We start from the raw sequence: 69,717 nt of genomic DNA, 5'->3' as shown, positions 1-69,717 counted from the left end.
GAGACAAGGATGTCATGCGGGACAGTGTCAAATGCTTTGGACGACTCCAGGCAGACGATGTCAGTTGCTCTTCCCTTATCCACCAACGCTGTAACCTCATCATAGCAGGCCGCCAAATTGTCAGGCAGGATTTGCCCTTAGTGAAGCCATGTTGGCTGTCACCAATCACCTCCTTATTTTCCATGCACCTTAGCATAATCACCAGGAGCATCTGCTCCATGATCTTGCCAGGCGCAGACCTGAGACTGACTGGCCTGTAGTTCCCCGAGTCTTCCTTTTTTCTCTTTTTAAAAATGAGGGCCATGTTTTCCCTTTTCCAGTCAGTGGGAACTTCACCAGATTGCCATAATTTCTCAAATGCTATGGATAGTGGCTTAGCAATTTCATCTGCCAGTCTCCTCAGGACATGAGGATGAATCTCATCAGGTCCCATGGATTTGTGCACCTTCAAGCTCCTTAGATAGTCTCGAACCTGACCTCCTACAGTGGGCAGTTCTTCATTCTCCCAGTCCCTGCCTTTGCCGTCTGTGATTTGGGCTGTGCAGCTGGAGCACTTGCCAGTGAAGACTGAGGCAAAGTCATTGAGAACCTCAGCCTTTTCCATATTCTGGGTAGCCAGGTCTCCAGTTTCCTTCCGGAGAGGGCTCACATTTTCCCTAGTTCTTCTCTTACCATCAATGTACCTATAGAATCTTTTCTCGTCGCCCTTGATGTCCCTGGCAAGATTTAATTCTGTCAGGGCGTTAGTTTTCCTAACCTGATCCCTGGCTGCTTGGACAGTTTCTCTGTATTCTTCCCAGGCTACCTGTCCTTGCTTCCACCCTCTGTAAGGCTTCCCTTTTGTGTCTGAGTTTCTCCAGGAGCTCCTTGTTCATCCATGCAGGCCTCCTGGGGTTTCTGCCTGACTTCCTCTTTGTGGGGATGCACTGCTCCTGAGCTTGGAGGAAGTGACCCTTGAATTAAAAAAAACAGCTTTCTTGGGCCCTTCATTCCTCCAGTGCTTTATCCCATGGTACTCTACCAAGCAGATTCCTGAAGAGGCCAAATTTTTCTTATTACGTTACCCCTTATGAAAAGAGACCAAAAGGCAGGACAGAGCTGTTGACTTGACTCTACAGCTGCTTGGGTAGGCTGGAGGCACTGGAGTTATCCTCCTGAAGTTTGCCTGCCTTGCACTAGCTCACATACAGAGAGCTGCAGCTGTTCAACCACTTTTGTTTTACTGGAAGTTTAACTAAACAAAAAAACCCTTTACTGGGCAGGCTCTTCTCTGTCTATAAAAGTTTCCACTTATTAAAAAGAACATATAAATATTTTTAAAAGTTGTCTCCTCTCAGAGAATTTGATTACTGTAACATAAGTGTGTGTAAGCTGCCAGAGACATACAAGTCACCAAAAATGGACCACACAATCAAGATGTTTATAAAGTCTTCAAAGGAAACCAAGAGCATAGTTTGGAAAGAGGAATAAGAGCATATCTAACAAATGTGAAGATTGTGACAAACTGACAGGCAGGTACTTCTGAGATCACTCAAAATTCTCATTTATCACACTACTGAAGCTTGCAGAATGTATGACAGCCTAAAAGTGCTTTATAACTTACAGGTTTTTGCAGTTGCAGTTTTTAAATCAAGCTCATTTTCTAAAGCATGCTAAACCATGCTACCTTCTCAAACTGTGTTTTGGAAAATTCATTCTGCTGTCAAACTTCATCTTGTTTCTTTTGAGGTGAAATTTTGTCTTCATGGAAGCTGATTGATACTGGAGACGACAGTGATCCAGATATGCTAAGAAAAAAGCTGATCTGAGTTTTGCTACATGTCTGTAAGTACAAAACATCTCATTGCTGAAGTGCTGTGCTGGATTTCTCCTCAGAAACTGGACTAAAACACTGTCTCAGTTTGCACAGTAATTCACAGTGTGAGAAAACGCTCCATGGACAGCAAGCCGAAAATAATTTTAATTGTTAACCAGCAAAGACTGTCTTAGGGATCATCCCTTTGAAGGGATGCCATCCAGAGGGACCTTGACAGGCTGGAGAGATGGGCCTGTGAAAACCTAATGAAGTTCAACAAGGCCAAATGCAAGGTCCTGCACATGGGTCGGGGCAATCTCAAGCACAAGTACAGGCTGGGCGGAGAATGGATTGAGAGCAGCCCTGAGGAAAAGGACTTGGGAGTGATGGTGGACAAGAAGCTCAACATGAGCCGGCAATGTGCGCTTGCAGCCCAGAAAGCCAACCGTATCCTGGGCTGCATCAAAAGAAGCGTGGCCAGCAGGTCAAAGGAGGTGATTCTGTCCCTCTGCTCTGCCCTCCTGAGATCCCACCTGGAATACTGCGTTCAGCTCTGGAGTCCCCAACACAAAAAGGACATGGAGCTGTTGGAGCGAGTCCAGAGGAGGGCCGTGAAGATGATCCAAGGGCTGAAGCACCTCTGCTATGAAGACAGGCTGAGAGAGCTGGGGTTGTTCAGCCTGGAAAAGAAAAGGCTCTATAGCAGCCTTCCAGTACTTAAAGGGGGCCTAAAAGAAAGCTGGAGAGGCACTTTTTACAAGGGAGTGTAGCAACAGGACAAAGGGCAATGGATTTAGACAGAAAGAGAATAGATTTGGATTAGATATAAGGAAGAAATCTTTTACAATGAGGGTGGTGAAGCACTGCAACAGGTTGCCCAGAGAAATTGTGGATGCCCCATCCCTGGAAGTGTTCAAGGCCGGGTTGGATGAGGCTTTGAGCAACCTGATCTAGTGGCAGGTGTCCCTGCCCATTTCAGGGGGGTTGGAACTAGATGATATTTAAGGTCTCTTCCAACCCAAACCATTCTATGATTAGGCCCAGCTCTGCCAAGGTAAACAGCTTGTTACATTAACAGCCAAACCCAAACCCCTTTTAAGCCAAAATCAAAATAAAACAGCAAAATTGAGGCAGACAGATCTGGCTTCTCTTTTTGGTGCATTTTTTTTTTTCAAAATATTGTAATCCACGATGCCTGAAAGTCAAAACTGTCCCAGCTTGCAAACTGTAGGCTATCAGGCTTTTTCTGTTGGAAGAAGGCATTTTTTACGTTAGGAACGAAATCCATTATCAAAAGCTATTCCAGTTATTTTCATCTAAAAGGGGAATGTTCATTCCCATGCCAACACAATCAGCTATTCCTTGCCTTATATTACCACCAATCCAAATTGTAACATAAAAACTCGTGGAACAGAATCAAAGCTAGTTATTACCAACCCTGCTGGAGACTGGCACAGTAGAACTCATTACTGCAATGTCAGGGACAAAAATTTTTTTTTAATTTAATGCTTAGTGGTTTAGTTTTAAAATGCAATATTTGAAATGTTAATGCTGTGAATCAGGAATTGAAATGTAACCTCTCAGCTATATTTAAAATAAGCATATCAGGAGAAAAAAAAAAAGGTAATTAGAAGTTTAACTATTCCCACCATTCACTCTCCAAATTAGCCTTACATACACACATGAAATGATTTTGTCGATAATTACAAACATTGTTCGTGTTGATTAGTTTGTTTCCTTGCCATATTTTAAATTACAAGTAAAATCTAACCTCTTAACTGACCCAGACAGAATAAGCATGTCTTCAATAGTGCCACCAATATTCGAGGACAAAAGTGTCTCAGTTTATGCTGCTTTCAATTATTGTACAGTGTCTTTCCAAGCAAGAAATGAATTAAGAAAAGAAACAGAGATTTGATACTGTGCAACAAAAACTACATTATTAAATCAGCTTCTGGTGACATCTGAAGTGTGTAGGCATAATGGAAATGTTATTAACGTCTTTGGCGCTATTCCACCCAAGCAGCAGCATCCATATGGCAACACCACCTTCTGCAGCAGCATGATTTCACACACAAATGTAGACCTTAAAACTAGTGTACACAGTTAGACATGGCAGTCAAAGAGTTAAGAGCTTCTCTAAGTTTCATGTTTTCACTTTTGTTCAACACTCAGCTTCATGTGAATGATAAACACAGGTAGCACCGGCTTACCTAAAAAACCAGAAATGAAACTAGACAAGCTACCTTCAAATATTCTACACTAAAGCTTTAATTTAAAGTTCAAGTAACATTTCCTTAGAAGAAAGTGCAACAGAGCTTTTCTCTTTTGCATAAAGATAACTGTTCAGAAGTAACAAAGACTAACAGCACAAACAGGCATCATGCAACAATCCTACTCATATGGCACACTCTGCACAAGCCTCTACAAGAAGGTCTCAGTAACTACACCAGGCTTCATGTTCTCTACCACCTACAGTAAATTGATCAATTATCAAAACCTATTAATCAAGAAGTCGGAATGCACTGTGTTTCTGTTACACCACACTTCTCTTATAAAACAGTTACAAGGATTCATTTGGTGGCAAATACTTAGTAGTTTATTAACATTTTCATTATAGGTGCACTTCATAACTGGTCAACAATCTGGCCATCAAATTCAATCTGCCTCAAAACCTGCTAGACAAGGTCTTACTTCAGCAGTGCTGTTCGGTTTGACAGACCTAGGTATGAGCTGGTGAACATACTAGGCTTTTAGTGCTTATGGGCATACTTTAAAAAAAATAGTATTTTTGCTACACAACAGGTTGCAATAAAACTCTTAGTAAGACAGTAGGAGCCACTAGGAGAAGAAAAAAATCCCACCAAAACCAAAACCCAAACTACATTACATTCAATAGTACTAGTTTCCTAACCTAGACCTGCAGAGCCAGAAGACCGGAAGACCAAACGTAACCTCGAAGGCCATCGTTTTCTGGGCTCTAGAAACACTGAGCAGCTAGTGGGCTAATCACGTGTGGGATGCTATGGTACAAGTGTGTTTGAGGGAGGAGGAGGAAGATAGACTCATAGAAAGTCTGGCAGAATTTATTACAGATGGTGCAGCACTGATGAAAGGGGAATGCACTGGTGTAACCACTGAATGCCCATCTAAGGCTCCAAAGGTCCTTCCAACTCAAAATCATCACAGCTATCGCAGGCATCAGCTTTAACGTCTCTATGACATTTATAACTAAAGGGTTGTTAGCATCTGAGAAGAAGAGTTCAGATGGAGCTTTTCTATCAGAGAATAAAACAATCTGTAGTTTGTAAGGACTCAACTCTCTCAATGTCATTACACTTCATAATTTTAGATGAAGGAATCACTGAATAGCCCTTCGAGGTATCACTCTACCAAAATGGAAATGCCTGTTGCCATGTGCTACTCTGAAATGCCCACAAAAAACAATTAAATGATAATAATAATATACCATTAACTTCACCGCTTAAACGTAGATTGCAACTGGTATTTTTAAGAAAACTTGAGCTCTTAGTTTCATAGCACATCTGTGGCAGGAAAAATTAACTTAAACATTTTGCAGCTGCTTGATTGAAAGCAATTATTGAAGAAACGTCATTTTCTTGAAAAATTAATTCCAAATTTTGTTCCTTTTTTAAGGATTTTTTGTTCATTTTCTTTCTTCTGCAACACTTACTATCAGGAATAATACTCTGCTAAAAGTATTTGCCAGGATTCAGCTTCATGAAAAAGGAAAGCTTGAAAGGGAGGAAAAAACAATATCAGAAGAAAAACCTGCATTATTCAACCTTCAAGAAGTTAAATTCATGCTACATGATAAACAGCAACTCCTCTGCTAAAACAACAGCTTTCAGTTTACATTATATTTTCCTATTTCCCCTTTAAAAACAATGAGGGGGAGCTAAAGGTCATAGTCTTAGAATAGTATCTTCACTCCATCAAAGAGCCGGAAGGGACCACCTAAGTCATACTGCACAGGGACCTTCTTATGTTATAGTCCCAGTTGGCTCCCACAGGCCACAAATGATCTTCACCCAAACTGCACACTCGTTGGAAACACAGTGGGCAGTCACAGAGCACGGAGGACAGATGGGAAGCACTTGAGAGGAAGACCAATTCTGTGCATTTCACATGTATGCACACATGCAGACACAGAAACAGAGAAGCTGTGCAGAAGACCTCAACCAAAACCTAATTTGGAGGACAGAGTGAACACTTGGCCTAGGGCCGTCCTGATGTTACTCCTCTCTGGGCAGCAGCAGAGCCAAATCCACTCCAGCGGACATAACGCCTGAGCTGTCCTCCAGGAAGATAGGAGAGCTAGTTTTCTGTTTTTCAAAGGGGGATCAGTATGCTTGGTTCCAGCTTTTAAAAAACACAAACATCAAGTTATTCTAGTGGAATTTACCCAGCAGGACAAGAAATACTTTATATTCCAGCTAAGGCATTTGGTATGACCACAATTCATTGCTAAAAATCTCACATTTACAGTTAGGTAAATAAAGAACAACAGTAAGTCAGTGCATTTGTATTTCTCTATATACGTGGGGAATTCCATATAAAATAGGCATCACATATCAATTCTGTGGTAAACAACTTCAGGCAGGTACTTCTAATAAACGTAACAAATTCGTTCAGCTTTTCCTAGGCCTATCACAGTAGTTGCCTCTCACTGTATTTATTATGTCATATCAATATCTCTGATACAAACTTTTTAAATACTATGTCAAAGCACATCTGATCATCAGAGACGTTCATGCACACACCACTACTGAGTAAGCAAGGAAAGAAAAGATCGTTGTGGTAGCTCTAAATGGCAGCAGTTACACCTGTATTCCCAAAGGTTCCCTTACATACCACTTTGGATCTAACAATACATGTTAGATTTTATCCGGTCAAGTCTCCTTAACCCTTTTGAAAAAGTGAGATTGCATAGATAATCTTTGGCATTCATGTGGCTGGCAGTCTGGGAAACAATTGTATTCCACGAATTAATTCATCTTTTCCTGCAGGTCAAAGTGGTCTTTCTCCCTCAGACAAAAAACTGCTAAAAGCAGACTGTCTTTACTGAAAGAGATTAATTTTACTGTAATTCACTGGTTCTATCAACCAGAGTACATCTCAACCACAGCAGATGCTCCCAGTATACAGCATCCACAAACAAACTTACTTTCGATTCACATCATCATCAAATTCACAGACGATGTGCATTGCGTTAACCTGTAACTGAAGTAATACGGTACCTCTTAGAGACAAAATTGTTTACTTGTTTTAACGTTGTTCTTCCCCTCTGATACACTAACGGACACAAGAAGCCATCCAGAAGAAATGAAAGACATTAGATTGGGAGGGAAACTTTTAACATCATCTTAACATGAGCTCCTGTCTCCTCCAATATCCATAAAAATAATTTAAAGTTCTGAAAAGTATAAAGGATTATACCCGTTGCTGGGATAAACAGAAAAGGAGAGGAAGATTATAACTTAAGCCAAGCAAACAAAGACAAATAATTCCCAAAACTTGTTAGTAATGCTACTCTTGCAGTTTCTAAATCATGTTCTCAGATGTATCCTAGGAAGGATATTAGTTACTTCTTCAGATCAAAAAGGAGAAAGATTACTTACAGCTGAATATAGCTAGAACTATATATTAAATTACCATTTGGCTAAATTCATAAGAATTGCTACCGAATTAATGTATCAACATAAAAAGGTCGCAGGATAAAAAAGCTGATGCCATGAAAATAACTGGTGTTTAAGATTACTCCAAAGTACAGTCCAGTACTACAGATTCTAGTCCCAAAGTTGCCTCGACAATATTTGCAGATGCTGATGGATACATACTGAGGTGGAAGGTAATAAATGAAAAAATTGGAAAACCAGGGAGCAACTACCTTTTCAGTGATACAACGTGGCATCATTTAACTGCCAGGAACACAAGAAGAGGTTGTGGTCAACAATTTGGTCACAATCTTCATATTGTGTACTGCATAGCATTTAATTGTTAAAACTTTAGAGCTTCCAGAACAGTAACACTCACTTAGTCTCATTAAAATCAGACTAGAAGCATAAGTGTAATTATGAATACAATCTCAGACAAGCTTGGAGGATTTCACTGTAGATGCCTAAGTTGTTACTATCACCACCCATCTCTGCCAGAAGTAGCAACCCTTTTGTACAAGGGGAGGACGGGGAGAACATGACATACTCCTCTGCACCTTAGCCACATATGCTTGAAGTACTGATAAACATGGGTTTACATTAAGTAACTAGACAGCAAACCAGTGCACAGATATATCCTGTTGTGGTGTTTCTGTTGTTAGAAGTGGCAATTTCTGCAGGAAGAGACTGCTGGCAGCAACAGCTTGATACAGCCAAAATCCTTGGACTGTGTTACAGCCCTTTGCTGGGTAACGCCAGCTGCAGACACATAGTGTCCTGACAGGCTGTGAGAGTTGGGGCTGTTCAGCCTGGAGAAGAGAAGGCTCCAGGGTGATCTTATAGCAGCCTTCCAGTACTTAAAGGGGCCAACAGGAAAGCTGGAGAGGGACTTTTTACAAGGACATGTAGTGATAGGACAAGGGGCAATGGCTTTAAACTGAAAGAGGGCAGATTTAGATTAGATCTAAGGAAGAAATTTTTCACTAAGAGGGTGGTGAGGCACTGGAACAGGTCGCCCAAAGAAGTTGTAGATGACCCATCCCCGGAAGTGTTCAAGGCCAGGTTGGATGAGGCTTTGGGCAACCTGGTGTAGTGGAGGGTTTTCCTGCCCATGATAGGGGGGTTGGAACCAGATGATCTTCAAGGTCTCTTCCAACCCTAACCATTCAATGATTCTGTGATTCTAATATAACTTCAAAGCTATGTCATTTTCCCTCAGTTTCATAGGATTCTATTATTTCTAAGACAGCAATTGCAAAACATTTACCCCAGTTGCAGCTCTTGAGATTTGACCTGTCGAATGTTAAGACTACAAACCAGTGCCATGTTTTAACTGATGCATTATAAACTGTCACAGAGATGTGCTGTAGAACAGCGTGAACCTGGTCTTGATGTAGAAGAGAAATAATAAGGTTTTTTCTTTTTTTTTTTCTAACTCTTTTTTACATAAATCCAAATGTTTCAATCTACAAAACTTCGCATTCAGAGGAAGGTCAGGCTTAGTATGAAACTCTTCAGCAGTTTCACAGTTTATAAGTCAAATGAAAGGACACTTACTATCGTGCTTCCACATACAACAGATTGTCAGGCATTACAGGAGCTATAAAAGCTACGTGTGCTGGGCTCATAGCTCTCAGTACAAGAGCTCAGACCATAGGTAATTTGCATTTCACCACTATGGTCCAATACAAGATTTACATACCAGCATTAAATCATCTCCACTAACCATTAGATGATAACTGGAAAACAGCCAGAAACCAACTAAAGTGTAAAAAAAAAAAACAAAAAACTAACTTGGTCAATTACGTGAGCAACAATGGAAATTAGGGCAGAAGCATTTGGAGGAAGGACACATTTGATTAAAGTAACGCCTTTACCACCCACCAATATCATATTTTTTCTTGATTAATAATGAAGTCTCATAAGACTGCTCCTCATAATCCTTAGCAACTTGTCTTTTTACATTAGGTTCTTCTATTCTCTTTCAAACTGCACTAAGAGCAATAGTGCTATAAAAAAGATGCTGTTTTAGAAGCAGAAATTACTGCACATAAAGATTCACAAGTTCCAGACAACCCCTGGGCAAATAAACTTAACTATCATATCAGATAACATGTGTTGACTCTGTGCATTAAAAAGCTTTCAAATTCCAATTTTAGAATTCAGGATGCAATTCTGGAGAAATAAGTTTTAGATACTATCTTTCATGCCTCTGTTTTCTCAGCTCAAATCAGCTTCTGCAGGTAATTTCTTCTGGATGTCATAACAAATGGAATTCACAAACTAACATACTTTTCTTTGCTCTTATGAACAAAAATGTTTCCACATCACAGCCATTAGCTTCTCTGTTTTGCTTTCATGGTGCTTTTCAAAATCCCATGTGTCAAATAGGCCTGGCAAGGAGGCACTTCCATTAACATTTTTTATTTTCATTCTCTCTTAGAGAAATTCTCTGGATTTTGAACAAGGCAAAGCCTTTCAGAAAGCAGAGGTTATGCTGCAAGTAGAACACATAGCTCTTCTAACAGGTATCTCTGGTAGCAGGTTAAAGAACTCAAGAAGTCTCCTCCATCTGAAGAAACACTCTCACTTCCAATAGATCTTCTTTAACGCTTATGACTAGAATAAACCTCCAAAAAGGAGATACCACACAGAGCTCCTCCTTAGAAAAATCCTGAAAGCAAAAACTGACTTGAGCCAAGCAAGCACATCTGAAAGCTTGTCACTGACTTGCATCGCAAGCAAGAACAGCTTGTGACCTGATGACAGCATTGCTCCAGTAGGGAATTTGAGCCACTGTGCACTGGTTGTATAAGAATGCTCAGCAGAGCTGTGCATGGAGCGAAAGCACAAACAATAGTCAGAATTTAGACAGAAGAGCTCAATGCTGCATTGAGGATGCTGTGAGAAAGGGGAGAAAGCAGCAGGATAGAGCTCTGTGGAACCCATGTAAACACAAATAGAGACAATGAACTCTCTTGTTTTATAAGCAATTATCCTTCTGACAACCTCCTCCTCCTGTCCACCTCCACTTGCCAACATTGGTACTGTCTGGAACAGAACAAAGTGTGTGGACAAGGAAGTGACAATAAGACAGTCTTGAGATGAGTAGAACCTCCTCGGATGCTGGCACAGAATCTTTCTACAATATCTAGGAGGCAGCATGCAGGCTAAAACCATACAACCAAGAGAACAGAGAGGACAGAGATAATGTCACTGAGTGTTATCTACCCTGACCACTTCTTCCAAAGCTAAGCAGAAAGCTCTACTTCTCCCTCATCTAAGAAAAAGGTTCCTGGGCCCCATACATTTGAAAAATCTTCTAATGACCTTGCCTGTTTTCCAATGATCCAAGCTCTTGGAGCTAAGGTTAACTGGAAGCCAAAACTAATCCTACATTCCAGAGGGTCTAGAGAGGCAAAGAGTATGTCTGGCATTTAAGATCTCTGCCTTGTAGGGCTGCATTTACATCAGCTCCTTGGTTTTCTTGAGAGAGACGCTGACAGACTTGGACAGACAGGAATCAAAATACTACTTAGAGTAGCAACATCCTGCTTTTAAGTTCTCCAAATTAAAAAAACATTGGAACTTCAGCATTTGGCTTTGCCGACTTCCACAACCTGTTTTTCTCCACGCATCAAAGGCATTACTCTTCCATCACAAAATATCAAAAAGGTGGCTGGAAAAACACACTGTGCAACACACACCTCAGCGTTTACCTTCCAGGGTACCAATTCTAACTCTGAAAAAAATCAACAGACTAAAGCAATAGTCTCTAAAAAACAGTCAGTCCCTCTACTTCCTGGCATGGTATTTAGGGGAAGACAACTGAAGGTTTCTTGTTTCCCTAATTCCAAAGCAAAATTTGCAAAGGGCCATCCACAATTTTGCTGTATTTCACACCAGATTGTCTTCAGAATTCTGCAGATCTTTGGATCTTAATATAGGAAGTTTTGAGAATGTGTAAGTGAAGTATATAGGAAAGTTTCCTAAAAAGAGAACTATGCACTTGGAAGACAGATGAAAGAGAAAGAAAGATGAATTTGAAGGAAGTGTGTATGAAAAAAAGAGATAACAGAGCATCAGGTACCTGAGAGGAGAAGAAAGAAAAGAAAAAAAAAAAGGGGGGGGGGGGGGGGAAGAAGAAAAAAAAAGAAAAAAAGAAAAATAAAAGGTTAAGAACACCTCTCCTGAGAAACAGGTGAGAAACAGTGATGAAGATTAATTTAAACTTAAAAAAACCTACCAAAACACAACTTACAAGTGAAAAGAAGCATACAAGCACTTCTGTAAGTGACAGAATGAGGTGGAGGAATGAAAAACACATGGGAACAAACAAGACTGTTTTCTGCACAACTGTGAAGAAACTATCAAATATATTGCAGAGGAATACATGTTAATAGGTATCTCATTACTCCGGAACCAGCGCAGACAACTTTGAATTGTCAGACCATAGCTCATCAGCACTAGACAGCATCTTGCCTCAATCTTCCATGAACCACACTCAGATAATTGAGATGTCAGCTAATCAAAAGCACTATTTATAGGTGCTTCACACGTGAAAATTGTAGTCTTTAAAATAAGTAGCACGCTTGATGCAAATCAAAGCGAGCAATTCTGAAAGGCAGTGTGAGGTGGCAGAACAAAGACCATTCAAGTTGACCTCAGCGGTCAAAGTAAAACTGACAAATGTATTTCAACTGTTTTTAAATGCTGCTAAATAAAAGTATTTGATGAACGAAATGATACAGATACAAGGGGCTTTGATATAATGTTTCAAAGAAAATAAAGATCTTTCCCATTTTAGAAGGATTATTGAATGGAGGAGGGAATAGCTGTCCAGGCAGATGAACACCGAAGAACAATTGTAACAAAAGTCTCCAGTAACAGTAACGGTAAGATTTCTCTCCCAGTTGAAGGCTGTTTCTTGCAACAGAAAGAGCTGATCTTACCTGTACACATCAGTTGGCCGTTCAAAGGTACGTTTCTTTTCATCATACAGGACACCCAGTTCAAGCCTTCAGCAGCACCCAGTCAAGCAAGGAAGAAGCCACAGAAGGTACTTTTTTCTGCTGTATTAAAACCTTCCACCAGTAATTGCAGTTGACTAAACTGGACTAACCATACTCAGAAACACCTCTATTGAATACATGTTATCTCTACAAAGTTGGAGCAGTTTTACACAGGTACCTAAAACTTGGCTCACTGTGACCAACAAGTTAGAAGCTGGTCAAATGGATAAGCTAACTAGCTAAAATCTAACAAAATCCACAAAAAGTTTTAGTTCTGTGTCACCTGAAAAATTAACTATGTTGCTAAAGTTACTAACAACAATAGCTACAAAGAACACAATTCCAACATTAGGAATACAGCAAATAACAACAAAATCAAGATTAAAAAATAATCTAGTATCAGACTGAGACTGAGCTAGTTAAAGGATCAGCTCAATGCAGCAAACAGCTTAGGACGTTAAAATGAGATCAAAGTTAAATATTACCTGTTTCATTAAAGAAAAACACAGAAGTGTTTCAAAATCATTCAAATCTACTAGTTGGAATCAGTTTAAACCATTTCACTTCAGTATCAAAATATTTAAGTCTGAACCAAGTCTAGATTTCAAGATTGTAAGGTGACTAACCTTTTTTTTTTTTCCCCACAAGCAATCTAAAATACAGGTAGGAAAAAGGCAATGTTTGCCAGCTACCAAGCCAGTGCTCTCAACAACTGTTGGCAGCTTGATGCTTCCTTGAACAAAAATTAAAATTGAAGAATAGAGCATGGCACATGCCAGTAAGGAAAAAAAAAAAAAGTTTAATACTATGAGGGTCAGAAATTTGCAGACATCTTTTGTACTCTTCTGGAGTGGGAATTTAAATTTCCATTATATTAGCCAGTGAAGTTCTACACGTTGTTTGCTACCACGCGAGCCTTCACATGGTGCAATTTTCTTTTCCCAGTCTGTAGGACCATATCTCTGCCTGGAAGTTCTGGTGCTCACTCTCAGATGTCCAGAAATACCCATTGTCACAAACTGCTTGATCATGCACTCAAGGCAAGGATTTTCAAGCTTAACCTTGAATAAGAGGGCTTTCTTCTCTGCACCCACTTCTCCTGCCCTTCCCTTTGACCAATCATTTAAAAGCTGATGGGAACAAAGTTAGGTTCTTGTAGGGTTTGAGTTTTTTGGAAAGAGTTGCTTGAGGGGTTTGGCTGGTTCATGTGCTGTTGTTTTTTTGGGTTGTTTTTTTTTTTAATCTGGTAGTTTAAGTGGAAAAGTTGTATAGTTGTATTCAGCAAACACTGCTGTTCTGCAGTCTTGCTAGTACTCAGACAATTTCATAAGAAATTAAGATGGCCTTGTACAGAGTGAAAGGTCTTGATACTATATTTTTCCATAAAGATGTTGATGACATTAAAGACATATTCGTAAGAAACAGTTGATGAAAAAGAAAAATATCTAGGTAATCAATCTTCATCCATTAAACATTCAAATATTGTTTATTAATAAGCATCACCACTCTTCCAAAGCAAGTCATTAATCCTTACATTTGAAAACATAAGGCCAAAGCCAAAACAATTTTTAATAAACATTCTGAATTTGTCAGCAAAAAGTTTTTTAAACATTGTCATAATGAAACCCCAAAATAAAGGCATCTTTTCTGGGAGTGCTTTGGAATTTCTGGTGTGCCCTTTTACAGTGGGAAATAGACAGAAGAGCATTAACAGCTCAATAAGAGCTTGGTGAGACCTCACAAAAAGAACAGTAGGAATGAGAAAAACACTGAAAAATTAAGCCGAGGTCTTGCTGCCTCCAGTTTTATATCTGCCACAAGGATAGCAAGTTTTCAATGCTGTACAAGCCTATCATAGAAAACAAAAAAAAAAAAAAAACACCCTGCCAAGCTACCAGAGTATTAAAAATGTTTCTTGCCAGTGGTGAGGATGAATCAGCAACTACAGACAAAGGACATACTCGATTCAAACCTGAGACGAGAGCTCTCAAAGAATGGTTTTACATCTGGCTCAAAAATGAAAAGTTCTATAGGGGTACATTTACACTCTAATACTTCTGCGATGTTTACCTAAAACCTTTGTAAATCTAGCTATGTGGAAAGACAGTGCTACACACAAAGAGAGTAAGGCTGATGCTGGTAGTCAATACAGCATGGAATAGCACCAGCAGTTGCACTGACCTCCAAGAGCTTCTTCCCACAAAACTAAATAAAAAAAAAAAAAAAGAAAACACCCTGAAGTGATTTTCATGTGTGTTTGTTTTAAGACCTCATTATCAATAAAAAGCACCAAGGTGTTGCTTTGTAAATTAACAAGCAAGTTCCGAGAAACTGCAAGCCAAGGACACAACATGTCGTGGGGATTTCTATTTTGCTGGGGGGGGGGTTGCTGGTTTTGGTTGCGTTTTTTTAAAGGCAGGTCACATAAATTCACTTATTAAAAAATAAGAAAACAGAAAAGACTTGATTTTTAAATAAGAGCAGTATGACCATTGAAAGTTAATTAAATATTGATAGATCATTGAATAGTTTGGGTTGGAAGAGACCTCTAAAGATCACCTAGTTCAACCCCTCTGCCATGGGATTAAGTTGGGCCTTGACTTGCAACACGCACAACAAATCTATATTGACATTTTTGAAAAAGCATTAGTTCCCTGGGGAGTCACACACCAATGCTGACTTTGGTCTTCAAATAAATGAATAGACTTACACTGGTTTTGGTGTGAGCTGGTTTCAATCATCAGAATTGATTTCGCCGCACAGTATGAAAGAGTGAGAAGGAGATAAAGAGGAACTTTCTTCTTCTGTACAATACTTCTAACAAAATTCAAAGGCAGAGTTCTAAAGGCACCTCTTTATACTGACACTATACATTAATTAGAAGTTAGGGATATTTTCCTCATATAGCTACTCAGCTTTCTATACCGCACTATCCTTGTTGCTAAAGAGAATTGTTTCAGCACAGACTTGATCTCTGATCCACAATTCTTCATCCTAAAACAGAAGTACAAATTCTCAGCAACACCTCCACTGAAATACAAACTGCTATACAAATGAGAACAAAGTCATCCTTTCCATCCCTCAACATCCAGGATGCTCCTTTCTCTCAGCTAAAGTCATATTAGGAACAAAGCATAGCTGAGATTCCGCAACAGTCATCCTATCACACAGCTTCTAAGTGGACATTATCACTGCGTTCTCAAGAGTTGGTTTCTACTGACGCTTCTCAATTATCAGTAACAAAAAGGGAGGGAAAACGTCAACTCCATTTGCTAATACAATCCATGACTACGGAACTGCAGTATTGCATATTTTCTCTCAGACAGGAACTTAAAGCTTTTGTTGTGTTTCCTCTCTGTGTGAAGCAGACTGTCAGCAACTACTTTTACATTAGCTGAATTACTGAATCTTGATGCTCACCTCCTCTCTTGCTCCCCTCCCCATAATGCATTTTTTCATCATTCCTCAGCATACAGAATGTAAATACGCCCTACAGCTACTTCCTGCTTTTGCATCCAGGGAAAGCATCCAATCCCTGGTCCAGGATTTTGTACTCTGTGATTTAAAAAAAAAAAAAAATCATTTTTATGAGCTTGGTCTGTAACAACAGTATCAGATACCATCTCTATGGCTGTTTTCTCTCCTTGGATCTCACCAGGGCTAACCTGCTTTCAGCACTTCAGTGACCTCCAGCATTTCAGACCTGAAATTTCTGCTGCTCATTTCACATTACCAAGCCTTTCTTTTTCTCTTCAGAACACAAGCATTCCGTCCCCTTCAAGTAGGAAAGAAGTCAACACATTATCTACAAGGTCAATGCTGATCTGCTGTATGAATTCTGATACGCTGCTAGCAGAAAGATTACCAGCAGTATTCTCAAAAAAACCCCTCTAACATCTAGTGAATAGCAATTACGAAAGAAGCAATCTGAATTACATTACAGATAAATTGTATATATTGCATTAGTAGCAGTTTAAACAGAAATATGTACACAGTCAGCACTGATATCAAAATTAAACTGCTTCTTGAGAAAGTCTTTTAATTATTACATATACTTCCTTAAATGCAGGCAGAAAAAAGTACCTTTTCTAATAGCTCTACTGTGATTTTCTACATATGTATCTTTGATTAGCACAAAAAGGAGCAAGAATTCTGCTGTTTTAAGAAACTATCTATTTTAAGTATTCTCTTCTTTATCACGTTTTCTGATCTAAAAGCAACAGTTAGTATAAAAAAAAAAAACAAACACAACTATATTGGAGACACTGAGAAAAGAAGAGCAGTACTTGAAAGGGGCAAGCCAAAGAGATACCCAACCTACAAAAAGACTGCAACTAGAAATTATTCCCATAATCTTTTAAATATACACACATATTTTTATATTTTATATTTATTGATTTCAGACTCCTATCTTGATCCATCTAGGAGGCAGGTCTGACAATCTTTTATGACAGAAATGTCAATATCTCTTGATTCCTAGGGAAAAAAAACCTTTGTGCTAGCTATTTTTGTATGAAATCTTATATAGGTTACTGAAAATATTTTATCACAGTTTATGAAAATTCCACTTGAACTGAGATCGTGAACACAGTCACGGGCTGTATAAATATTGTCACCAAACAACTGGAAATCTGATCCTGAATGGCTCCAATGCAACTGCCTTGTTGTGAGAAACAAATCTACCCAGGACAACAAAACAATTAAAATGAGTAACGCCCCATATGAGGAGAATAAAGACTTTTTACAGGTTGGAGAGGATTTTTATGCAGCATTTCCTATATAAAGCCACGCTACAGCTGCTTAAAATCTCATTTAAATAAAAAAAAAAAAATCAAAGTGAAAAAAATCATGCTACTCATCTTTCTTATGATTTTTCCTTATTCAGCTGAAACTGTTCAACTGTTTTCAAGGATGACAAGAATGACACACGCTATTCCTATTTAAAAACCTCTTACACCTATTTTGCTGACAGGCTCCAAAATCTCCACCAGTTTGGAGAGAACTTAAAATTTGTCAAAGAGCAGTCAAGAACCACAAACACATCGACCACCTTCCATGTGCGATTTACACAAATTCTGCTAAGCTCAAGGCTTATAAACGCTTTGTTTTACACGGGAGCTTAGAGCTGTTAGAGTTTACCAGTTAAACTCCCCGGGTCCCCCCGTGGCAGTGAGCACTCTCCAACTCACACCACAGGGCCAAACGGTTTGATAGGAACGCAGGTCTTGCTTGCTGGAGGTCAGCCCGGTCCCACACGCAGGAAATACGCTCAGAGTGCTCCCTCTGTTGATGCTTCGATAAAGAGAGAGGGAGGAAGAGGAAGTGGCATGTCTGAAACGCGTCAAGAGAAGTAGAGGGGGGAAAAAAAGACAAAAAGATAAAAAGATAGGGGTTTACAAGGGAAGCAGGGCAAAAGTTGAGGGCAGGAGATACAGGAGAATTTGGAAAAGGAAAATGAAAGAGAATTAAGAAAGAGGAAAAATAGAAAAAGGGATTGCAACTGGTACAGAACAATCAGACTCTCACACAGGTGCCATTTTTCGATTACATTACTTCTTGGTGTAACATTCCTTTGGTGTGTACAAACTCTCTGTGGTATTTCTCAGCAAAGCGTCTTTCTCAACCACTAATGTAAAACCATGCAAACAACAGTCGTCTGCCAGTATTAGTAATCTAACTTGTTCAAAGCACACAAGACTCTCTCTGGATCCAAACTCCTAACTATCATGATCAATGTGATTTCACATAAACAAAAGCAATGTATCCTCTCTTCCCCTCTCCCAATGGAAAAGCTTTAACAACACCTTGAAAAATATTACAATGAAAAAATTGATTATGAAAGTGCTTATTTATAACCTGGTATTTGCAAGCACTAGGATGAAGGCTTTAACTGCGTGGCATACTATTATGTAGGATCCATAGCTCATTTAATGCACTAAACTCCCCGTGCTCTGAAGTTGAGCAAAGACAGCATAGCACAAAACAGGATCTTCCTTCATCCACTGCAGAAGCTGGAAGGTGTGTCTCGACCGACACAAGGAGCTGCACAACATCAGTTGTTTCATGATGACAGCAGTTAAACACTGCTCTCTAGAATCAGACTTGTACTCTTGCATTTTCTAAATTTGACAAGCAGTACAGTTTAAATCATTTTTTTCCCAAGTAGCTACCATACCTTCTTCTTACTTTGTTTTCTGGACCTCCAGCTTCAGGAGGACAGTCTGATGCGGGGGCATGCAAAGCTCTTGCAAATGAGGCTGAGTTCTCTAACCATATGCAATTCTAAGTAGTCTCAAGAAAAAACAGAACAAACCAAACCAAACCCAAAAGTAACAACAAACAAACCACACACAAGTCCCCACCAAACACCACCTCTTCATTTCTCAGATATTTAAGGAGAGGGACTAAGCTTGTTCCACTGTATTCACAATTACCTTTAAGGTCTTTGCCTTAACCCTCTATTATGTTTAGGGAATTACCTCTATTATTTCACTCAACTCTCCTGACAAGTCCGTTCCAGTGTAAATTAATTCACTTCAAGGTACTTTACCTATAATGTCACAGAAGAGCTCATAAAACATCAATAAAGCGGTATTTTTTGTGAGGTTTGGGGTATGTGCCGTAAAAAAGCTTGGGCCGTACACTGAACTTTATGTTATGTGTAACACACACGTATATATACATGCACAGGGTTGGACTAACAACACTCTGCAGTGCCATACAGAAAATATAAATGGTTAAAATGGAAGGCATACAAGTAATTTAAAAATAAAATATTAGGAATCTTTTTAGTACACATAAAACCTATTCTTTTCTGCATCTAAAATATCTTTCAAAAATACTAACAATGCTAAAAATCTTTTTAATAGAACTGTTTTCATTTGATATCTCCTAGAAAGACTGTGCTTTCATACTACTCATATCTTCACTTCCTTGCACAATTTTTCTATTCGTTTTTAAACTACGAGAATCACTTACCATTTAAAGATATGAACAACAATAAAACCATACCTACCTTCCCTTCACTCCCATTTTGCAAAGAAAAGTTTGACTGAATCACAGTGATTTGGGAAAGTCATTATCCAAACCAGCTTTAAAGAAGCCAGATGTGTAAGACTGTGGCCAGCCCAGGGAGGGAAGGGTGGGTAAAAGGAAAAAAGATGGCCTTCACTGCTAAGTTACAGTTTTCAAAAACCTTTCCAGAGGTTTTCTACCTCTATCAATGCAAGTTACTTCACTGGTCCTTTATTGCTTTCCTTAATCTTTTGCACCGTGAAGCTAAAAAAGGCTCACATTTGGATTACGGATTAAACAAAAATCAGAAAAATCTTACTCTATCGCAATACAAAGTCAACAAGAAACAAATGCACTGAGAGAGGATAAGAAAACAAAAATAATATTTAAAAAAATATTTCCTGTGTATACCCTATTGAAGACAGATTTTGCTTCGTTCAGCAGTTATAAACCCTACACCTCATTACAGCACTATGTTTAAAATCTTATCTGTTGCTACAGAAGTTGAGAGCTGTGTCAGCTAGCAGGAAAACCAACCCTAACAGAGTCTTCTACAATGCACCCAATTAAATGTGGCGGTCTGGGATGCTGGCCTACTGTCAGCAGCATCAGAGTTCACGCAGATCAATACAGCTGAATGAGCTGCACAGGGATGAACACATTGCAGCCTGAACTAGAGGACTAACTGAAAGTCAATAGCGAAAAGCTAGTGCTTAATCTTGTAACGTACAGGTACAGCAGTTGTCCATCGCTGACAATACCCCGAAAATAACCTTTTGAAGAACAAAGGGACGATTTTTTTTCCTACTTTATTCTCAACGTCACTGTATTACAACAGGTAAAATTGTGTAAAATGCCTGCCCGTGTAACGCATTATATTTTATCGTTTTGGTGATACTGCTCTCATTTCTCCCCACGGCCCAACAGCATTTCTGCTACCGTGAGTGAAGTGGGCAGCCGAGGGGCCTGAGGACATCGAAAAGCCGGTGTTTTGGAGCACCGTTCGCCGCTGCCTTCAGACGCCGGTCGGTGGGTACACCCAGGGCTGCCTACCAACAGCGGGCGGTTTCTTTTGTTCCCTGCGATCCCTCATTTTCCGCCGGGCACCGTGCTGGGCAGCGGGAGCCGCGGGCCAGCCAGCGACGCCCCGGGGCGCATCGCTCAGCCAGCCCGCGCCTGGCACCGCCGCTGCCGCCTCGCCTCCTCGCTTCGCATAATGGGACGATTCATCCCCGCCGTCCTCCCGCCGCCCGTGCCGCGCTCGCCGCACAGGTAGCGGGCGCTGCCCACGCCACGCCGGGCAAGCAGGCGCAGCCTCTTCCCGCGGTGCGCGGGGGCCACCTCACGGGCAGCGCCTGCCGAGCGCAGCCGCCCCCCGCGCAACGGCTCCAACGGCCCCCGCGCAACGGCTCCAACGGCCGCCCCCTTCTGGCGGGGCGGGGCGGGGCGCGGCGGGGCGGCACGTCCCCGCAGGCCGCCCCGCGCCCCTCCCCGGCCGATGGGGCGCAACCTGCGCGCCCGGGGCGGAGGTGTCCCGTCCGTCCGTCCCCCCCCCCCCCCCCCCCCACCTCCGTGTCTCCGCTCGGCCCGGCGCCACCACCACACCCCGGGCTGCCCGGGGGTGGCTGTGCCCGGCGGGAAGGCGGCGAAACCGGCCGGCCAGCGCACGGAAGGGCTTGTAACCCTCTCAGCCCCGCTCGGGATCACCCACCGCGGCGGCCTCGAGGGGCGCCCGGCCCTCGCCCCGCCGCCGCGAACCCCAACCTCTCCGCCTGTCACATGAAAACAATTATTGACTCGGCCGGGGGAGGGGAGGAGAAGTTAAAAGCCATGAGGCGGAGGAGCGGAGGCTGGCGGCGGCCGGCTCCCTCCCCGCCTCCCCCGGCCCTCGGTCGCGGCGCGTACCCCACCCGCCGGGCGGGAGTCCCAGCCGGCCCCCCGGCAGCGCCAACTCGGAGCCGGCGGCTTGAACTCACCCATTTATGTCGAGCTGGGCTTTGCCTGGCGGCGGAAACAGGCTGAAAGTTTGAGGCGGCTGGCCGCGGCGAAGGGGACGAGAGACAGCCCGAGCCGCCGGCACGGTAAGGAGGAGAAGAGGCTGCTGACAGAGCCGCTCCCTCCTCCGGCGGCCGCCGCTCTCAGCACCCGCCGCAGCCGGGCTGCATCCTGCGTCCTGCTAGCAGCCCCTCGGCTTCCCTCAGCATATGTATTCGTACGTATATATAAAAAAAAAAAAATCCGGCGAGAGAAGGGGCTCAGCCTTCAGCTCCTGCCAGCCACTTGGGTCCCCGCTGCCCTCAGGCAGAGCAGCCCGGGAGAAAGCACCGCCGAGCGCGGGCGCCCAGAGGCACCTGCTGCCGAGCCGCGGGGGTGGGCGTCTTCCCCCGCCGGCCGGGGAGTGCGGCAGGGCGAGGGTGCGAGGAGCCGCTGCGTCTCCCCACCGCGGGCTGCTGCTGCTGCTGCTGCTGCCGCCGGAGCGAACGGCGCGGCTCGGCGCTGCTGGAAGTGTCGCGAGACTGCGCCAGAGCCGCTGCGCCGCCTGGAGCCGCCGGGAGCGGCGGCGGCGGGGGAAGGAGGGCGGGGAGGAAGGAAGCGGAGCGGCGGTCCCCAGCGGGGGCAGGGTCGGGGTAGGCGGGTGCCGCGGCGCCCCGGACCCGCCTCGCCCGGTGGGGGGAAGGAGGTGGCTCCTTCCCTCTCAGACCGGGAAGCGTCAGCCGGACGTGGGGAGGCAGCGGGGGGCGCGGGAGGGGAAGGGACTCTCCTTATTTCGGTGCTGGGGGAGGAGGGAGGGCGCTCGGGGCTCCGGGCGGCCGCTTCCCCGCGGCGGGACAGGCGGATGTCTCAGATTCCTGCCAGTCGCCGTCCCCGTGCGCGCACAGCCCCCGGGAGCAGGTACCGGCTGCAGGCCGGGCCCAGTCCTGCCCCCGGGGGCTCTGCCTTCAGGGCGACCGGGAAACACAAGGGCAGCTCCGCGGGTGCCCTTCGTCGGGCCGCTTCTCTCCCGTGCCCTGGCCGTGAGCGGCAGCCCGGGCCGCACGGAGGGAGCCGCCCCGCTCCCCTCCCACCACCCCCTTTACAGGTATAATCTAGAAGCTGGGAGGGAAGGAACAAAACCAAAAAGATCAGATGAAGCGTGGCTTTTTAGATGGTGGTGTTTCGGAGAAAAGAGAGTCGCACATGAGCAGGTGAGTGTTCTTTTCAGGTGTTGCAGGAAGATGTGAAACGCATACTACAATAAAATTAAGCAGGAGAAAGAGCAGTTCGCATAGATCAGTAACATTTCTGGAGGGAAAGGCAACGATGAGGCCAGGGAGGCAAGTCTTCTCACAGGCAAAGACCATTGCGAAAAAACTACACTAGTAGCAGAGGGAAAGAGCAGACTAAAAACTAAGCGATATAAAAGATAAAGTATAGGTAACATCTTTTACACCACAAGCATCTTCAATATCAATGAAAGGTTAAGCAAAAGGAAAGCCTGTTTGAACCTCAAGTAGTTAATTTTGGTATGAAGACAGAAAACTGCCCGTAACATAAGCCATAAAATTTTTGTACTCCTCCTCCCCGTGCTCCCATCCAAGTACAAGAGAGCTGATTTTTTTTTGTTTGTTTGTTTTTTAAAAGGGGGGTTGGAGGTTATAAATGTGTAAGAGAATAGAAGTCTTTCCAGGTGGCATTCTTAGCTTTGAAAATCTACATTTCTGAAATTGTGACAGTGGTGAACTGTTTGTGTCTAAATATTTAAGCCTCTCAATTTCTAATGCTTGACTTCTTTTATTAAAAAAAACTTTAACTACAGCTATGAAAACTTGCTTTTAAGTTACTGATTTACATGCTGTAGCAGCAATGGAACATCAGGACTAATGCAGTTTGTCTTTCCTAATTCTAATTTTTTCACAAAAAAAAATAGTTATTGTGATACAATAAAACCTTCACAGAGATAATAATTTTTTAAAAAGTGTTTAAACAACTGAAAAAAAAAGGAAAGTAAGTTCAACTATGAAAAGAAATACAATGGAATGTATTGTATGTTGGATGCAGGTGTAAGCCTCCAGTTCAGTGTTTCACTGAAATGTCAAAGACTTGAACCACCCCAGTATTGTTTTCAGGAACACTGGGACACCAAGTCACAAACCACCGACGGTTCCAAGAGAGGGAAAACAGAAAAAATGCATTTTATCTTCACACATACGCAGAGCATCTTTTAGCCAGTCACATGCTACTAGAAAGCCAATGTTAACTCACTCCTACACACCTTAATAAAATAAATGCTGGTTTCTATCATCCACAATTTCTCACTGTAGAAGGACATTTGACTGCTGTTACCTGAAGAATATACAGGATTAATTCTGGGAAATTACCAGAATGAGAAGTAGCAGCTTTTACTTAAGCATTAGGACAAACTAGCTGAAAATGTCAAGTCAATCAGAACAAAATAACATCAAACTAAGTAAACTTGATGCAACCAGGTTTGAGAAGAATGAAGATATTTATGTTCCTAGCACGGTAATTTTATATGAAGTTTGGCTTTCCAGTGTTCCAGCTGTGGAGTTCTATAACAACTCTTTAGGGCTGGCAGTAAAAGTGGTAAGGAGTAATACAAAGTAGTCGTGTGACAAAGTCAGCGTTACAATACATAGGAGAAAGCCAATTTGATGCCTATCTCAAGCAGATTCCCAGTTTCAACTATCACTAAAAACTAATGTATGAGAATTTCTTGGCTTTCCCAAGTAAAGTAGTAACACGGTACAGCAGGCTGTCCTTTCCAGAAAGTGGAAAAAACCTCATTGCAAAATGGGGGGAGCACTGTAGCTTCCTATTGTTCCTAAGCCACAGAATTTCTATAGGAGTGATCTTGTGGTCCTATAAAGCCTACATGAGTAAAGGCACCCCTCAGTTGGGGCGTCAAGGTAACATTGCAATGTATGTGGATTATTCACATACCTTACCTTTATTGAATAAATTCACTGTAGAGATCATGATGGCATTTAGAAGAGAAACTTCTCCTTAGCTGTTAAGAAGCTGCTTAGAGAAGCTAAAGTGATATCGAAGAAAATTAGCAAGTTTTATCTAAAATGACATGCGCTTCTGAAGACTGTAGTCTATTAGTTGGGAAGCATTATTATGTCCCCCCAAGTATTACTTAAACATTTTTCCTGAGGGGAAAAAAGTAACAATGCCTCCCCCCTGTAGCTACTCTACATCACAGTACATTTACTACACATGGAGTTTGCTCTAGTTCAAGGATAATAATCAAATTAGAATAGGATAATTATTTTTAAAAAGCCCAAATTATTTACATACAGTGAAGATCAAGACAGGTTTGGATTATGCCACATTTAAGTAAGTAATGGAGAAGTTAACTATTTTCCTTTAATAACAGACTGTAAATGTATTCCTCATTCTCACTCCACTCCATTAGAGGATCTTAGTACTCAACTAATATGGTTGTTCTCACCTCACACTGATGATACTGTATTTAAGGAAATTCTTAAAAATACACACTATGTTATTGAACGTAAACTCTGGGAAAGTTAGCCAAGCAAATGTGCACCTTCCTCTATTCTGCCCCTTTACAGGGCAACCATCAGAATTTGGCAGATGCTAAAGATGTTGAAAGCCATGGAGGAAATGGACATACCTGCTTTCTCAAAGTTCTTTTAAATAATCTATTTTGTGCTAGTAATGAGGGGAGATTCATATTTTGTGGTTTTGGAAAAGGAGCTTCTTTTAGTCAAAAAGGTGTGCCTAGGATGTGGATCAATACTTTAAATCTCAAAAAGAAGCAATAAATGAAGTTATAGAAGCAACAGTTTTAGAAAAAAATTTTAAAGGCTACACAGATCAAGTAAAATACTCTGGAAATGGCACTAAATATTGGTAACTACTGAATCAAATCACTGAATTCTAAGTAAAAAAAAAATTTGTTAAAACATTTATTGTCTGTAGAAACAAAATTTACATTTATTTTATATAAACTATGTTAAACATACATAAAAAGATACCTACATCTTAATGTATGAATGAGGCTTTTAGATATGGGGTAACGTTGTCAAAAGCACCATGTGGACTCCAAAGACTACAGACTCAAAATGCGTTTGCATTTAACTCCATCTTCAGTAGTTTAAAAATGTGATTTCTTATCCACGCCTAAAAATAATTACATTAAAGGTCTGTAATATCATGTTTGCATGGGTACATACGCAGATTAGATGGTCCTTGTGAAACTACAGTATAAATAAGGTCAACATCAATGTATTCCTTAGAAATGGACATTAGGCCACATCCTTATTCAGTTGGGGGGAAAAGAAAAAAGATTCCTGCTATTCTTAAAACAAAACAATGAGGCGTTTTTTTATTCCATGAAGACTGTACTTGCACAACAACTGTTTCCACCCTGTCTCTTCCCTCAACAATAAAGATATAAGAGAAGCCAGTCACAAAATAAAAGCCATCTACTACATTATTTACAGAAAATTAAATATTAAAAAGACAACATGAGATTTAGACTGCTTAGACAAAATTTGGAGCAATGAAGAGCGAACAGAAGAAAACTGTATTGAAGTGGGAGGCAGCATAGAGCTCTTAGCTCACGTGGCTAAATACCTACTTGAAAATCTTCCAACAACAAAAACATCAGGCATGGAAGGAAGGGGCAGGTGTTACAACAATAGTTTTCTCTGATCTTAACACTGAAGATTTATGCTTACCAAGCTTAGAACGGAACACAAGTAAATGTTCATCACTGTCCTTAAGGTCTGTCTGTTAAGGAGTCAAGTGTTACCAGTAGGATTTCAAAGATCTTGAAATGGCTTTTTTTTTTCCCCCTTTGTAAGGAGGCTGAAGAACCTCCCATCTTCAAATCCTGCAGCAATGGAATGAAGTCTGTCAAGGGCAAGAGTTATGTGCAGGAATATCCTTTTTTTTTTTTCCAGATTCATTAGATGCAAGTCTGAAGTCTTTCTTTTAGAGACCTCTCCCATAGAGAACTTTGTAGATGGCTGTTCAGATGCTTAAAGAAAGGCAAGAGGCATGTTTCTACACAGCATGGGCAAAGATCCCTTCAGAAAGCAAGGAAGTTAAGGATCTCCCTCTATATACAGTCTTCTAAGATGAATACTGAGAAATCAAGTGTCTCTGCTATAATTTTAAATTATCTTCTCCAAGAACTCTCACTATCCAAGACATGGCAGAAAATGACTTTCTGATGCATAACAAGCAAATTTTGAGAACCCTGCCTTTTTTAATGCCATAAAAGTGTATTTTTTTTTTGTTTTGTTTTTAAAGCAATTAAGTTCATATAAAGAAAATTCAGCATGTCACTCTGAGGCCTTGGGAGAGAAGGCAGCAGGTAAACCGTTACCAGAACTGGCAATCAGCTGAATTTACTCCCATCCTCTGCTACCAGTTACCTGAGTTGAGACAGTCATGTCCAGGTCGAGACCATCTAAAATTCATCAGGTAAGGTGATTTTAAACATGTAAGTAATTATTAGAGTTAAGGCAGGCGTGCAGAAGCCTTGTGACATGTTGCTTCTTACTAGCTCCGGAATTTTGTTGATCTTGTGAACTCAATCATCACAAAGCTTAAAATGAGGATTCTAACCAATCTATATAGAGATTAAACAGATAGCAATATAAATGCTAACATCACAACAAATTATTTCAGACGCTTGTAAGGAAGACTCTAGTCATATTAAACCCATTGCATTTTTGGATAGCAATAAAAAACCCCCACAATTTCACATGTGAACAATTGAGAACATGACGTGAGCGTTTAACAGTCAATTCAAGTCAACCAAAAGAAAGGCAATTCACATTATATTTTCAAAGTATAAAATAAAGCTAGAAAGCTCTTAGATAATCACATTGTTAACTTGCCCTCCCAATGCAAATGCAGTGACAGACCGTACTAACACAAGAGACACTTTTCCTTCTGAAGCTGAGGCTTACACACATATTAAAAGTAAATGGTTATTTTAAACAACTGTTATCAGTCCACACTTCCATTAGAAACAATGCAATAATCAGGATATTACTTAAGTCTTTGTACAGGTGTTTTCTACAATGCAGTCACAATACAGAAAGGCACCAAGTTATTCAAGTAAATTGACCTTTCTTCTACTTAACACTTCTTCTGTGCCTTCACAACCTAATCAGTAACTCCAATACATTGTTCTCAACCAAACATCATATTCCAGTACAACAGAACTTTTCTGTGCTAAAACAAGCAAGCTGATTTGTGCATGAATATATAGACACAAGTCTCTGTAATTCACAAAGATAAATAAACACAGTAATGTCTCACACCAGATAATACCACAGAGTGGATGCCTCTAGCACCTTACTCAGTCACAGAAGTCAGTTTCTGTATGAGTTGTGTAAAATATAGGAAGTTTCATCATTACAGAATCTCAAATTAGTGAAGTAAAGTTATCGGTAAAAAACGTGATTTGAGCAAATGGTATCACCTTAAATAAAAGCTAAAGCAACTGAAACAGTGACTACATTTACCATGACATTCATCTTGAGACCAAGGATGGGCAAGGGGGAAAAAGCCCCAAAACACTAGTCAGCAAACATGCCAAAAGAACCCTTGTTTGTGTATGTTGCTCACAATTGTAGAAATAAAAAACAAAGCTAAATTGTACTAAAAGTACAAAACAAATTAGAGATACCTAGTCATGCAGAGGTAAAATAAGAAAGCACAACAACAGAGGAGCCAGTCAGTCACACTTTTAAACTTGGTTAAAGCAGCATTAACTAACTGAGGTCTGACTACATCAGCATTACTTCCAGTGTTAGCAAAACTGCTATGTCAGAAGTTTCTTCATGTATCCACTTTTCCCCATTCGTTCAACGAGTTCTCTTCCAGGCTTTAATAAGAACACTGCAGGAAGCTTACAGAAACAGTAGTATCCTGTTAAGTAAAACAATATAGCTTCAGCAGTTTGTCCTACATCATATATGGTTTCACTTATGTATTTTACAGTGCTTTAGCACATGCAGGAGCAGCGTGAATAGCTTGTCAGCTTGAGGGTAAACCTGCCCTCATCTGCAGGGAACATGCAGCACTTCCCTGCCAGCAGGCTGCTCAAGTGCAGCTACTCCACATTTGTTTTGAGTTGACTCACCTAACCTGTCATTTCAATTCCTTATTTTCATCTCCCAGTAAACCTGCACAGGATGATTTTGCCAGATTCATCACTGACAGCATAAGGAAATAAACACTTTCTTATCTACAGAAAGTTGTCTGCCTCTATTTGACCAGGGAATTCCTTTCCTTTAGCTTCCCATTTTGTGTATGCATGTCAAAGTTACTAAAAAACTAGCTGAATTGTAAATTATTGTTATTTAAACTGAAAACTCACAGTTTAGAAACAAACCATCTGGTGTCATTGCTGTATGACCATAACATCAGCCAACATGGCACGCTTCCTGCCTGCTTATTCCCTGTGAACACTGAGCAGTACACCCCACGAATTGAAGTCTAAGTAACACTATTTCAGCTGTTCTGAGCCATACCTACACTTTCAAATAGTCTCTGAAGTTACTGAAGGCGTTGTGGAAAAAACATTACAGAAAAGCATGCGGAAATCACATCTTGACTTTCCACCCAAACCCACAGATTTCCTTTTCTCCGAATATACCTCTATCCTGTATTAGAATTCTGATTTACTGCCCACAACAGAGACTAGCCTGCACTCTATATAGGCTAACACTGTCTTGAAAATGATGGAAATACATTAGCCTGCACATCTTGTGGATACGGTGAACAACTTTTTTCTTAAATAAGAACATCTCTGAAAACTACTTGCTATGCATCTTTAATTTACCAGCAATAAAAAGTCTGAGCAAATCTGTAATACATACACACAACCCTATCGTATATTACATGTTAAGGCAAAGGCTATAAACAGGAAATAAGCACAGTATTGTTCATAGCTGCTTATAAAACACATTGAGCTATGAGTTTTGCACACAGCATAACAATATTGCAGTAAACTTCAGAGAATTACTGGGATTTTGAACAAAATTACAAGCTATCTGCATTTAAAGCAGTTTCAATTATGAACAGCTTTGTTAGAAGACATGCTTACAAAAACTTACATTTTTTGTTTTTCTTGTAACTAAATACTTCAGGCCCCAAGTTCAGAATCCAGGAAATCAAGTCATTTATGACGAAAAAGATTAGAGAACATGTGGCTTGGTCAAGAATGTCATACACCAAAAAATATAATGAGACAGAATAATTTTGAATACAGGCCAGCTAATCCTCTAACAAACCCAAGCATGCTTTCAGTGCAGTTATAAGCTACTGCTACAGTACGTTACCTACCTGCCTGTTACCATTCATTTTAATCAAACACTGAAAGTTGTCCCAACATTCTAATCATTTACAAAGGTATATACACATCAGAAACCCAAGTATATTATTAAACGAAATTAATACAAAATACTGTTTTACGGAAACGATTGAACAGAGGTGTACAATCTATTGCACAACCTAAAAGGTCATTACTTGGAAAATCCTGAGCTAATGTGCTATTTCCAAACAATTCAGGCACTTTTTTTTTTTTACTTTTTTTTATTACATAAGCAATAAACTTTCAACATATAAACCTCTGGGTATAACAACTCAAGTTCCATCTGTAACATCATGCTTAGAGGAAAAAGTGTTCAATAAATAAGACTCCCTTCAGTGACTTTTTTACTTGAGACTGGTATGCAAAAGGAACTAAAGGTACATACTACAATGTTTCAGTTGAATACTGTACTTTAAAAGCAATTATTAAAACTGTAAAAAAGTTCTGCAGCATTCCACTACTGAAAATAAAGTTATTTTAATCAAGAAAGTTACAGGGTTAGTTCCTTTATCCTATTTTAAGTCTTGACAAAGTTGTCAAAAAATGAACAGATGCTCCCTTTGTTGTGTTATCTGTTTCAACTTTAGGATCACAGCTCAATTCAGGTTTCTGTGGCAATACTTAAATTTCCCTACAGAGAGAAAAAAAATCGTTACCGTCAAGTTTAACAGTGGAAAAAAGCCTCACAACTTTCATAATTACTGTATTATTATAGTACGTAACACACTCTTTCAATTATGGATTGAAACAGCACAACTGTAAAGGTGACATCTTAAAGGATGCCCATGCAGAATTATTTCAAAAGGGTGACAAAGATGTTCAGATCAGTTCAACAAATCTCAGCGACAAGTTTAATCATTACAATAGGCAAAATATAGGAAATGCTAGAATTTGAGGAATAGGGTTGAGTGGTTTGTTTGTTTGTTTTTTAAGAATCAGCCAACCAGCAACAATCAGTATGCTGTTAAGAAAACGGCTGTGTCATTCTTCAGCATTTATTTTACTTCAACTCAAAGACACTCAAGTTCTTCATCAGGCCTAAAAATCAATATTCATATCTTATTATGTTTCTCTAATTCAAATCATAATCTCCAACAGCCAGATTATAGGTTCCAGACAAGAACTTTAATATCCAATTATAGAAGAGCATTGGAAGTTATTGGGGAAAAGCTCGCTACAACAAAATTATGGCACACCTATACCCATTTTACAAGGTCATAATTTTTTTTTTGGGGGGGGGGGGGGGGGGGGGAATCTTTCTCCATCCATTTTCTACCAATTCCAATTCAATTTATCCTTCAGAGATCATATTTCTCAGAGTCTACGCAAGTGTAAAAGACATTCACCAGTATACTTAAGTAACAGGCAACCCATTTACTTTGTTCAAAGAATTTGGTTTTCTTGTTTTGGGTATGGTGTTTGGTTTTGTTGGGGTTTTTGTGTGTGTGTTTTGCTTTTTTTTCCCCCCACTGGGATGTGAACTTGACTTTTTTTGAAAACAGCTCCAAGAGCTGAACTCTAATCCAACTACAAATGCTTATGCAAGTGTATTTACTTGTAGTTAGGTGGACACAGAATTACAAAACAAACAAGAATCCGCACAGGAAGACAGAACTGCAAGGGGCTCGGTAGGTTATCTAATCCAATTCTCTGATGTCGCAAGTAACCTCATACAACTTTGATCATGCTTGATCAATTCTAATAAAAGGTTTAGAACGTTTTAACTACTGATCCTCCCAAAAGCTATAAGATTTTATACAGTTCAAAAGTTCTGCAGTTCCAAGATTATCCATGTTCCATACACACTGCAAATCAAAAGGTAACATAAAACAGATGTGCCTAATTATTTCAGCTTGAGCTTATCAAACCATTTTACATAGACATTACACAATGTAGGATGCTTTATTCAGAACAGCACTCCAGTGTGTACTTTATAGCACACAATAAACTTAAGGTAACATAACGACAAATACACAGACATAAAAAAATTATTAATGCCCTTCATGTTGATTTAAAACGGTAGCCTAAAAGGACAAAATATTTTTTACACACTTCCTATCAATATGAAGAGAGATCAACTGAGCTCAATGCTGAAAGAGAGGCAACTGCAGAACCTCAGAGGCCATCTCTGATTCACAATTACCCAAAGCAAGTTTCAGCAAGTTTCCATGAAATAAACAGGGAGGAAACAAGAGTGCAGAATCAAGCTTGCCTATACAGAGCCAATATTCCCAAAAATCCCACCCAAGTTATTCCATGGGGATTTAAAAATTGGAATGGATTTTATGAATATTTCTATTTTATAAATGGCTTAGTAAAAAATAAATTAAGCCAACTTACCTTTTCTTTCCTCAAAAATCCATCTCTGAATTTATTAGTGGTAAATCCCCTTACACCAACAGAACGTAACCGCTGGTACTTGGCCTGGATATATAAACCCTTCTGTACTAAGCCTGATTTATAATGGGATTGCAAACGGCCATCTGCAAAGTTGCTCTGTAAGGGTTGGGGAAGGGAGAGGGGGAAAAAAGTACAAAATGAGGGCACCAAAACTCAATAGTTTACATTTACAGTAATACACATAAAACTTACAGTACTGAGAAACAGAAGTGTGCATTTGCAAGTGCAGAGCGCCTCTTCCTCCGTTTTCCATTTAATGTTCCTCAGACCACTAGCTACCATGTGGCTCAAAGAATTGTTGTATTGTACTTACTGTTTGAAACATCTGAAATGATCTTCCTCATAGAAAAAAGTAAGTGTATGGTACAACATTTTAGCCTTTTTTCAAACTTTCATTAAAGCGAACCTTTTTTGTTGATGCTGGTTAAGACAACACCTCACTATTGCTAGCAAATGCAGTGATGTCAGGCCTGCAGTGGGCACACACAGAGTCAAAAAAAAGTCATACTAAACAGAAGTCAACATATATATTTTTCCCTATAGTTTAAGATCTCATGGTCTGAATGTACATTCATTGCTATACCTTTGTCACCTCCAGACTGGGATACTGTAAACTAATGTAACGTGGGACCAGGAGCGCAGGCCACAGAGATAACAGGCTTACAGGTGAATTATAAATACATAGAACATAGCAAGATCAACACTGACCACAGCAGTTACACTTACAAAAAGGTTTTCATTCCTAAGCACTCGGACCTCTAAGAAAACAGGCAGCAAAATCTTTAGAGCAAGAAAACTCAATTTCTCAGTTTTCCAGTCCTGCTGTTTTATGTTTTCCAACACGGTCCTGACAAAGCATTCCTGTACGTATTCATCCTTTAAATTTAAAGCTTTTCTCTCCTCCAAATTTAAACAAACAATGGCTTTCCAGCTAAAAAAAGATGAGACATCCTACATCCTTACTGTATAAAATTGTCATCTTTTACAAACACTTATAAAGCGTAGGAGAGAACGAAATATATCACAGAAATAGACCTTCTTGAGCATGACCCAATTACTTTGGTGAAGTCACTCTCCTTCTGACAGAGTAAGGATCACTTCAAGAAAAATCACATGCTCTGAGGTTGCAGTAAGTTTAGTACCAGTTTTTCCACTGTGTTGCTGGGGAACATCTAAGAAAAGACTGTACTGAACAGAGGTTCCTTTATGCAAATGCAGAGGTTTTGTTATTTCCCAAATCATTTCGCCCACCTACTACATAGGAGATAACTCAGAAGCTGGCCTCGTCAGTCCCCCATGGTTACTCTTAATGGTGCTTGTAGTCAGAGGACACTTGTGGAGGGCTATTAAACACTAACTTCTTTCCTGAAAAGTATTAGGGTCCAGGGCCAATACAATCAAGTGCAAGTAAATTCTTTAATAAGTAGCTATATGCCTACCATAGGGAACAGCAAAGGACTTTTTAAATGCTGTATTAAGCCCCTAAACACAGCTAAGATTAAAAATTTCCATTTCCTCCACAGCTGCTGTGGTTCTCTGCTTTGACATAACTGGCTAGAAAGGAGGCCTTGGTGGTCTGCCACTGCATTTGTATGACAACAAGAAAAGGAAAAGACCAAATAAGAGAGGGGGAAAAAGGTACAAGATATTGGAAAAGAGATTACACAGCTTAAACTTTTTAACTCAAGTATCTACACATTCCCTAAGTGGGGAGGGAGGGGACAAGCAGCGTTATTAATGTAGAACGGAATCAGCTGTAGACAAAGTCAACAACTACATATACATTTGGTACGTAGGTGCTGCAGCCACACACAGTTTCAAGCAAAATGATGTAATTTAAGGTGTGTGGAAGACATCATCAACTTCTGGTGTAAAGTAAGAAAAATCTGCTAAAGTCACACCTAGTGTTACGTTAAGACTATTTTATAAATAATACTAATGACAGTGGCTATGAACCAATGACTTCAAGCTCTGAAGTAAGTCTGTATGAGCAAACCCATTGCACTGGGTCTGGCTGGGATGGAGTTAATCTTCACAGCAGCCCACATGGTGCCATGTTTTGGATCTGTGACTAGAACGGCACTGGTAACACACCAGTGTTTCGGCTATTGCTGAGCAGTACCTGCACAGCACCAAGGCGTTCTCTTCTTCCCCTACTCTGCCCCTCAGCAACAAGGCCAAGGGTGGGCAAGAAGCTGGGAGGGGGACCTAGCCATGTCTGCTGACCCACGCTGAGCAAAGGGACATTCCGTGCCATACGACCTCAGCAACACGCTCAGCGAAAGAAACTGAGGGAAGGGGGCTTTGGAGGAGGTAGCCATTATTTGGAGACCAGCTGAGCATCAGTCAGCTTGTGGGAGGCGGTGTCTGACTGCCTTTGCATGACTTTTTTCTTCCTCTTTCCTTCACCTAAACTGTCTTCATCTCAACCCTTGAGTTTTCTCACTTTCACTCTCCGTATTTGCTCTCCCATCCTGCTGGGGCAGGAGGGGAGCTAAGGGAGAGCGGGCAAGCAGCTGTGTGGGGCTTAGTTGCTGGCTGGGCTGAACCCATCACAGCCATTAATAATGCAAAACAAAGTTTAAAGATTACCAGGCATGTACTCACTTGAAGGTTGGCTTAGTGATTCATTGCAAAGTGTCATTATAGAAAAGACCTTTTAAATTTTATAAGATTTCCTCAGATCCTTTATAAAACTGCTGTTCTAAAACTTTTGGGGAAAAAATAAGATATTTAACATACTGCAAGACCATATGTGTTTTTCTTTTAAACACTCTAAATAAACTGTCTTTTTTGCTTATCAAGTTAAAATGCCCCCATTTTATATACCAAAAAGAAAATGTGGTGGGTTTTCATTTTTTGGTTGTTGGTCAGGTTTTGTGGTTTTTTTGGGGGGAAGGTGGAGGACAATGGGGATGGTGGGCAGGAAATGGGATTGTGTGTGGTTTTTTGATTTTTTTTTTTAGTTTGTTTGTACATTTACTTTTCCAAATAATCAGCCAAAAAAGTCTGCTGAGTATAGAAGATAGTCAAATCACTTTCCTAAAGATATTTCAGCAAGAGCATGGGAAGGAAAATCCCCTACACTACACAGGAGGAAATTAAATGAGGAAAAAAAAAGCTGATGAAATTAAGTCAAATCAGCACTGCTGTTTCCGTGGCAATGACAAATGTGCTATATACATATGCAAACTGCAATACAAGCGCATATGCTGTTTTTCCTACAAATATTAAAGCACCACGGGACAAAATATTGGATGCAGCAATACGCAGGCAATATTCATATATAAGTGTGATGACAACTTAAGTGGACACTTTCATGTTTGCATAATTTCCAGAACTGTAGGCTGATATAAATGAAGGCAGCCTTCCATTTTCTTCATATTACATCGACTACCAACACTGCCTCAGTAATATGGCAGCCAGTGCTAAAGATCCCCCCTATCCCCTATAGTTTGACAACAGAGGGGATACTGATTAAGAGGCTCTGATGCCCTTACATGTTAAAACAGCTACATTGTTAACTTCAGCTTGAGAATTTTCTTTTTTTCCTCCAGTAAAATGAAGTTAGTTAAGCTAACACTAGCAAAAAACGCTATCTAAGATTGACTGGCAAAGCACATCTAAATAGGAGAGCCTGAAAGCCTTTTTATCCAACAGTTCTCCTATGCTTAGTCTGAGCAGAGAAGAAAAAAGCAACCAAACAAAAAAACCCACACCTATACTGCCTCCCTTTCAAAACATCATCCAAAAATGCCAGCTACTTAACTTAGCCATCAAAACTTCAACTTCACTATCTACAAAATAGGAAAGACGGCTGCCTGTTTCTGTGTGCTATGTTATTCTTGAGATCACATCTGTTAAATAAGTTGGGGTAATTTTAAGCTAGAAAATGACTAAGTTGTTCTAGATTTGATTAATACTTTCCTAATAAGGAGCTCTAACTGGATCCATGCGTAGCATGCCACTGCCAGCAGAAAAGGAAGAAAGTGGGTTTTGTTTTCCTGCTGAACCTGTAATACGTTTTACAATCAAAAAGCATGAGAAAACCACTGCACTACCTCAGGAAAAAGCACAGCTGCCCACCACTTTACCATTTTGAGGCCCTGTTTTTCATGGCACTTAATACCTTCAAAAGCGTGTCGCCTGTTACCGAACTCAACAGGATCAAATCGCTATTTTATGTAACATACATCCGATAAAAGTTGGTCTGTACCTTAAAGTGTCTTCTAATGGGTCCTGTGTTTTCAAGGTGTCCTCTAATGCGTCTGTAGGGGTAAGTGTCACTTGGTTTTGAGTAACTGTAAGAATTCTAGTAGGAAAACAGAGTTATTAGCTTAATGTTACTAAATTATTCAAGAAAACATACAGAGTCTCCAGGTTATACTAACAAATATTGCAACTCTTTCAATCTTGTAGCAACAAATGTTGCAACTCTTTCAATCTTGTAGCATTTGACAATTAGACTGTTTGAAGGAAGAGTTACAGGAGCATAGGACCTGGAGACCAGGCTGGCTGAAGGGATGGCAGAGCCCATAGAAGCCAAAAATGACACAGACCATCCGACTGGAATATTGTCTTCTTGGAGAGATCTAAGCAGATAACAACCCAATTCAGGTTCTCTACTCCTGGCTCCCACCCGAACAGATGCCTCAATTTGCATGCAGCAAGTGTAGCAGACAGGCTGCTATAGCAGTCATCCCTCGAGTTAGGAGTAAGGGCAACAAGATTAGTACTCTGGGCATCCCTGGTTAGCACCTGCTCATCATAGGTTAGCATATTTTAGAGGAGATACACGCACTCTTATTACACACACCACCGCAGCAACCCGGCAACGCAGGTGTAGCATGTTACGCTGGTCCTCAGACGATTCTACTTTTAACTCTGTATTACAGGAGAGCATTTTGAAGATCACTTGCCTGCCACAGAAACGAACGTGATTTTGAAAGCAAGTGGCACTGAAGTTGTGCGTCACCACACTGAACAGCTGCAGTCAAACAGCCATGGGAAAAGAGAGCACTCCCTCCAGCCACTGTCCTACCTGTATATTTTCGCCCTATTCCAAACTTTTCCCATGACAGCTACCTTGAGAGGATGCACACAGACTAAAATATCATTCTCTTCCATCATTGCATACAATTATAAACATTTACAGAAATATTACATACTGGCATATACTATGTTAAAGTCATCTAATGCAGACAGAATAACTTGCCAATGAACTCTTGGCAATGAAATTTTTTTATTATTTGCTTTGTGGTCCACAGAAGTGTTCCAATGCTGTTGATATCTGTGTTTTCAAATACTTAAAAAGAGCTTAAGAAGAGAATCTCATTAAGTATTTTGTATATATTAATATCTAATAATAAATGCAAATGCATGTTTTGCTTTTTACAGAATTTCTACTCTCTAGCAAAGCACCAAACCTCTCCAGTAGCAGAAACACTTTAGGATATGCTTTCTAACACTGTCACTAATGGAGGGGGGTGTGGAGCTATAAACAAAACAGAACAGTGTTAGAATTGAAGTCTACTTTTAACTGGGATTTAAGCTAGCTTTTTTTTGAAAATATATTATTGCCTACAAGTCAACTATTTAGCTTAACATGCCTTGACAAGAGGGGATTCAGCAGAGAATAAAAAGAGAGGAAGACAGACTTTATGAAGTGAAATCAAAGCAGTCAAAATGGCTTTTCTGAGGAAAAAAAGGTATGGAAGATTAAATACACAGAGGAAAAAGCATGTTAGGAGCTTTTCAGCTCCTTTCTTATTCTAAGAATATGAAGATACTCCATGAAATCAAATTAACTTTCTCCATACAACACAATTAAATCAGGAAGTTCCCTGTTGAAGTACTCTCCTTCTTAAAGCTAAGAATTCAGCAAGATGAAAAAAAAATAAAATTAAATCAAGAAAATTTCCTGTTATAGTTAAAAATAAACCTTTGGGAATTAAAAGAAAGCTTGTCTCAACTAACTGTGGATACATCCCTCCGTATCCCCACCTCTCTCCAGATTCAAGTACATTAATAGAAACATAAACATTAGAACTGCTTAATGCAAAGATAGAGTAATCTACTCTTCAGGAATTTTCTAAACCACAGGTTTTAAATAAAAAAAAAAATGGAGAAGTACAAATAGATAATTGTTCTGATCTTCTACTTTTTAGCTATCCTCTTTTTGTTGATGGTGTACAAGTCTAGATGGACATTTCTCACAATCAAGGCTAGACACACATTTGCACATTAAAGGCACAAGTTTTTCTCAAGTTGAAGCTCAAGTCCCAATTATTAACACAAAAAAAACGCTCCCCTTCAGTGGCCTGCTGTCAAAGGTGCCCATATCTTGCACAGAAAAGTTCATACTGATTAATCATGGGATACCAAAAGTAGGCCAACCAAGTCAATGCCATTTCCATGTTTGATTTTAACCCAAATGACTAATACTTGCATTTAACAAGAGAGCTAAAAGTGGTGTTAATACCACATTTTGACAGTTTGCTGTAAGGACATTTTACTATGACCAACACATTATCTGTTTTCACATTAGGCAACATCCTACCATCACATATCATCTACTGATCAGGCTTTCCGTTTTCAAGCATCCTTCTTTTACCAATGCTGCTACACGCAGTTCCTCAAACAACAGTGATAAAAACCACAATGAAATTCTACTAACGAAACCAAAAATGTGCAAATATTCATCCAATGAATTATACAATAGAATTTTAAAAATTTAATGTAAGATGCTGCAGTGGTTTTCCTGTCAAATACTCTTTTTTTGAAGTTATTTTTGCTGTATTTTCTGGGCCTTGGCACTGTTATTGTCATTTGAAATCTGGCTCTCTTATGTACTTTTCTCTCAATGTTTACCTGTAAACCAGAGCAAACAAATCTGAGAGAAGTGTTGAAGGTTAGAGTTTTTGTTTTGATTTCCAAGAGTTTGCTTTTGAGACCACAGGTGGAACTCTGCTCAGCAAAAGTGGTAAGAGATGTCTATTGTGCACTTTTCCATGTGTTTTCCCACGCCTTTACAATTTTGCCAACACAAGATGGTATTGCTACTTCTCTTTTGCAGCATAAAATAGCTCTTGCTTATGTTTCAGTTGTTGAATAAGGAAGTAACTTTTTGCTATTGGTTCGGTTGGTTTCATAGTCCAGGTAGAGCTCTCCAGTTCTTGTGGGAAGCTAAGATAACAAGCTCTTCCTCAGGTTTTTCCATGTATTGCTGTGCCCCAGTAATACATTCTTCATTTTAGGATGTTCCCTATTTAAAAAGGTGTGGTCAACCTAGCATCAATGTTCTGGTGACTCATCAAACCACTTAAATCCAATGCACTATTCTCTGAACACTGGCTTTTAGTCAAGGTCCTCACACTTTTCAAGGCGGCTGGCAGTGTTCACACCTGAACCGTGCTGTTCTGATACGGGACGCCCTGAATAGCAAATTCCAAACATTTGTCCTCTTGCAGAAAGCCTTTACCTTCATTAATTTCTTCTTCTAAGGCTGCTTTCAACTCTACTAACATTACATTTCCAAACCAAATACTAGTGATTACAGCCACGCAGCTTTGAATTTATTACAGAAAACCTACTCAACATAGAAATGATACCCGTGGCTGAAATTACAGTTGGCTGCCTGGATGCCACTCCACTTAACTCCCACAACAAATACCAAAGGAGTGCTAGCAGCTTACATGTATGGAGATCGAGCTTGAGCTATTGCCCACAAGGATAAGATCTTCTCCAATTGCACCCAGCCCTGAGGCACTCCTTCAAGGAAAGCCATTTTGAACACTGTACGTTCTCACCCAACACGCCCGCATGTCACAGGACGTACCACCCAACTGAGCTGAATTACTTGTACTGCTTCAGATACGAGTTAGCTTTACTAGTGATCTGCTCTGCCCACAAAAAGATTACCTTCTTTCTGCATTACTTTACGTATTGAGCATTAGACATACTAAATGAACAGGAGCATTAAATACTAGATCCACAGGAAAACAGACAAGGGGAGCAGAGTAAGAATCAAAAGGCAAGAACAGAATCACAAAACCAGAAAAGGAGATGCAATCAAGAAATGCCAATTAATTATTAGAAGGAATTTTCCAAAAAAGACAAATTTATTTCTGCTGAACTTAATGTAACTGTCTTCCCCATTTCAGTATTAGCATAAATCACAAAGCCTAAAACAGAACAGGTGCCCAAACTAGCTTTGATAAACTTGGCATCACAGGTAAGCTATTCCATTGTATAACATCGCACACTCAGGAACGTTACTTCAAACATTTCTAATTATTTTGTGATTTGTTCCTCATTTTTATTTGTTTTTAAAATAAGAGCTTCCCAGTGCTTTTTTTATAATGAGGAGAAACACTGTTTTAGTAACAACATCACCTACACAAAACAGGATTCAGACCTTCCCTTCCAATCACTAGCAACTAGAATGCAGGAGAATATCCTTTTTCTCAAACTGTTCCACATTACCTCAGGTTATCTGCTCGGTAACAAAGCCTTCTAATTTATAGTTCAGGTAGTAAGTACATCATGAACAGGAAGAAATGCAGTACTACGTACAAGTTTATTTTACAAAGTTACAAGCAATATGAGTTTTTATTTCATAAAACTCCTTAATCAGTTAATTTCAGTAAGTCATTTTGAACCTAAAACTTAGTTCAAAAGCTTAGTTTGACCTGTTCCTGCTATTCAATAAGAGATCTAAAATTGACTACCTTACTTCCAGACTACCTGAAAAACATTTTTATTTCACCCAACACACCAATCTAAACTAGCTTTCTGAAACAACAAATCCCTGGCCAACTTGCTACTAGGTTATAAAAATCAGTAGCAAAGCTGTTATGGAGTACTGCACGGACATGGAAAACCAAAAGAATTATTTTTGTTGTATCAGCATTTGGCCATAAAAGTGGTTTTAGCTCACTTGTATTAATCTCTGCTTCAACAAGTATCTGAGGAAGTACTCTTGCACTAGAACTGTGAAATCATGAGTAGTTTTATTGTGGAGAAAAACCTGACTATAATAAAGCCTCACTTGAAATTTAAAAGGGTGAGACATCACAGATTGTTAAATTTACATCAGCATAGACAATGCAGCAAAAAATGAATTATAAATGTAAGAACAACAAATGCAGAAGTTACCAATTCTACATTTAGGCTTACCAGGTGAGGTTTCCCAATAAATTTCCTGAAAGGTGGCTTAATGAACCTCATAGACTTTTGGAAGCCATCAAGTTGTGCGTTTTGTAATTTTGAAAAACTGCAGCTTTCCTGATTCCTGATGTGTATAGGGGAATGGGAGAGAGAGGGAGGGGGGAGAGAGAGAGAGAACAATTAAAATCTAAAGCCATAGTGTATCAAAGTTCTGTATTTTAGATGACCTTAGCCTAGCATCTGTATCACTTTGCAGTGCAAAGTGACAGTTTTTAAGTAATTTTTTGTAGGACATTCGACAAATCATTAGTACTATGATTAAAGTCAAGCTCAAGTTGCACAGAATTATGTAGTAAGCTGTATTCTCTTATGCAATGACAAATTAACAAAGATACTCTCCCTCCTTGAAGTCCTCGCTACACAAATCAAGTTTCCCCTGGCTCACTCAGCGAGGCCTCCATGGCTGGTCATTGCTGCCCTCCGCTGGTTGAAATGCTTTCTGCACTTCAGCAGCTGTTTTATACTACACTATCTTTAAAGTTGCACAGAACTTTCCTTTTCATTAAATCGCAAATCCGACAGAAGCTCAGACAGATAGCTAGATGCTGGAGAGATGCTCCAGTTTCATCCTCAGCAAGCAGAGTGCTTTGGCTCTGGGCTTTTGCTTGATTGTTGGGGTGGTTTTTTTACTGAGCACATTGCTAATAGAGGTATATCCCTAAATCTTTAAATACAACACATACCATAAAGATTATAACTAGCAGAAGTCAAAATTCATAGTTCACAAAACATATAGAAACAGCTTGCATAGCTGCAAAATAAATTACTAAGGCAAAAACAGAGGTACACTGGACTAGCTCATAAGCATTGCCAGTATCTCGTATGTGAACAATGAAAAAAACTAACCCAACCTCAGGTAAATTCTACGCATCTTTCACAGCATTACTGCCCTCAGCCCACATTACATTGTCCACCAACTCTGACAGTGTAACCCCTCCTCACATTGAGCTCCAGGACAATCACACTTACTGGAGAAACTTGAGCTTCTCGCTTTGAGCAGCACACATAAAAGGTAAGCAAGACAGTAACTGTGGAAGTGGTAAATAAAAGCCTTCCCAGGTAACAAGGCCAAACACACACTAAAGACATAGCCCCAGGTACATAAAAGGCTATATACAACAGTTAAATTTTTTTTCCATTTTATATACTTTTAGGTTTTTTGTTTAAAGAATCTCAAATACCATAAATTTCTTTTACAGCTTTACAAGTCAGTTTTCCCAAGTATGTATGCATTGCCACCATTTGCCATTATAGGCTGCATTTAAAATGAACAAACAGTAGCATATTAAGAGTGATCTGCAAATCAGACTATGGTACAAACACATTTCATTACACTCTGGCAATTCTTCAATCGACATTTCTTCTAACACAAACAAGTCAAGTCATCTCTCTGATCAACCAACCTCACAACATCAAAAGTGAAAACTGGATGACTGAGGCTAACAAACACCTCTGGGCCAAAAACCTTTAACAAACCTGTTGGAGGAATTCATAGCAGTAGAAAGACATCCCAAAAATCTAGCTTTTTGTCATACAATTCGCCAAGAATCAGAAAAATTACAATTCTTTGTTGATATTCCACATGACATTACTAAACAACCAGGGCAACACAACGACGTATTCATCCTAGAATGCTTTTATGAAACTACAAAATACCAAGAGAACGTTGTTATATGGAACATCAAGGAGTTTAAAAGCAGTTAAGCACCTTTAAATTCATTTTTTCCCCTCTTCCCATTCAGTGCTATAGTTTGAGTTTGCTTTTCATTTTCTTCCCCACTGCAGCTTCACCTGTTTCAAGGTAATACTATTACAGAGTAGTTTGCAACGTATGTCAGTTGACTTTCAGTCCAAGGACAAACTATGGAAAAGAATCGCAAATGTGAACATAACTGTGGAAGAGTCAAAAAATAAATGTGTAAGAGAACTACAGGCTTGGGCCAACAAGACTGTTATTTGCTAATTACCTTGGAGTTATGCTATCTACATGAAACACTCTCTCATCTTCATTCTTCAATCTCTCTTTTCTTCTCCTTTCTATATCATGCCGCAGATCATTCGGATCTTCTAACACTCTCATAATGTTCTAGTTAAAAGAAAGGGTTAAAGTCAAGTTACCTAGTAATAACTAAACACTGACGTGATTCTGTCCTTCAGGGGCTGCATTCGGTATGTAACCTTGTTAACGTGGTCCAGTTATCTGCGTGCAGGACAGATGCGCATCAACCCAAGGATGCAAAGTCCAAAACAGTAACAAAAAGCAGTCCTAAACCATTATCCTTTCTTGCACCATCTGCCTTTTCACAAGTTTCCAAGTAACAGTGAACGGAGCACTGGAATTCTGCATGGACTTGCAAAGGCAAAAATATTCACGTAAATTCCAGTAAATCTTAAGAAGTTCTACTATTCTTAATTAAGTTGAATTTCCACACACCTGTACTATAGAGGAAAACGGTAACTAAATCACAGTAACCGAAGCTTGAAAGGGGAAGACAGAAAATCTTACGTCCCTGGATGAAAACCTGGGATAAAATAGCATTCTGAGGAATTATGTGGGTATCAGGCCATGCTAACATTAGGGTAGAAGAAACATCAAGGCTTTTTCTAATCTCAGACAGAAAGCAAGGGTCGCATGTCAGTCACCTACTTAGTATTTACACTATTTAAAACGACAAAGGTTCAAGCAGCAGGAATAACCACACTCCAGCTACTCTGGAGAACACATCTGCATTTTACTCAGTGAACACTGTATACTTCCACCACTGTGGTATCTGTGAATATGCTCAAGTGTGCATTTCTTTCAAATTAGTCAGAACTACTGATCGCCTCAAAGTATGTAAAAATTATTTACCAATAGCAAGGGGAAAGTGTTGTTAACATCTATATCATTTTAACTTACTGTTTGCCCCAAAAAGTTGAGTAATCAAGATACCTGGGGAGATTCAGATGGCACAGTTCGTTTGTTCTGAAGTTCGGCTAGAGACATGTCAATCCTCCTGGAACACAAAAACATTACATGAAAACAAAGTGCCATCACTATAACTAGCAAAGGCATTACTGATCAACTACAGAATTCTTTACAGACTACAGGCAGGCAGTTTAGAGTCAGTGAAAAAGCACAGTACCTTGTGTAAAGTCTACTGAAGATCAACAACCTCAATGCAAATAAATTAAGGCCAAAAGCACAGCAATTACCTGTGAATTTCTGGATCCAAACGTATTTTAACTTCATTCATATTTGCAATTGGTTTATCCTGAATTTTTGAGAACCGTTCATGTAGAGTTATGTCAGAAGATGAAAAATAATTTGCTGTGAAGAGATATTAAATACAAGAGTCTTTATTTGTAGTATTTGAAATGCACAGTGGGAAATCATATCTTTTAAAAGATTAACTCTTAAGGACACCAAGACAACTTCTGAGATTAAAATTTCAAACTGTTTCCACTTGCAGTTTAACAAGTCACAAATGAAAGACTAGGCCAGCCCAACTTACGACATCTTCTTACCTAGTAAGATTAAGCTGAATAGAAAGTTAACTATTTGCCAGCTCTATCATGGTAGTACTCAAAGGACTAGAATCTGTAAAGTTCAACACTGAACATGATGCGGCAGCCTAAACACTAATCTGAAAAATTAAAGAAACTATATAGTAACTAGAAAGTTGTGACTACAGCAAAACTCCTTTCTTCTTCTCGCATTCCTAAACAAGCAGGTTAGTCTTAAGCACTAGCATAAAATCCTTTCAACCGTAACACTCCACAATAATGCCTCTATTATGGACTGAGACCTTCTTACAATCATTCTCCACCCAACCAGTTTAAATCCTCGACCTACATTTTCCTTCAACGATACAGAATGAAGCCAAAAGCAAACACCTGAGACTTACAAGGAGAGCATGTCTAATTCATTAGATTCAGTTTTAATAATTATAAATACATAAACACATACATATACCCCAAATATTACAGCCACCTTTAACCTGATGGATAATTGTAATTATTTCCTGAGTAAATTCTCTTGATGGGTCGTTTTCAACATTTTGTGTTACAGATTCCATGTGCTCAAACACCGGATGAAAATTTTCGGTTTTCCTGCCAACAGCAACCAGATCATGTGACATCTGTCTCTCTGTAGTATGGCTAGAAGCAGTCCTAGAATAAAAATTTACAGACACTCACTTTGAAAGAATTCACTGTATCTGAAAACTTGAAATAGGTGAGTAGAAAAAAAACAGTAAATTAAGTTCATTTTAGAAATAAATGTGATAAAACTGAAAACTCTTTTTGTTCCTTTTTTTTAATTAAAAACACTCCTAAGGCCATAAGGAAGAAAGGCTATAATAAAATACAAAAAGATATGACTACATTCTCAGGAATCCTTGTTTCAGTGAAGTATGCATTACAAAAGTTGTGAATTTTGAAATTAATTCATCTAGATTATCAAATAAAACAGGCAAATTAAGATCCTGATATAATTCTTTAGTGTAATTCTGGAAGGCAATTTTATGTGTTTCTTTGTTTATAAGGAGGTACCAGACAATTTTCAAGAACAGTCCAGAGATGTAAAAATCTCATGGTGTCTTTGGGAACTGAATCGTCACTTAAGCCTAGTGGAACAGCTTCCCAGTGGCAGTGTGTGAACTTCAGAACACGTTTAGCACCTTTCTGTCAAATTTTACTCATTCTCAGTAAGTTTACACTCCAAATGGTTGCACTGCTGCTCAAGAGTTATTTTGACAAGGAAGCTAACACTTTAAAAATCCTGCTGTTCTTGTTGCAAGGAAAATGCTTGTCATTGGAAAGATAGAACACTCAAACAGCCCATGTAAAAAGCTTACAAGATAAAGACTCTGTTTACTGCGCATTCTGCAAAGTGATTATGTGCCTGCTCTTCCTGTATTTGGACCATACAAGACCAGAATTTCATAAAAAAGTTGTATCAGAAGCAGCCTCTAGCAGGTGCCAGAAGTCATCTATTTGACCCTAGTAAACTGGAAATAAATGCATGCAAGAGGGAATCCAAACAACCACACTTGCAGATGATTTCAATTATCTACCTGCTCTCCAGGTTTATAAAGAAGGTATTCTTCTCAGCTGAGTCATTTCAAGTCAGGTGTTTGCTAATTGCCTGAAGTAGGCAGCATGTATATTCCCAGTCATCAGCTTCTGCAAAATTGGCACTCATCTTTTTTTTTTTAAAAAAAAAATTAAACCATTTAGCACTTTTGGCTGCAGAAGCAAACCTTCCAAACATTAAATTAGCTGTAATCAACATAGTAGCTTCTTCAGTCTGCAAATAATTACCACGTCCATTATGCATGACTTTCAAAACCAGCAGCAAGAGGCTACTAGATAAAGGAATCATTCTGTGGGCTTGCAACAAACCCAACAATAATTAAGTTATTTTCCATACATTATCATTCAGGAAGTTAAATGCTTGTCCTAGCCTGCTGGGGCAGGCATTACCCTCCCTTCCTCAGTCTTTAACATTAGCCCCTTATGTGCAGACAGTAACTCGCCTTTTTGTAACTCTCCATCGTATTAGGTGTTTCTGAAATACTGGGAAAAAATGATATAGATGTTTTATTTATTTGAGACAAGAGGCAAAATACCTTTAAAATGAAGGCTGATCACTCTGAAAGGGAAGGTAATCCCTTCCAAAAGGATTACTGCCATTATAGGATATTCTTGCCTGCAACCTCAAGGCAACAAACCAGAAAAGCCTGCAAAAATCCACACAAACCAAGCTGCTTACACTCTGCCATGCATCCGTCTAAATTTTCATAATATTACCACTTTCTTCCAATTCAGCCAGCATTGGGAATGCTAAAGGCAACCACAAGCATTACACAGAAGATAGACAGAAGCAGACTCTACTGCTTTTCAGTTCTGATGCCTTACCGGATTGCCACTTCATTTGTTATAAAAATAAATAACATAACCCAAAAGTCTCTAATTTTTCAACAGCTTTATTGAACTTGAGATCTTGAACATCTGAATGCCTGCCCGAGATTTAGGTAATTTAAAGGTTATCTGGTTTTTAGAAGTAAGGGATGACTCGTAGTCAAAAAATGCCATCATATTTTAGAAGAAAGCACAGGACTAAGCTTTTCTGCTTTTCTTTTTGTGGTTTTTTTTTCCTGTTGTTGTTTTTAAATAAAAGTAACACATTTACTTATCATAAGCAATTTTTAACTACAGGTTTGTATCAGGCATATCTGCTCTTTCCACTTCCTGCTACATATCTCCAAGAAACGAACTAGGGTGAGTTTGAGGTTTGTTGTTGTTGGGTTTTAGTTTGTTTTTTAATAGAGGTAAGCTATAAATTTCCAGTCTGGGCTAGTGAACATTTTAAATTAAATAAAATTTAAAGGGTACAACCTTAGTTTGTCCTGGTTACCTCTTAAAGAAGCCATGCTTTCCTTCCATTCTCATAAATTGCAAAGAGACAGGAAGAAAGAAGAGGTGAAGGGAAACCAATACCTGTACTTGGTCAACATTTTCTTCATATCCACTTTGATTGTGAGATGTTCCCTCCTACAGTTGACATCTGACATTTTCACATCTGAAACAGTGTGACTTGAATCATGCTGGCTATCGGAGGAATCTACTTTTTTCCTGAATTCCCCTTCTTTCCTTACTCTTTCCTTCGGTTTGTTTTTAAAAGATCTCGGATCAACATCCATTTTGGAAGAGTTAACACAAGCATTGCAGCCCTTCTTTGAACTATATTTAACAGGTGCTTCAATGTGCCCCTCTTCAGTCCGTCTCGCTCTTCCACCGCTAAAGTAATCTAACTCTTTGCTATTCCGGACACCCTTAGAGGAACCATATTTCTGGTCTTCCTGCTTCACATACTTCTGAGCTCTATCGTCTGAAAAAGGCTTTTCCCCATCCAGATGCCCACGCCGTTTGTGACTGTACTCATAGGCTATCTTTGTGACAGAACCCTCCGAGTACTCCCTTTCAGCCGAACGGTGGGACTGGCCGCCCAGATTTCTTTGCTCCTCCTTTTCTTGGTAGGGTGGAAAAGAACGTTCTTCCTTCCACTTGGAATTTCTTGGTACTTCTCCACCGTCATACCTCTCCATTTCTTTAGCCCTTTTAGACGTGTGCCCATATTCTCTGTAATCGTGATCTTCAGGATACCTGTGTTGACATAAAGCAATTTACACTTGCACTAGAGAAGAAAGTGAGAACTTATATGTGCAGAATGTTGGACAGCAGAATGCGTGGCAAGTTAACCCGACATCCCTCACGCCAAGGTACAGATGTGCAGGGGCTCTTAAGAGGAAAATATTATCCTTTCATACTCTAGCCACCAACATGATTTACTTAAAAGACAAATACTTCACTACTACCAGTCGCCCATAATTAAACTACAAAGTGGCCAACGTGTTTCAAGGTGGGTATCTTCAACTATAATGGAAACAGACTTTCACTTGAGGCTTTATACCACAATACCCAGGTTTTAATTATTTTATTCCTATACCTCTTCTGTAAAGAGCTCCTTGTCGTAAATTCATCAGAAACTCTTCTGGGTGACTGACCATACTTCTCTTCATGTAACCTCTGGTGCCTCAAGTCATCTTCATGCCATTTTCTTTCAAGTTTACATGAAGCCCCTAACGGTCTATGAAAAGGTTTCGTTCCTTTTTCATCTCCAGTGACTTTGTAGTACTCAAACATGTATCTTTCTTCCATTTTGTGTTGGTAAAACATACGATCATGCTCTTTATATGGTATTTCTGAGTATTTCGGTGGTAACTGACGACATCTATTGCTTTCAGTTCTTTCGGATGAATGTGTTCTGTAGGGCTTATGACTGTAAGTATCTTCCATGGGAATTCTTTTCAAGTTTGGTGAAGGTGATCTACGTTCATATATTCTCTGGTGGTTACTTCTATGAGGTGCAAATCTGGAATTGCTTTGTCCGTATTTTTCATCTTCTGTTCTCCAAGGCATAGGTTTCTTTGGGTCCTTACGAAAGCTTTTATATTCACAGTCATAATTAATATGAGCATGCCTTTGTCTATGGTGCTCTGGACTCCGAAATGCTGGAGATAAGGACCTAAGGCAAAAACAAAATCCACTTTGAGTAGTCCCATAAAATTGAATTAACCTCTTGGTGAGAATATCTGCTCCCTAAGGAAGTATAGTTTAGTACACAATTTTAATCAACTGGTTAAAAAAAAAAACTAAAACAAGCCAAGATATTTAAAGTGTCATCTGCCTGGCTAGAGTACCAAGCATACTTTTACTCTGTTCAAAGTTTACATCGTAAAAATAACCACTCAATAGAATTTAGTCAATCATTTTTCTCTTTGCATTTTTTCATTTAAAACTAAAAATAATTTCAGATATATGAAGCTTCCACTACACTGAAAACAAGTTTTACACACTGTCACACTTCTCAAGTATTCCCTATCTTTTTCAGTGCCAAGAGAAAAAAAGGGAAGGAAAAAAAGCCAAAAAAAGTAATACAAAAAGGGAAACCTTTTCAGGTTTTCTTTGCATGCCCCAACAACCCCCAAAAAATGACTGAAAACATTACAAAATATCCTATTTAAAATGTCACACAGGTAGGCTTTTTCCTGCAGAAACGACCAAGTTTGAGAAAGAAGCTTTGGTCTTTTTGTATAATGGTGTGTACATGTACACATGTATAAGCATGTATACACGTGCTTCCACACTTACTGCAGCTTAAAGATTTAACTGCTAAGATCCACTCAATTGCACCACTCAGTTTTGCATTTTCACCTACAGTTACAAAAATGAAAGCCACCTGGTAAGTTTTTAGCCAAAATCTCCTTAAATAAAGAAAAAACAGCATAAGCCACAGGCAAGAACCAGAAAATAATCCCAGACCTAACAGTTCTGCTTGTATTCAAAGTATTCACTGTACACTCTCGATACACTCTTTAATAAAAATATTGAAAAATATTAAGTTGAAAAAATTAAAGGAAGTAACTTCCTTTGCACACGTATTGCAAATGTACGATTTGGCATAACTATTTGCTCCATTTCTGCAAATGAGTTCAAATTCAGAATCACAGATCTTCATAAAACTATAATGGCTAACTTCCAACAGCATCCATACTGCTGCCCCATGTTGTTCTAGTTAACGCTTGCATTTTAATGAGAGCTGGGGCATTCCTCCTTGTCCTTCATGGAAAGGACATATTCACAACTATCAGTCTAGTCTGGAGGTAGATAAGATTTCTCTTTTTAAAAACAACAAAAAAACAGAAACCCACACAAATCTTTGTGTTATCCAATAACCTCCCTTGTCTTGGTCATCACAGCTTCATTAGCCTTTAGCAAAACAACACAAAACCGGCAAAAAAATAGTTTCATATTACACGCTAATAGTTCTTGAAAGTTTAAAATTGTATTCCAACCTTCTAGTTCGAACACCTCAAATTTGCATTGCAAGTCCTAAAAATTAGGCAGGGAACTAACAGCATGAAGTAACCTGGATGTTATTCTGGTGACATACATCAAGGACATGCTACTAGGCTAGTGTCCAAAAAGAAGGCCACCGACTCCCATGTTTTCAGTTCAGTTTATGCCGCAAGGCACAAACTGTGCTAAAGATCAATATGCAGATGAGCCCCAAAGGCTCATAAAGCCTGAGGTGTTTGAAATAAGAATTTTTTTTTTTTTTAATGGTTGCCCTGGCCCTCCCTGTAGACCAAGAGGCAAAACAGGACTGAGCTACAGACATTAAGTGCACCAGGTGGTGTTTGAGTAAAAATAACCTAAACTAGTTTGGTGCTTGAATTTTGCACTTAAGATAGTTCCGAGTCCCAAAACATGCAAGCTGAACAAGGTTCTTGGCAGAGGGCAAAACCTTAACACCTCCATCTTAAAAAAACACACACAAAAAACAAACCACCCTAAAAAATCGTAATAACAAAATTGCAAGTTGGGAAGAAAATTGCAGAAGTTGTTCAGTTTGTAAAACAAATTATAATTTATAGAATACATTTTACAAATTGCAGTTCTGGATGCAATTTTCTTTCTTTTATGCAAGTTTAATGTCCTAATTATAAATCCTTACACAAAGCTACATTTCAGAACCTAAGTTTTAGATAAATATTTACCGTGGTTTCCATCGTGGTGATCTTGATCTAGATCTTGTCATCTTCTCACGTGTTTATATAAGTTTCTTAAAGCTGTAAAAATGATACAATTTACTAGTCTGGTAACAGAATCGCACTACAAATTGCAACAGGGACAAGGTTGGCATGAAGCATATTTTCAGGATGTTTTACCTCTAATTCCCATTTTAAGGTAAGTAACTTTTTTCCTAATTGCTGAACTCAGAAGACAGCTTATAAAGATCTCAATATTTGACCATTGCTCCCTTTTTCTCTCCATTTTGTAATGCTATCAATTCACTCCAGTTTTAAATGTTAATAATCTCATAATCAAGCTGCAGCAACTGAAAAAAATGCTGCAATTGTTAGTATGTATTAAATCCTATAGATGACAGGGAGGGGAGAGACAGCCAGCTTTAAAACGAAGTTTACAAAGAAAAATGTTTTTGCATCAAGTTATATTCTGAACTTCATATATATTGAGCTTCAGATCTGTAATATACACTGATATTTTCACACGGTTACAGACATCCTGTAAGCTTTAAGTGCTCCATCAGTCTTAACTGTTGTATCATCACACGCTTCATCCAAATAAAACCATGTACAAAAGATCACTTTTAATTTTTATACTTAACTTGTTAATAATCTACTACCTAGATACAATTACATATGCAGTGGATACACTATGACAGAAAGCACTGTTCCTGAATCCTGAAAGTAGCTCTGGTCACCCCTTCTCATAAAAGCTACAAAGAATGATAAAAATATCAGTGCAATCTAAACTTCTTGCTCTTCTTTGCAAAAAGATACCAGAAACACTTGGAAAACAAGTGATGAAAGGATATACAAGCTCACCAGGAACATGACTGGTGAACAGGAATGGAAAGATAATTCATTATTTAGCAAATACAAGGATTAAAGAAGAGTGAAATTATCAGGTAAATAGTTAAAAGTTGGAATTTGGACCACATACCCATGCCCAACTACAACAAGATGCTGTAAAGGTCAGAAATATAAATAGATACAAAAACAGATCCATCAACAGCTCTGAAATTAATGAACAACCAGTCACTTGAAACTGGAAGAATATGCCCAAGTCAATGTCACTCTATACATGCTCTGTTATTTTCTGTAAGTATATGGTCACAGACACTCAGGGATACAGAAACCTAGTTTGGACTGGCCAAATACAGCCTTTTTGACACTCCCAGTGCTCAAATAATTTCTTTAACTGAATCTTTTACCTGACCAACTAAAATTGAAATGGGAGAAAAACCAACAAGCTTTAAGACATGTAAGAAACCTGGAGAAGTAGGTGTGCACCCACACGCCTGGCCCACTGCCTCATGCCCTTCGCCCCATCACACTAGTTGGTCAAATAAAATATTACCCCTTGCTCTGATTTTTTGGTATGATTACTTCATGACTGAAAGAGTGCAGTATCTTGGAGGAGAACACACAGTATGTTTCTGAGGTCCACCACCACAGCTGGACGTTAGACAAACCATCTACTACCTTTTGAAGTGATTCTGGAAACATTCACTTCCTGCTCATTAAGTAGCACCACAAGCTAACTGGACAATTATTTGCAAGACAGAGCAATAGCATAGTTCTGGAGAAAACCCTCCTGAATTCATTTTTTAAAAACTCAAAAGTCTCCTGTTTACCATGAAAGTATTTGCTCTACAATGCATCTTTCCATGTGACAAGGCATGAAGTGGTAAGAACTATTGCAAGGTGTAGTGAAGCAAAAAAAAACCAAAACACCCCAAAAAACACCCAACCCCAAAGTACCCTGAAAACAACATATAATATTTGTTCCCTGAGCTTTCAAATATGAAGTTAGCATTGCCTTTTAGATCCTAAAGGCATACATCTGAGGACTGCATAGCATTAACTAACTTCAGGCCCTTTGCTTACTCGAAGACCAAACTAGCTAAAGTATGACGCTCCAATGACTGTACTCAAATATTATTTTTCAAATAAAAGTAATATTGCAACTGAAGTACTTTCCTATTTCTCACACATAAAACATACCTTACCAAACTGAACACTATTTCAGAAAAAAAAAACCACACCACACCCCCTGGCTAACACATTTCAAAAAGAGGTGCATGTCCCACAAGCTTCAAAGACTCTACTGTCCTCTCTTCTTGTAAACTTTAAGTGACAGCATTTTATACACCATTCACATTCTTACTTTCCATCTTCCCCTCAGTTCTGAACTTTATCCTTCATTTTCAAGTGAGTATGTAAGCACCAAAAAGACAAAAGTACCATGAAACCTCACCCAACTCTCATACAGAACCTGATGTGCCAGGATCTGTCACCGCAGACCAATCGAGCTAGAAATGGAACATACATCACCAGAGATTCCTTATTCTTTCGAGACTGGCTAAACAATTGTACCAAAAGCGCGAGAAGGACTGTCACAGCATGTCCTAGATCTTGCGTTAGGATAAAGAGGGCTACTGTAATTTCCAGTGAAGACACTCCTTTTGCTTAGTGGAAAGAAAGCGTTCATTTGTTTCAGCGCGCCTCCTAAAAAGTGACCCACGCAACACGATTTCCTCACAGCGAGATGCAATACGCAGCATATGAAGGCAGCAGACACTCGGCCTAAATCAAGACTCCCAGCACCACTCACACTGTCCAAAAAGATAAGGAGGAGCTGAAAGCTTTTTATCTGACTGTCTTCCAGACGGGGATCAACCAGAGGCTTCGAGGGACGTGCCAGAGCATGTATTGCTGCGGTGTCTGTCAGAATAGAGAAATCAGGAATTGAGAGTCTCAATGCCAAGACAGGTAAGTATTTGAGAGAAATACAATCAAATTAAAAGCTCAGCTGCAATCCAGACTTTAAAAAAAAAAAAAAGTAAGTATCTTGAAGCCTGCAACACAGAAAGCCATTTATCCTGTCCTTAAATGAAAGGTATAGAACTGGCAACTTTTCTACTACTGGGTTGAAACAGCCGATTCAAAGGCTGTCCCATGCAGCTCCCGCCCCAGCCAGTGTCCAGGCAGGACACAATCCTTGCATATTCTTGCCCATTCAGCTTCCAGGTAAATCTTACCTCCCGCAGCAAACACCCAGGGAAGAGCGCAAGAACAGAGAAACACTTCCCAGCAAACCAGCCCGAACATTTCTGAACCTCCCACAGGACTTCACGTTTCCTTTAGCCAACGCTTCCCCGGCTGACTTGGGAACCACCGCCACAGGCAGAGGCTCCCAGTGCTGTACTAGGCTGCACATACACCCATTTCTCCACCAAACACCTTCAACCTCAAAACCACAGCTCCAGATTGGCACTTTCATCCACAACCCCCAATGCTGCATGAGCTGGAGGAAGAATGTCACAGTGTGCAGCACAACCCTGCCCATCCTCCAACGCTGCTGCCCCAGCGCCAGAGAGGTGCCTGGGGCCACGTTACAGCTCTGCCAGACCATGGAGGTGACTCCCAGCTCAAGGCACACTGCCTCGGGGCAGAACATATGGGTCAGGCTTGAAAACTATGAGCTACAACAGCTGTTTAACTCAAGGACACACACCCCGGCTGAAGCAAACGAAACTCGGCTGAGGGATTGCTAAATTGTCTCCTCTTTAGGCAACACAGCAAGTAAACAGATCAACACAAATGACTGAGATCCAAATTGCCATCCTCAGTCTCCTCGTGGCTCTCCAATACTTCATGAGTGCTCCTTTTGACTACAGACACCTTCTCCTGGCTTTTGTTACTCTCAGAGCACCTTCCACATCTCCAAGGTTATGCTTTTAATCTCCAAAATACAATGTAGCAGGTCTGGCAGCACCCTCAGATCACTGCAGCCTCAGTTGCACTGGCAACACCACCTGGAGATGACACCACCAGAGAGAGGACAGGGATATTCTCCCCCGTCCCCCTCTCCTCTTTTCTTTCTTTCTCTCTCTTTTTATCCCATGCTATGTTTGCCAAGTTTCTTGATCTGGTCCACAGCATTTCCCCAACCAGCTGTGACTGGGAATGGTGGGAGGCAGCATCGCCAGCCCACGCTCCTGCTGAGTGTGCCACGACCCGAGCGAGGTGAGCTCCAACTCTCCAGTTTGCCCACTGAGTCCCCTCCGGCCTCCCAAAACTGCAGCCACTGCGGCTTTAAAGAACTTTGTCTTCCTTCTCAGCTTTATCCTTTTCCTTTGGCACAAGCTGGGGAAGGCAGGCTTTACACAGGTCATGTCACAATACTGAAGATCATTAACAGACAAGCAGACCTCACGCTAGCAAGGTAACCGTCTCATGCAGTGGCAGCATGAGGGCATCACTCCCCTCTGCTTGCTGTACAGAATATCTATCTTTATACACATACAAAAATGAATAAAAATGATTGTTCCCCCCTTACACTCCCAGCAGGATGAAAAACCTATTACAGAAAGCACAGGCCCAGCTGAACCATACAATGCTTCTTAATGGACCACTAAATAAATTTTAAGCAATTCCTTGGGATACACAGAAAGTACTCCCCTGCTCCTGAGCATTTGAGCAAAAGAATAAAAATAACTGGCTAGATCTACTGAGCATGTAACTTAAGTTGAGTGTGCTCTCATTTAAAACTAACCCATTTAATGACACTAATTAGCAGGCGATGCCTCACCTTTGCAGAAAAACAGATTACAATGCCAGCTCGGAAAGACTGAGCAGAATAAATCCGTAATAAATAATAAATTAAGTATTTCACTCTCAAATAAACAGTTTGGGGTTTATGGTGGGTTTGGTTTTGGGTTGTGTTGTGGGTTTTGGGGGGTTTTTTGTTGGTTTGGTTTTTTTGAGTCGGTTTGTTTTTTGGTTGGGTTTTCTTTTTTTTTTTAAACACACAAAGAAAGCACAACCTATAAACATATTGGCTAGCCATTTCTATAATGCATGTAAAAGACCTGTAATTCAATGCATCTGTTACAGAGCCTTAAATGTCACAGCTCCATCCCCAGTCGCTTCTGCCTATCAGTTTCTAAAGGGACACCAGAAGCATGTTAAATCTGCTCCTGTCATAGTCCTAGAGACAAACCACAACAACTTCCTGCCTACTGAAAGCTCTCCAACATGTACACACCATAACAGAGACCTTCGCTTTTCCACCTTAAGTCACAAAACCACCAGAAACCCCCCAAAAAAAAACCCCTTATTTATTCAGAATCGGCAAAGCCATGCAGCAGTGCTGCCAGGAAGTCCGGGCTGCCTTCCTCAGCCACACCAGAGAAATAAGTCCTTGCTAGAAGACTCCCAGCAGGCTTCCTCCCATCCCTGCAGACAGTGAGTGCCTGCTGCCACCTGAGAGGAAAAGCAAACCTAACTATGTGCAACCACATCGCTCACCAGCTTGCTGCGACACCTCCTGACAGGTGAACACCCACAAAGCAAAACTGCACCGAAATCGAGCCCATCTCATCACAGCATAGGCAGAAGGAGAGTTGGTTTGATCGCTCTTACAAAAGCAGTGGCAGAAATACCAGTTATTTTGCTGAAGGCAGATGTGGAGGAGTGCACGGACACTCATTAAGACAGACAGCTGTTTATCAGGATAACAGGGTGTGCCTCTAAAGGAAGTTAATTAATTTCACCTCAGCTCATCAACGCCAATATTTAAAAAAAAAATACCAGAAAAATCCTCCTAGCTTCTCTTAGTCCTTCGCAGTGGAAAGATGAAAACAAGGGGAAAGATTTAGTCATCCATGTTCTCTGCCCCTCTCTACCCAGCCCTATGTCTCAGACTGTCACAATGTGGCTTCCGTCACCAGAGATCCTTCCATGCCTTTTGCATATTTCTTCCCCTCCCTTCCTGGCATCCTCTTCCATGCCCTTCCTCCAGCCATCCACACCCAGCAAAACTTTCACGAAAGATTCACTTTTCCTTGAGGCCCACAAACACACAAGGTAAGCAGGTAATTAAAATCTCCCAGCAATTTGAGCAGCCTTTGTTTTAAACCTTTGTAATTCAGGAACCTAAACTGCACTTACAAGTGACTTGGGGCATTTAAGAATCGCTATGAAAGTTAGGTGTTGCTGTTCTAGATAGAGCTGGGCCAAGCGACGAAACTGCTATCGCTGATTCCTCCTGAGATATTACTGTTCCCTCAGATGCGTATGCGTAATTGTGCATAATCAACTAAGCCTACTAAAGAAGCATCAGAACACACAGATTTGGTCAAATCAGTACCCATTCATCATGCTTTGGTTTGTTTCAATCCTGAAAACACATCGAGCTAGACCAAAGACACACTAAAACTACGAGATGACTGCTACACAAAACCTGTACTGCTCTAAGTTACTACAAACACACTAACGAGCGCAAATCTGTGCGTGACAACCTATAAATTACCAGGAACAGGGACTGCTGGTGTTTATGCCTTGCTCACCTCTGAGGAAAACGCTCTCCTTACAGCAACAGTGAGCAGCGACCAGCGGGTTCACAGCAACACGGGTTTTCTGGAACCGTCAAGACACGGGGGCACGGCACCCTTGTCGCCCCTGCCCCACGCTGTGCTCCTGGCCCTCAGAAACCTCGCCGAACGCTTGGGCTACACGCATCGTACCGCAAAATACACACACGCTGATGTGCACACACGTATACACACACGTACACGGGCGCGCACACACCGGGGGAGAGGCGGGTGGCAGACGCCGCTGTTCCAGGCCACCCGGGCACCGGCGGATCCAAGATGGGTTCGGCAGAATCCCCGCTGACCTCCTGTCCCCGCAGCACCCGCTGCCGCCGTCCGACGCTTCTCGGGTCAGCGCGGGGAAAGAAAGCGGCGCCTCCCATCCGCCTCCGCCACCTCCCCGCCAGCCCCGGGCCGGGCACACCGGCAGGAGCAGCGGCGCTCGGGGGTGCTTCGCGCGCCGCAGGTCGGCGGAGCCCCCGGCGCCCGGCCCGGCCTGCTCCTTCCCGGCCGCCGGGACGGGGGATGGGCCCGTCCGGCGCCGGGCGCGCAGGCGGCTCTGCCGGGGACAATGACCGCCTCCGCCGCGGGGCCCCGAGCGCTCGGCTCCCGCTCCGGCTCCACCTCACCCTGCCCGCGGCACGGGCCGAGACCCGCCCCCGCCTCGCCACCCCCCCACGCCGACCCTGACCAGGCCCCACCGCGGCCGTGGGGCCGCTCGGGCCCCCGCACTCACCGCCAGCGGGACCGCTTCCGGCGCTGCCGCCGCTCCTCCGGCCACCACCGCCGCCGTTCCACCCCGAGCAGGTGCCCGGCGAGGAGGCGGGGCGGGTCCCGGCGAGCCGCGCCAGCCGCACCGCTCCCCACGGGCGCGGCGGAGAGAAAGGGCGGGCGGAGGGCGGGCGGCCCGGAAGGGGAGGGCCGGGCGGGGCCGGGGGGCGGTGGCGGCTGCCCCGCCCCTCGCAGCTGCTCAGCGGCCTCGGCTCCTGGTGCCGCCTCCCCCGTTACCGCCGCTCGGGCTGGGCGCTGTCGGGGGACGGCTCTGGATACCGCCGTGTCGGCCGCCTGTTCCGCACCACGGCAGCGCATAGAGGACGGGGCGCGCTGGCCCTTCCTGGGGGGTGTCCAGAGGAGACCCTGGGCCGGGAAGCCCCGTGAAAGGCAGACCCGCGCGGTGGCACGTTCCCCCCACCCGGCTCCTCTACGGGCCGCGGAGAGCGGCCGTCGGCTCCTGCTCGGGGCCGAGGGCGGCCGGAGCGGAGCGGGGCGGGCCCGAAGCACCGCGGTTTGCCGGCGAGACGCCGCAGCCGCGATCCCGGCCCTTTCGTCGGTCTCGGCCGCGGAGTGGCGGGTCGGGCACGGGCAGGGCCGGCTCGGCCGGAGCCTCCCCGAGGCCTTGGCGGGTCGGGCCCTGCAGCCAGACCCGCGGCGGTGCGGCCGCTCACCGCCCGGCCGGGCGCGGCCTCCCTCCGCGCTGCTGCCGCGGCCGTGCCCGGCCGTCACGGGACGCTGCTGCCAAGCTTCGGCGGCTTTTCACAAGGCCTCTTTCAGGTTCCTGGAGTGCTCGTCTGAGTGTGCGCTGCGGCTCTCCCCTTCCCTGGGAGACAGGATCGATCCCAGGCGTTTGAACACTCTCCTTTTCAGGCCGCTGGAATGCGCTCCCTGGGCCGTCAGTCACGGTACCCAGCAGACCCGACAGGTTTGGCGTTAGTGAGCTTTTTTCTTCGGGAGCTGTGAACAGCAGGAGCACACACGGACACGCTCTGAAGCCCCTTTGAAACGGAGTATCTTTTTGTGGTGGAAAAACACCCGGAAATAGATTTAGGGATCATGCAAAACCACAGGTCCAAGGAGATGCTGGCGCTACCTAGATGACATTAGGCGTCCGAGGCTGTTGGTTGGGGATCGTGAATACTAGTTTGGTGCATTGTCAGATCAACTCATTAATATGAATTTGATTCAGATCGGATGCAGGCACACGCTTTCGTTTTAGCCCAAGCACAGAGCTGATGTTGGTTTTGTATCTTCGCAGTACCTGCAGGAAGATGGGCGATACCTGATACGGTGTCATTACAGCAGCGCAGGCAGATGATACCTGATCTGGTGTAAAGCTGGCCAAAACCAAGTTAGCTTGTCAACATTTTTTTGAAAGAAATTAATTTAAGCCCCTAAAAGAGCCAGAGGCAGCACTCTGTGCTACGTGGTCTTGACATTTCTGATCCAGCTCAGAGCCATAGTGCTATGTTTACTCTGTCTTCAAACCATGGCCTAATAGGGTGAGATCAGACGTTTACATTCACTGGATAAAGAGTGGAGAGGAAGGCTTGCTCACCGTGAGCCCCTTAATGAGATGTACTTCAAAGAAGTGGTTTCAATTTCCTTACGTTCAAAATACCAGCGTGGGCTGCTGACTTTGGTTATCCTTTGGACTTTTAGCTGCGGAAGGACATCTTCCTGCCTGACTTTTATAGGACTGATCTTTTAGCAGAGCATTGTCTTCTGATCACCATCTTCTCAACCTCGGCAGAGTTGCTGTCGGTGCGACTGAGGGATCCCGGCTATAAATCTGGTTGTTGTCTTTCAGTGTCCGCAAGATCCCGCTTGGTTCCTTAGCCCTTTTTAGACTAGCTCAAGCATGAAGAACCCCGCGTGATTGCCATACAAATTGATTTCCTGCGTCTTCACCAAAACATTTGGACAATTTTGTAAAAGAAGCATATAGAAGTGTAAGATTATTTTTAAATTTAGTAGTAGTGTCTTCCCAATTAAAAGAGACTGCAAAAGATTTACTGAACTATATGGTGAAGAAATACAGTGGCAAGCTGCACTAAACAATGCTTTCCTCTTCACCTTGTCGATATTTTTGTTAATAGGTGCTTGAGTGAGAACTAGGCAGGGTGAGCTTTAGATGGAGCAAGTGAGACTTGAAGTGGGCAGATGCCGTTTTTTCCCAAAGAAACCTGGGCTAGCCTGGGGTTGCTCAACCAGATAATGCGTAGTACAAGTTTGGCATACCTCTTAAAACACGTGGGATAATCACTGTATAGGCAGCTATGGCTTCATTCTCAAGACTAGGAAAGTCGAACTAACAGAAAAAGAAAAGATTTGGGGTTATTCCCTTCTTCATCTCCTATAGTGGTCCGACAGCTCAGTTGAAGCAAAAACTGGTCCAAAGAAGTAACTACGGACAATCCACCCCTATATGCATGTGATAAACTTCTACATTACTAAACTAAATTATTAAGCTTCATTGTTAACCTCTTTATTTGAATTCTCCTCAGGAGGTCTTGATCTGATATACATTTATCCTGATAGATAACATTAAGTAAGTACACAAGGGTCTCAGTGGTTGGGACCGTGTAGTCTAGGAAAACAAGAACTTAAACACACTTTACAAATTAGATTAATATTCAAAGCAGTGTCTATTAGTAGTTCCACAGCATCATTATTCCCCATCTCTAAAGTGTGAAGGCCATTCTGTTGCACAAGACTTGGCAATTACTGCTTATTAAGACTAATTATTTTAATCTATTTCCATGTTTTTTTCTAATTAAGTATCATTAGAATAGAGAATAGCTTTCATATTCCTTTAATGTTTAATTTAGTAAACATTCCCTTTGGAAAGAGCACGGCTGTGGTTTGCATGCTAATACTTGGAAACCATGAATGGAAATCACCTAGAATTCAAAGGCAGAAACTAGCCCTCGATAGCAGACTGTGATAGTTTGATGTGTGGGGGGGTGTTCTGGTGGCAGGGGAGGGGATTTGCTCCCTGTGCCACCAGATCTGAGTCCCATCCCCCCCCGGGGGAGGTTGAGCCAAGGCGGCGCCTCTGCGAATGGCCCTATTTAAGTTGGGACAAAGGGGCGGGAAAGGGGCTTTTTGCTCAGGAGCGAGGAGAGAGCAGGAGGGCGCTGCCCTCGCTCCCGGCTCCCGGCCGAGCGGCCGCTCGGGCCCGGGCCGGCGCCATGTGCTCAAGATGGCGCCGGGGAGCCACATGGGGGACTCGGTAAGCGCCCCACTCCCGGGGTGCCCGCCGGGCCGAGCTTCCCCTAGAGAGGATTAATATCTAAGAGAAGACAACCACAACGACCGGGTCAGCAAAGATGGAGCAGGAGGAGGTGTACTGGAGCTGAGGCTTCCCTTGCAAATCGGTGTGAGATTGCAGGCGGCCCCCCTGCAGCCAGGGTGTACTCGGCGGAGCAGCGACCCACTCGTGGCCTGTGGAGAAACCCACGTCGGGAAGGAGATGCCTGAGCCCAGGAGAGGTCGTGGAGCAGGGGATGCGCGACCAGGTACTGTTGATAATGGGGCATGGAATGCACGACGAGGTCGTGGAGGCATCTGGAGACCGTGGGACGACCCACGCCGACGCGAGTGGCAGCAGCTCCCTAAGAGGCCGAGACTGGTAAAGCCCGAACTGGTGCGATCCATGGGGAGGATTGCAATCCTGCGGGCAGGACTTACTTTGGAAAAGTTTGGGGACTTTTTCTTTGTGAGTAGGGGATCCACCGAAGCAAGGGAAAAATGGTGTAAAGACTCCTCCTCCTTTAAGAAAGGAGCGGCAGTGAACAACATGGATGAACTGACCTGTACTCCCCCATTCCCTGTCTCCCTGCGCCGCTGGGGGGAAGACAGAGCCAGGAACGAAAGGAAAATAGGGGGTGGGGAGGTGTTGTTTTAAGATCGGGCCTTGTTTTCTCTTTCTCCTCTCAAGTAACCGGTTTCGTTCCCTTTTGTCTTTTGTTTAGTAACTGTTAATAAATTGTTTTGTTTTATTAAGAAAGCCTGAGTCATGTTTTGCCCGAGACCATGTTTGGTGGGTGCTCCCGCTCGGTTCTTGTCTCGACCCTCAGTCCAAAAAAAAAGAAACCACGACACAGACAGATCCTGCGCATCTGTTCTTTCAAGGAGGCATTTCGTTTTCCACATGAAATCTTACTATTGGCACTGAACTTTGCTGAACTGTATTATGTTAATTTTTTTTTTTTTTTTAAAAAAGTGGGAATAAACCTTTCCTTGATCCCTAGCAAGGGCAGGCACAGAAGCCAGCAGAGCAAGGGAGCCTGAGCTGTGCTGGGGAGCCCTGCCTGGGCTTTCCTGCACTGCCAGGCTCACCACCACAGCAGCCACTGCTGAATGCTTCTTCACTGAGGACCAGCTAAAGGAAATTAAAAGCTTTCTGTAGGGAGCGGGTTAGCTTGGTTGTCGTACGCGATTCATTTTGGCGTCTGCAGAGAGAGCCCATGGGTGGTAATACTTAAAGAGGAAAGAGCACGTCGGAGCAGTGAGAGAGGATCTGGTGAAGTCAGCATCTGCAAAGGCAAGATTCACGCATCAGGATCTGTTGCCCAAGGGTAATCATGGTTTTACCAGCCAACCTGTCCTGGTTTCAGCTGGGAAAGAGTTAGTTCTTCTTTTTAGCAGCTAGAAGAGCTCTGTGTTTTGGTTTTAGTCTGGGACTCGTTATGAGAAGAATGTTGATAGCGCACTGATGTTTATAGTTGGTGCTGAGACCTCAAGGACTTTTTGGTTTCTCATGTTTTTCCAGTGTGCAGGAGCACAACAGGCTGGGGGGGAGCATGGCCAGGACAAAGGGTCCACAACTCCCCGTATGATTTGAACTTAGACTTAGGATTGAGGACTAAACTGGCCAAAGAAGTATTCCATATCATGCAGTGTCATGCTCGCTATATAGATGAGACTTAACTGGAAAGAAGTGCCTTTGATCTTCCTGGGGGCTCTCACTCTTGGACTCTGGGAGTGCTCTCTCTCTCGCTTTCTTTTCAGGCCTTTCACTTGTCCAGGATTGTGGTGTCAGGACTTATCTGTTTCGGGATTGTTAGTCCAGGACAGGATGGGTCTTGGTCACCAGGTGGTGAGGAATTACAATGTGCATCACTTGTTTGTATTATATTAGTATCATTATACACAGGTATATATTAGTAGCAGTAGTATTAAATTGCTCTTATCTCAACCCACAGGTCTCTTTCCCTTTTCCCCTTTAATTCTCTTCCCCATCCCCTGGGGGCAGGGGAGGGTGATCGAGCAGCTGTGTGAAGTTTAGTTGCCAGCTAGCCTAAACCAGGACACAACCTCTCATAATATCTAAAGGGAAATGTTTTGTTTGTACTTCACTATCTTGTTATGCCTCCTGATAAGACTCGCATGGCTTCATTAACTTTGATCTCCGCTTTTGGAGGAGTTTCACATTTATGCTTTCTTCTTCCACTTCTCACCCACCCCTATCCCTTAGCACAACCAGCATTTTTTCCTTTGAGTTTTATCAAAATACTTTCACCAAACCACAAACCATGTCTCCTGTCTTGAAACGAGAGCAAGCTGCCTAATTCTTTGCAGGCATGCTACTCATTTGCTTCTTCTAATAATTAAAAAAAAAAAACAAACCACATCATTCAGTGGAACAAAATTAGAGAAATCTCTTAATTCCCCAGCAAAGGAGCATCAGGTCTTTCTTTTATAGAAACTGAGATACTGGTGCTTAGGTCAATTCATGAAGCTACTTGTCAAAATAACTTCAAATCTCTAACACTTTATCCAGACAAGGAAAGAATTTAGTCCACAATAAGGCAAAAAACCCCGAACTAGTTAAGTTACAAGAACTTTCTTCAACAGCTTTCTGTGGAACTCAGTCAAGTCTCAGAGCAACAGATAACGATTCCCTTCTTAATTGAGGAAATAAGTCCTACGTTATTTAGCTTTGAAATTTAAGGAAAGCTGTAAAGTAATCATTTAATTAAAACCCGAAGGAACATAAGAGGATGACTGACTGCATGACTTGGCTCTGATAGCATCACTAAATTACTCTTTAAGGAGAGCCTTTAGCGAGGCCGGGCTCTCATGATGTAACGATGCCTGTATGTTTTATTTATGAGGTTATCTCGACTCTCCTGTAACAACATGTGAAAACCGCGCCGTTGCCGCTAGGCGTATGGCCCGTGTAAACTCAGTAGGACTTTGGCAACACACCAGTGAAAACAGTCTCAGTGTGTGAATTAACACCAACGTGTGACATAAACACAGTAACAGGATTTTAAAAGCAAAGGCTTTGAACCAGGCTTATCACCCAAGAGGCCACAGCAGATTGATTTGGGGAGGAAGCAGAGGCGCAGAGAGGCTGCATTTCTTTGCCGGTGCAGGAGCCAGATCTTGGAAAGGTGAAAGAAGGAGAAATTGCAGTGACGAGAAGTCACGAGGAGAGATCAAATTTCAAAATGTCCAGCTTGACAGGATGTCGTAGGCATAACTGAGACTAATTTGCCTTAGGAATCTTAACAGTAATTACTTGGTAGTAAATATGTGCAAAGTATCTTAGCATTCTTCAGTGACTGTTATCTTCGCCCATCCTGCTTCCCCTCCCTCATTCCATCAACTCTCTTATTTGCTAAATCCACCACCAGTTTCATTTGCTACAGGGCACTTTTTGCCCTAAAAAATGGCACTGACACAAGAACATCAACATAAATTAACCTTGCAAAAATGTAGGTTAGAAATGCAAATGTTTCTTGCCAAAAGGCAAGAAATACTGATCTGGTCTTCACCTGGGAAAGTTTTAGCCATTTCTGACCAAGATTATACTCACTGCCTGTGCCAGTGGTGTCTCATTGCTGACCCCGACACACTACTGCAGATATTCAGTCTCCAAAAGACTCCTTGGACTTTTTGTTTCCCTGCCAGCTGTGATGCGGTCAGTCTTTGTCCAGGAACTGAGAGAACAAACTCATTCCAGCAGGCAACCACCAGAATTTGTGTTCTCTTGGATTTGTCTATTTGAACTGGTAAGAGGTTTAAGAATAGAAAAAGAAAAAGGAAAGAGTGAAAACTCTTCTTGAAATCTCACACCAGGAAAATTGGGAGTAACTCAATAGAACTTACTGGTGTAAACCCCCATAGCTCTGCATTTAAGGCACTAACAATGGTATTTCAGACAATGCTGTCACATGTATTCTAAAAGAGAGAAGTTATTCTGAAAAGGGATGTGTGAGCATAATGTTAACATGGTGTTACAGATAGTGCCTTGATCCTGCTTACTGTGCTGCTCTTGTGTTGAATTTGGTGAGAGTGGCTGTTATTTCTAGGAAAAAAAACAAGGAAATAACTGTCAGAGTAATTTCCCTGACTGTGAACATCTCACCCATTAATTTTTTTCCTCCAGCTATGTAATTTTAGGTTCTTGGGTCCATTCCCATACAACGTCAGTCACCTACAACTGCCATTGACTTCAAGTTTTTCCTTTTAGACACAGCAAGAAGATACGGGTGATAATGCGCGGCTTTTGGTCTGAGCTACTCATGCAACTATTTTAAAAACTTATTCTTAGAGCAAGGACTTCACAGATCATGCAGCACATTGCTTATAATTTCCTTCTATTCATTGAATCTAGCCTGCATCATAGTTGTTTTTTCTCTGGAAACCATTAAGGCTTGATTTCAGCAGGGATACACATCTATTTTTGTAAAGCTCCCAAGTGAACATCACACATTAGCTTCCAGAGCTTTTATTTTGATCCTGAAAATTGCAGGCCTCAGGTAATCATTGAGCCCACTAGTTTAGAAACACTACCTCAGTCTTGAATCATTACAAATACTATAAAACGTATTGTTATACTTCACTGCTACAAGCTGGAGAACAAACAAGGCAACTGAGAAGAAAACAAGTGTCAAAACTTATTCTGGGAAAACAAATGTCAAAAATTATTCTGGTGGTCAAGAAACCGTGTTCTTATACTTTACGGAATTATTTTAAAAGCTTAAACATCCTTTCTCTTACTGTTTCTGCCTGCAATTGTAAGGGTTTTTACATTTCACGTGTTGCTTCAACAGACAAGTTAAACTGGCCACCTGGGTGAACAGCATCACCTACTCATCAGCTCTAGGAGATCATAAGGATAAGATAAATGATGGGGACAAAAAAAGTGGCAGAGATACGAACACTGTGGCTCGTGGTGTTCTGGACTGGTATTATTGCCACTAACAGCAATAACAAAAATGCACATGAGCTATCTTAAAAATAATAGAAATCTTAAGTGTCTGTATTCTAGAGAGACAATGAATTTAAAACCTTTTTTCCTAAAGATTAAAAAGAAAATCTGAAGAAAATCGCATTCAGTCATAACATACATTATATTTTCCAGATTTTAGCATAGTGGCCCAGCAGTAATAAATTTTTCAGATTTTAATATTGATACTGAAAACCAACATCCTCAAATGTCAGTTAACTGCCATTTCTACATATTTGTGCACGCATACGCGCTCAGGCAGCACAGGTGACCAACCACTCTCCGTGTTGCGTTTGGAGGCAACCAACAGCTCGAACAACATTGATTCTAAAATGGGGGCGAGCAGAGAGAGTTTTTCAGTCTCTGCCTGGTTCTTGCACAGGGAAGGAGAGGGGAGGAGCAAGGAAGACGTCTCCTAGGTCACTAAAGCAGGAGAAGGAGCAGCATCTCCCCACGGATGTTTGTGACGCTTACGGGACAGTCTCCCTCTCCTGCAAGGCATGAGCCGTAGCTCAGAGGAAACAAGAAACAGCCCTCACAGAGTAAATAGTTTTCAGCTCCTGAATATTAAACTATTCACATTGTATATGGGAAAGGGACCACAAGTTAAACCTCTATGGGAAAGATGTCTTCTACTAGGGTTTCTCGGCTGCCTTGCAGTGCTGAAGCCCCAGAGGTGCCCTGGGACGCCGGGCTCCTCTGACTGGCCGTGACTGATGCTGGAGAAGGCCACCGCGCTGCCTTGGGCACGCGGGGCTGCAGAGCAGTAGAAGGGCCGCAGTGCCGCCCTGCCGATACCCGAAACACAAGTGGGGTGGTGCAGGGGCACCTGAGCTGCGTGTGCTGGGAAGCAGGGAAGGGTGCTGCTCTCTTTTTGAAAGGAGGCAAAGGGAAGATCCCCACCCCGCCAGCCGGAGTAGCAGTCTGTGCTATTTCTGCTGCTTGTCCTGCATGTGTAATTTGTACAATCGCAGGAGAGAGGAGGATTTTCCTCCCCTTCTAGCCCTTCCTCACAAGGTGAAAATGCAGCCTGAGGGTCCAGATCTACCCTCCACTGATGCCATTTTGTTTTGAAAGGAACTTGCTGAGGAGCCAGGAGGTTTTCTCAGGGCCTTTGCTGGGGCCCGAGACAAGCTTTGGGTGCCATTTTCCAGGGCAACACTACAGAAAGGGCTGAACCTAACCAGAGAGCTACTATGATGCCCAGTTACCTCACAGGTATTTTTTATTTATGTATGAGAAACTTGCTAATAGTTACACTAGTTATTGAAAATAGGTCTGGGAAAGGACAGTTGCAGCATCTGATTCTTCTTGGTTTGAACAATCTTGTTTTGCAGATCACTTTATAAAAGTAATCAAAAAAAAAAATCCATTCATCCATTTATAAATCCATTTATAAAAGTCCATTCAAGGATCTCTGCTCTCCTTTTTTCTTCTTGATGCTTCTCACAGCTTGATTCTCAAGTGCTTTTCAGCAGAAAAGTTCTACCAAGGATTTGTGTGAATCACCAGTGGTCCTTCACCACAGTTTCAAGATCACTGAGAAATTAAAAGTAAAGCTCATTGCACAGACTTGAATCACAGCAACAAATACTAATACTGGTATGGAGAGGTTACATCATCAAAAGCAAAAAGCAGAAGCAATGTAACCCCTCAACTAACACTACCTGCTCCAGATACTCAGCCAAATTTTTAAGGTTATATTTGAAAGTGAATATAAAGGAAAATATACAAGATCTTTCTTCACGAGTCCTCACTTACCATGCTTCCTTTAATCTTAGTAAATAATTGAGTGGAAAAATCACATGAATGGTTCAAGAGTTAATAAGAGTGAGATGAATTGTCACTATAAAAAGTATTGACATACCTCATAATAGAAGCAGATTCTCCCATTTTTAAATTTTGACTGAAGTTATGATTTTTTTTTTTTTTTTTTTTTAAAAGTAGAACGTTTTTCCCCTCCAACACTTCACTAGAAAACTAATAGCAGCCCCAGGCTGACCTCTTTCTAAGCAGCAGTACATACATGTAGCTTGAAGAGAAGTTCAGCATTTATGTTACAGGGACCCTTACAGAACAGCTCTTGCACGCTCAACAGAACAGCATCTTCCAACCACAGCTCCCAAGTTTCCTCTTCCTTGTTTTCTTTGTCAAGTAATACTCCCGAGAGCAGAAGCTGGGGCTGCAAACTGGCTTGTATACTGTCACTAGCACCCTGGATGCCACAGTTTGGAAGCCCTCCCCTTAAGGCTCTTCAGCCACCAGTCTGCATTTCTTCCGTGTATTGGCAAGACCTCAGAAAGCAAATTAGCATATAGCAAAGGAAACAACGGTGAAATATTTTGAGCCTCTGACAACCACTCCTTCATTCAGTTATTACACCCTTCTTCAGAAAACACTTCAGAACAAATTAACTTACATATATTTTTAAATTAGTCATATTTTTGCTGAGTAAAAAAAGCTGAGAAACAAGTTAGATTCATAAATGAAAATGTATTTCACCTTTATACATGCTATACAAGTCATGCAAATACAGAAATCTACAGGTTATATAATGACACCATAATAAAATATAATGTGACATTTGTCAAACACAGCGTATCACAGCAAAACAAACTGGTTTTGTTTGTTTATTACTTAGGAAATAGATGAAGGACTAATTTGGAAGACAGTACCATGCTACAGCTCACTGCAC

General features: G+C 41.3%; 1 protein-coding gene across 1 annotated transcript; it reads right to left on the bottom strand.

Moving 5' to 3' along the window:
• Positions 1-30,463: 30,463 nt before the first annotated feature.
• Positions 30,464-51,637, bottom strand: BCLAF3 (BCLAF1 and THRAP3 family member 3). The gene is made up of 11 exons (XM_086608992.1): positions 51,597-51,637; positions 48,983-49,561; positions 47,974-48,639; positions 45,464-45,642; positions 44,686-44,800; positions 44,423-44,486; positions 43,458-43,576; positions 41,440-41,554; positions 36,479-36,574; positions 32,203-32,358; positions 30,464-30,493 (listed from the first exon to the last, which is right to left on the bottom strand). The coding sequence occupies exons 1-11, from the start codon at positions 51,635-51,637 to the stop codon at positions 30,464-30,466; spliced, it is 2,160 nt and encodes a 719-aa protein (XP_086465118.1).
• Between the last annotated feature and the right edge of the window lie 18,080 nt (positions 51,638-69,717).

Source organism: Tauraco erythrolophus, chromosome 1 (assembly GCF_009769465.1).
Source record: "Tauraco erythrolophus isolate bTauEry1 chromosome 1, bTauEry1.pri, whole genome shotgun sequence".
In the NCBI taxonomy this organism is placed as follows: domain Eukaryota; kingdom Metazoa; phylum Chordata; class Aves; order Musophagiformes; family Musophagidae; genus Tauraco; species Tauraco erythrolophus.
Note: the sequence above shows the minus strand (reverse complement) of the source record. Positions and strands in the feature narration are given on the sequence as shown.

What these genes read in the sequence shown, in the direction of transcription:
- BCLAF3 (XM_086608992.1), bottom strand. Translation starts at nt 51,637, where the DNA reads ATGACAAGATCTAGATCAAGATCACCACGATGGAAACCACG. An exon ending in AAAATGTTGACCAAGTACAG is followed by an intron (nt 45,643 to 47,973) that starts GTATTGGTTTCC and finishes TTTTTATTCTAG; the next exon opens with GACTGCTTCTAGCCATACTA. An exon ending in AATTATCCATCAGGTTAAAG is followed by an intron (nt 44,801 to 45,463) that starts GTGGCTGTAATA and finishes ATCTCTTCACAG; the next exon opens with CAAATTATTTTTCATCTTCT.